This window comes from Cydia pomonella, chromosome 5 (assembly GCF_033807575.1).
Source record: "Cydia pomonella isolate Wapato2018A chromosome 5, ilCydPomo1, whole genome shotgun sequence".
NCBI classification, from domain to species: Eukaryota; Metazoa; Arthropoda; class Insecta; order Lepidoptera; family Tortricidae; genus Cydia; species Cydia pomonella.
The window spans coordinates 152,472-211,536 of NC_084707.1; the positions used below are offsets into that span (position 1 = coordinate 152,472).

Consider the following 59,065-nt stretch of genomic DNA (forward strand, 5'->3'; position numbering starts at 1 on the left):
TTTATTTACTATATGCCACATAGTTCTGCACGAGTTTTGTGTCACGGCCATCTGAGATGAGTAAAAATGCGTTTTACGTTGCAGTATCGCATGTTTATATTCGATATTCAATTTTTGTATGTAATTTATTAGCGCATTATTTGATGGAAACTTACGTTCCAAGTTAAGGCAATCAAATAACAAAGATTTAATGTTTAATATATCTTGTGTGATCCATGATTCGGTATTTTTCGAACGGAAATTTCTTTTTAATGGAAAACAAGTATTTATTCTATTAGATAAAGTATTATTCAACTACTAGTAGTATTACTACTAGTATTCAATTCAATTCAATTCAATTCAATTCAATGCATTTATTTGTCGAAAAGCAGGTAGTGTTACAAACAGTGTTACATACAGATAATTAAGTGCTCCACTTTTGGCCATATTATGAGGCATACAAATATTTAACGTGAGTGGCGGTGTAGCTCATGAGATTCAATGTAGGTATTTGTCATCATCAAAATAATAAATGTCAACTATTTACATACACATGCTTATCAATTAATGTAAAAATTCTAATTTTTTAAATGTCAAATTAAGGTATATAATTTAGATAATATATGTATTACAAAAACATGCATCAAAAAAGTTCGCTGTCGTTTAAATATTCGTATATGTCATAGTAGCACTTGGTTTTCAATAAAGTTTTTATCGTATTGCGGAATCTGTTTATCGGTAAAGTTTGTATCGATTCTGGTAGTTTGTTAAAAAATTTAACAGCCATGCTAAAAATGCATTTTCTAAAAAGCGCGCAATGTGCACGTGGATTTAAAAGTGTATCTCCTTGCCGGAAAGTACGTGCCGGGTGGGGTTATTATTCAACTATACAACTATACATAGTTAAGTATAGGTAGTCGTACATTTCAAGTTATTTCTTGTTTACGAACTGCGCGTCAACGGAGAAATATAGGATTCCGGATCCCTTCAGGTACGGAACCCTGATAAGTATTTTGTCAAGTTTTGTCAATTATTTTGATACGTGTTTTTATCGTTGACTGTACTTTTCTTTCCACAGGCAACTAATACTCATCGAGACAATTCTAACGACCCCAAATACAATTAGATTGCGTTGTTTTGTAACAGAGCCCCTATGGCTACCTCCTGTCTTCATCATCAGATCAGCTCGATGATACCATAATATTGCATTGTCACCGTAATTACTTATGTGTGTACATTTTGAGCTTGATCGGAAACCAGGAAGTGGGTCAATATTTTGATACAAGTTTTTATCGTTGACTGTACATTTCTTTCCACAGGCAACTAATACTCATCGAGACAATTCTAACAACCCCAAACACAATTAATTTGCGTTGTTTTATCCCCGAGTCCCCATGGCTACCTCCTGCCTTCATCATCAGATCAGCTGAATGGTACCATAATATTACATTGTCACCGTACTTACTTATGTATGTAAATTTTCAGCTTTATCGGAGACCAGGCAGTGGGTCAAATTTAACTTGCAAGATTTGACCCGTACATACATAGGTTGTCTGGAAGAGATCGCTTTTTAGCGATAAGACCGCCTGTTGTTACCTGATTCTATTGTCCTTAAAATTCATTTGTAGTTTTACATGTATGTACAATTTATAATTGTTGGTGCAATAAAGAATATTTACTTACATACTTACATTGCAAGTTAAATAAAAGCATGTAATAATTTATGTAATTATTGAAATTTCAGGATGACTAGATTCTGAAGAGTATTATAAAGTTTAATTTGGTTTAATATTTCTAATTTTAGATTTTATTGCTTATGAATTTTAACTGATATGTCAAATATGTAGATCTTTTCACTGACTCAATTACAGTCAGCAATAAGATAGGATTATATTACTCTAAAGCCCAAGCAAGCAAGTATTTTGTCAAGTTTTGTCAATTATTTTGATACGTGTTTTTATCGTTGACTGTACTTTTCTTTCCACAGGCAACTAATACTCATCGAGACAATTCTAACGACCCCAAATACAATTAGATTGCGTTGTTTTGTAACAGAGCCCCTATGGCTACCTCCTGTCTTCATCATCAGATCAGCTCGATGATACCATAATATTGCATTGTCACCGTAATTACTTATGTGTGTACATTTTGAGCTTGATCGGAAACCAGGAAGTGGGTCAATATTTTGATACAAGTTTTTATCGTTGACTGTACATTTCTTTCCACAGGCAACTAATACTCATCGAGACAATTCTAACAACCCCAAACACAATTAATTTGCGTTGTTTTATCCCCGAGTCCCCATGGCTACCTCCTGCCTTCATCATCAGATCAGCTGAATGGTACCATAATATTACATTGTCACCGTACTTACTTATGTATGTAAATTTTCAGCTTTATCGGAGACCAGGCAGTGGGTCAAATTTAACTTGCAAGATTTGACCCGTACATACATAGGTTGTCTGGAAGAGATCGCTTTTTAGCGATAAGACCGCCTGTTGTTACCTGATTCTATTGTCCTTAAAATTCATTTGTAGTTTTACATGTATGTACAATTTATAATTGTTGGTGCAATAAAGAATATTTACTTACATACTTACATTGCAAGTTAAATAAAAGCATGTAATAATTTATGTAATTATTGAAATTTCAGGATGACTAGATTCTGAAGAGTATTATAAAGTTTAATTTGGTTTAATATTTCTAATTTTAGATTTTATTGCTTATGAATTTTAACTGATATGTCAAATATGTAGATCTTTTCACTGACTCAATTACAGTCAGCAATAAGATAGGATTATATTACTCTAAAGCCCAAGCAAGCTAAAATTCAATAGTTTCATACAGTTAGAAATGTGCAGAAGTTGAATGTCATTCGAAAGTATACAAGTACAGGATAAATAAATCAAATTACTTCTTGAAATTTACTATAAATCTGTTTATAACATGGCATTTACCATTTTTTGTATTTTATGATAAAAACTCACAAGCTGATATTTTTATTTTATCCAATAGTTTTCATTTTCTCTGTGGCAAATGCAAATAAGGAATATTACAAGATAAGATACTTAATTCAGGTTCTATTAAATGAGGTATTAACTGTTTCAATCAGGAATATAATTTATAGTCAGTGCAGAGTGACACTCCTCTGTAACATTGAACTACGAGCATTAACCACTACGTATGGCTCTTTACACGTTGCACCGATATATGTATATTTATTTTGTCACCAATAAATTATTTCATAATTCGAATATTTACAATTGTAAAGTTTATTTTGTAATCAGGCCACAAGGGCTCTTGCACAAGTCAAGCACTTTGACGGCAGCGAGCAGTGCGGCGAGCGTAAATAGCAAGGTGGTGAGCGGCGACATGTTGGCGGCGTCGGTGGCGGCAGCGGCGGTGATTGTAAATCGGCGCCGCCGACACCGTTATATACAACGTATGCTACGTAATTAGCAATTTATAAATATATGAAGCGAATCTATTCGTATAATTTGTCACAAATGCTTAGGTCCGATTCGTTATAGATTACTAATTAGGTATTCATATACAAAAACAAAAATACGTGCTGTAGTTTATGCAAATAAGACATTGTCCATATAATTGTTTTGATCAGTGTGATAGCAAAATCTTTTTGTTCTGCAATAAGCGGTATATTCATTGTAATATGATCAATTATCATTGGTTATTCTTATGAGAACGTTTTAAATGTAAGATAAAAAAATAAGATAAAATATTCCGACCTGAAATAAAACATTTAATACCAATTCAGGTTATTATTATCTCGCCATTTTTGTGGATAGATAAACATAATCTTAAAAGAACAGCCTGAATAACATTAAATATTGCTGTTTATTTCTGAGCGTTAATAATCAATTTAATATATTCCTGATAATTTTACAGACTTCAGAAATTTCAAATCGTTTTATTTTTTACAAGGTGTCTGAAAATTAATATCAATTTTTATCGACATATTTATTTAAAATGGTCGTAAAACGTTTCGCATTCATGTGGGTGGTAGGCAGATAACGAAATTTCGATTTTCGTATTTTGCGGTAGACGTTCTGAATGTGATAGTGGCGCCCTTTATACAGAGTTTTGCGCAATATTTCCTATATATAAAAACTTTAAACCAGAATATTCAATTATTAGAGCATGTTACATATTATATATATATCTCTTTTGAAACTACTTTTGATATATTAACACCTTTTTTACTATATTTTTTACAAACCACCCGTCAACTATTAGCTTTATAGGCACAGTAAGGACTGTAAACTGAAAGTATCGTACAGGGCTTTTATTTTTATTATTTGTCTATAATAGTAGGACATCGATATTTTTCCCCCGTTTCATCTCTAATCTATTCTGTGGTCTACGTTGTGGGTTAGTCCCAAATAATGCTCCCGACAGCTTCGAATTCTCATTGGTAATTATCCACACAAACATGGACAAATATATAGGACGCCAAAAAAAGTTTAATAACTAATTTTTAACTTATTCGCTAAATTTGTCCATGAGTATATTTAATTATTCTATTTGTCTGTCTTCTTGTTATCTGTCTAGGTGTATAAAAGGAATATATTGAAATAAAAACATTAATAATTTCACATTCTAATGAGTGGATCATTTGAATAAATGTCCTAGAGCCCTTCTGGTTTTAAAATCGGTTCAGGTTTTGATATCACTATGGCATGATCGCGTCCGCTGATTGGTGCACACATAATGCTATGACAGTCGTATCATGGGTCATTTCGTTCGCACGTGTTCATGCGAGCGAGGAATTTCGAGAATTGCGGTTCGTGGTCATAATTATCATAAAAATATCAATACAAATTGTAAATTTTAAATATGGCTCTTATGCGCAGTATTGCACAACTGCTACAGCGCCACCTTGCGGGCATCCATCGGGGCACCTCACCAGCACTGGCGAAATCCTGTCTGAGTACATCGGTGTTATGTTAGGCCCTGTACCGTTCTGGTCTGCATTGCACGCCGTCACCCAGTTGCCCACTGCCACTCCTTTTTGCCGTTGTTGGCACCACTGCACCAGTGACAATAGAATACACATTCATTATTCTGGTTAAAATATTAAAAGTTATCAATATACAGTGTGTCCCTAGCCATTGGACAAAGCCGAAATGTACATATGCATTAGAGTATTTAGAACCAGTGTACAAAGTATCATAACAGCCGGTGTAGCGGTTTTGAAGAAATTAACAAATTACCATTTTTTACTTTGGAGCAGCTTGTATGTTTTAGTAGGTCCTAAGGCAATAGGACCTCGACCTTTTTGATTATCTTTTTTATTTATGACACTAATAGGCTTCTGACTTTTGAAAAATGTCATCGTTATCAAATATTTCGAACAAATTGTCAAAAACACTGCCAAAGATTAACACAGTGTGTTTCTCTTTGTTGTCGATTATTGCAAATAACTTTTGTTCGAAAAAAGTATTTTTTTATTATGTTCTAATTAAAAAATATATTAACGTCAGAGCATTCCTGATAAGTAACCCTACGTGGGATTTCAGGGTTTGTCCAATGGCTGAGGTCACCCTGTATATATAAGTAATTATCCTTTTCCTTATTTCATAAGACGTGTATAAGTTATAAAAGAAATTGCTGTACCGAACAATTAACATTGGTATATTTCGTGCCATCCACGATGCCGCGCATATTTGTCAAATATAACTAACCTTTAAAAACATGACAATACTAGCCAAAGCACGCGTCGTCGTGAATAACACGATCTTTTTTATAGTTGTTAAAATAAACACATAGGTATGAACTATGAACGTCTTGACGGACATTATATATTAAATTAATATTGTTTAATAGGTACTTGATAGAGTTTTTTTTAAAGGTAATTGAATTACTCTTTAAGCTTATAATTTTTGTGATGTGAACCTTTTAAATTAGAAATTTAAAAATTTAATCATTAGTTAAATAAATTATAAGTATGTAATTAGTTCGTAAGTTTTCTAACACAATATATTATTGTTAAAGAAATAAATAAAATGAAATGAAATAAAATGAACTGACCTACAAATTTAAAAAATGCACATCAAAAACATCTCACATACTTTAAACTTAAAAAATGAAACCTGGATGTTGAAATCTTTGCGTTATTACGGAATATTAACGTAATTAGGGTTTCGTACCCAAAGGGTAAAACGGGACCCCATTACTAACACTCCGCTGTCCGTTCGTCCGTCCGTCTGTCCGTCTATCACCAGGCTGTATCTCATGAACTGTGATTGCGTTGAAATTTTCACAGATGGTGTATTTCTGTTGCCGCTATAATAACAAATTCTAAAAGAATGGATCCCTCGGTGGGCGATTCTGACTGGCACTTGTCCGTTTTTTGTATAACCATTTGTATTTTAGTAAATATTAGAATTACAAGCAGATCAATGAGTCCTCATAACACAATCGCACTATAATGATTTTGAGCTATTTATCAGCAAGTGATAAAAGGAGACAAAAAAGTTGATCTTACATCATCAATATTAACTATTCCACCTCCGGGTGGAAAGGGGACCCCATTGGAGGGTATTGTGATCGGAGTTGATATGCCTGTAAAAAATAGTTAAAAGGACAGATTAGAACATATTTTAGTAAATAAGTATGGTATTTCAATTATAAATATTTAGTAGCAGGAATCGAATATCAAATCCAATATATGATAATATAAAAACTATCTTTAGACATCTGTGTGGTTCCATAGTGTTTCATATTGGATACAATTAACCTATTGTTTTTTACAGAAAGTAACCATTCTGTAAACCACATCATAAATAGCAACGGATGTGTAAGTAGCTTGGTTTCAATTTAACTTGCTTTCATAAAATTATCCTTATTTTGAAATTATTTATTCTAAAAAAATATAATTAATTAAATTATCTTTTCTGTTTATTGACAAGTGAATAAGAATTAAGTATGGTCAGCCATTGATCAGAAACACAAATAGCCAAGCGAATATCTAGCAAACACGACGTTGGCGCTCGATGCTTTAGATAACTAAGCACCTGCCTCTTCCACTCCCTAGTCAAAATCTCGCTCGTTCCATCTACGGACGAGTGAGATTTTAATATTTAGTAATAAAATCTTTTGAAAAAAGACGATAATTTTGAAGTGAAAACTTCTTTAGGTGTGTTGGGCATTTTTTGAGATGGGTAAAACCATTAAACTCGTGACACTGTTACCGCTACAGTAACCGACACCTAATAAAGCTTAAAATATTTCCTGACAAAGTCAAAAAAAAGTCAAAGTAAGTAAGTAGTTACGTTAGCATAGGTAGGTAGGTTGGTATAGGTGAAGTATGTAATTGTTTAAGTTTTCACTTCTGTCAGCACTCCCGGAGTGCCGAAAAGGGTGGTTAACTGATGAACAGATATACGAGTACTGCGTATAGTTACCAATTTGCGCAGAATTGCAGTTGCTCTGGGCTTTGACGGCGGCGAGCAGTGCGGCGAGCGTAAACAGCAAGGTGGCGAGCGGCGACATGTTGGCGGCGTCGGTGGCGGCGGCGGCGGTGATGTAAAACGGCGCCGCCGACACCGTTATATAGCACGTATACTACGTAATTAGCAGTTTATAATTATCCGAAGCGAATTTCCGATTAGTTATAGATTACTAATTAGGTAAATAAACAGAAACACGTGCTGTAATTAATACAAATGATACTTTGTCCATATGTTATTATCAGTATACTAGCAAAATATTTTTTTCTGCTATAAGGGTTATATTATGATATGATTTTTCTTATGGGAACATTTTAAGAGTAAGATGTATTTTCGAACACACATATTCCGGTCTAATATAAAACATTTGATACCCATTCATGTTATTTCTATTATGCCTTTTTGTGTGAATAAACTAAATAAAAAAAAAACAGTCTTATTCATAATTAACATTAAATATTACTTTATATTTCTGAGCGTTAATAATCAATTTCAAATATTTATGATAATTTTACAGGATTCAGAAATTTCAAATCGATTTATTTTTTACAGAGCGTCAGAAATTTCACATCAATTTTTATCGACATATTTATTTCATATGGTCGTAAAAATGTTTTCCATTCATAGTGGGTGGATAGTGAAATGATAAAAGCATGCAGCTAATATAAAACTAAGCACTTTCTTTATGACTTTATTATCATTCCCAATACTTGGTTATTTTTCAAAATTCAAATTCAAAATTCAAAAATGTATTCTGCAAGTAGGTCTCAAGGGCTTTTTTACATCTATATTTTATATCTATACGAGATCAGTTTATTGTCAGCTTCGAAAATAATTTTATCTTTATAATTCGTTCTCCAGCACTTACTTTTCTTTTTGTTGTGACGAGCATCATTTACGATTTACGATAATTAATTTTTTTTTCTTTGTATGGTCTTGAGGGTAATTATTATTTGTTCGCTGTATATAAAATATAATATATATATATATATATATATATATATAAAATCGTCTGGACTTAAACCGCCTAAAAGGCTCCTTGTTTGAGCTTATCGCGAACAGACAGATGTGGTGGCGTACTTTGTTTTAAAAGATGTAGTGATATTTTTGGTTAACAATAAAATAAATATTGCAAATAGAGCAAATCATAAGCTATAAGAATCACCCTCAGTGTATATTTTGCTGTAATATTTTTAGTACTTTCAGATTGTAGTATTAGACGTAACGATAGTAGTTCGTTCACGGTATGATTTACCACGCTATATTTAACTCTCCATACTACGTTATAAACCACATACGGAGTTAAGTGCTATGGAAAAACAAACGTTATCCGAATACTTAAAACATTACCTGAAACTAACCTGGCACGTGTAGGTATTTTAAACCTTCTGTAGTTCGTAATTATTAATATGTTGTAAGCTAGTATTGAAATTAGATGGATTAAAGGAAAATTTGTATGATTCTATTGAAATCGGAAAAAAAATTGAAACTACCTACAAAAAAAAAATCAAAACGCTTGGGTATAATATTGTAGTATATGAACAATTGAACAGCTCCATCAGTTATTTTCGTTTTGTCGCCTGTTTATTTATGAAAGATACTAGGTACCTACAAGGTGAAATTTTAACCACCATTCATACTCTGCGTAGCGACTTTCTTTATAGGTCATAGGTACTGAATAACTTTTATTATAGGGAAAATACCTAAATCACGAAAAAAAAATTAGCTATCCTATAGAAATGACATCAGCCGAAATGTATGAAACAGTCAAAACTTTTTTCGCGATTTCGGCATCGGTCTCATAGTAAAAGTTCTTCAGTATCACTTATCAAGTTATTAAGTAGAGTATGAACGGTGGTTAAAATTTCACCTTGTATGTAGCCTCTAAGCATTGGGTTGCAAGTGTAGGAGAAGGAAAACTCCAAAATCAAACCCGGGACGGAGTCCCCGTTAGGCATGAGTAGGGTCCATCCTGAAATGTACGGTAGACTCCTGCAGCCAACCTGGCTCCACACGTATTGGCTTGCCTTTCCTGTGGGTCCGGCCAGTGAGGTCGAGAGGGTGGCGCAGGTGCTGGGCATCCCGTTTTCCTTAACTCCGTCCCAGGCGGTGTAATGTCTCTGGACATTGCACCATAGATCGTCTGAAATAGACGCTAAGGCCAGTAGTATGTATATCAGATATTAGATTAGAACAGATCTATTCATCAGAGTCTGGCGGACATTAAAGAGCTAGGAATCGCATTGATGCTTTTAAAATGTGACGCTGGCGGCATAATATATATTGGACCGAACACAGGACCAACGCTTCAATACTCAAGGAGATCGGAGTAACCACGGGTACCTGGGCTGGGGCTGGGTAGCCTGGGCTCTCAACCAGATGTCTCCGAGGAGTTTTTGAATTCTTCGGACATAATGCCAGAAAGACTGTAGACAACCTGGGAAAACTTATGGTCACTGGTTCGGTAGAAGTAAAGAGAATATTCATACTCATATTCTTTATTTGTATTGATCATACATTGTCGTAGATAGAATATATACCTATAGGTATATCACTGCTGTGAATAGGGCCGCAAACCAACGCAATGGTCTGACCAGGTCAGCGAGTCGCTATTCATTAAGGTCTATGATGCCTTAGAAGTCGAAAGAGATCCAATGGCCATAGAATGGTTTATACCTCATTGATTCGCTGAATTAAATTTGCTAACCAGATCATTTTCATACATGGCTTGTCATGTACATTCTACTTTATAAATTTAAAAACAAATAGTTTTTATTACGGTCATGAATCCATAATAAACTTAATACTACAATACAAAACGATAAAATTGAATATGATAAGGTAAAACGATAATTAATTTAATAATTTACAACCTGTCTATACGTTCTAGGGTCGTTATTTCGTCGAGCTTATATTTTTCTACGGTACACCCGCTTAATGTAAAATCTATACGTTGTACGACTAAAAAAAAGCGGCCAAGTGCAAGTCGGACGCGCCCATGAAGGGTTCCGTACGTATGACGTATTAAAAATAACTACTTACCAGATCTCGTTAACCTCAATATAATTTTTGAAGACCTATCCATATACACCACACGTATGGGTTTGACGAAAAAAAAATTTGAGTTTCAGTTCTAAGTATGGGGAACCCCCAAAATTTATTGTTTTTTTTTCTATTTTTGTGTGAAAATCTTAATGCGGTTCATAGAATACATCTACTTACCAAGTTTGAACAGTACCTATATTTCTTATAGGTTCGGAAAAAAGTGGCTGTGACATAAACGGACAGACAGACGGACATGACGAATCTATAAGGGTTCCGTTTTTTGCCATTTGGCTACGGAACCCTAAAACCAATGCATTTTTTCTTCTTTTTTTAGGTGTGCTTCCGCACCTTGAAAATTTGAGCCCTCCATACATTTTTTTGTGTCATTTTGTTTTCGTTATGAGACGATGAGTTAAGGTGTAAAATTAATGTGCAACTACGCCCCGACCTAGGTTTGCGATGTAGAGCCCAATTCTGAAATCTAAGTCGAGCCTTCGCATGAAGTGGTTTCACATGCTTGTTCCGCCCGACTCCTTGTTTCTTTCTCCAGACCTTCGCCTTTGTACTCTCACAGCTCACAGATGCGGCATGTTCTAAGGCATTTAATAGACTAGCATACTAATCGTCGTAGCATATAACTGGCCTATGTTCTGTCTTAGTACAACGTAATAACATGTAATACGGCATCAGTAACGGATAAGGCGACAATAAAAAGGCTTTCATGATTATCACTATATTCAAAATATTTGTATGGTACTATAAATAGTAAACATATATGTGCCTAAATGATAAATAAGTTCAATGTTTCATAAACATCAAATATTTAAAAAAAATACAGTTCACCACTACATGTTAGTATTATATTCAAATAATTTTCAAAACATAATTACAAATAATTGACAATGATATGCTTAACAATGAAATCAAAATTTATAATAAAATTAAAATTTAATTAAATAATGAATACTTACATAATAATAATATACTATGTAAGTAGCGTATGGCACAAACGTATTCTTATCCGACGATAATAGAAATATTGAAATAGGTACAAACATAGGTTATAGATTAATTTAATTTAATTAACTTTACTTTTTTGCTGAATAAATGTTGTAAAATGTTTGTAAAAAATAACGTTACGCAAAAAAAAAACACAAAAAAAAACTATAATATCAAAGTAATTATATTTAAATGTCTAGTTCGCAATAATACATAACAAATACAGTGCCGCCTAATGGGCATCCAAAGGGGCACGTCACGACATAGGATCTGTCTTCTCGTCGGATGTCTGGCGCAGCGCCATTTAGCTGAGCATTACACGCTCTCACCAGAGCGCCCACCGTTAATCCTTTTTTCTGCTTTATACACTCCTGCATAATAAAAACAGTAGATTAATATCAAATATCAAATATCAAACATTTATTCAGCAAATAGGCCACAAGGGCACTTTTACATGTCCATTTTTACAAACAATAAAAATTAAAAAAAAAAACAATTACAAATATCGAATCGATGAAATAATAAATACTTTATTAGAGATGTATACTGTCTCTAAATGTCAAATTACACAAAAAAACTATGATAAATAAAATAAAACCATAAAATACTAAAAATCTTTAGAGATGTTTAAGTCTCTAAGTGTCGGAGATAAAATATAAAAAAAGATATTAAATTATCCTTAGAGATGTAGAGGGTCGCCAAGGCTTGAATTCTTATATAAATAATTAAAACACAAAAAAATAAAACAGACAAGAACCGAATGAATAAGATTATTACTACGGAAGCCTCTTAATATGTATATAAATATGGGCACAAAACCAACAATTGTAAAAAGCAGTGCTGTGCCAATTCTTGCGAAGACATTAGGTGACGATAAACTAACTTAAATATATTAAATTGAGACCAACTTTCGCGACAAACACACAAATTAATACCTTTCCTAGAATCTTGGCGTGCGCTTGGGGTTGCCAACACAAGGTACTGTAATACCTACAGTACTTTCTGTTGGCGTTGATCTCTCTCTTTCTCCGGAAGATCAGCGCTGACTTTTGGGTCAGCATTATGCTGAGGCGGGACAATTATTGTTTGTTTTATCGTCTTATACATTTGTGTTTAATAGTAAATTAATTTATCACGAATAATTGCAATGATTTATGAATAACGTTACATCGTGAGTTTCATTAATTTTAACTCCTACAGGCGGCAGTTTGACTGGCTGCATTTTTTTGTCGTATGTGCCTCTGTTACCTGAAAAAAAAACGTTAATTATTGAATATATATTCTGATACCTCTGACTAAAATGTGTCAGCAAAAAAGTCGTACTTTAAAAAAAAAATGTGTTCCAGTAATAACGTATTCTCGTATTAGCTCTTTATCGCGTTTATAGTAGCACAATTTGCAAATATACGAAATAAGTTTAGGTTAAGAAATTTATATTTACAAAAAAAAAAAACTGAAAACATTTCTTATTACCAAATAGCACGGTCTTGCAGCTCTTTTGAGCGTCAGAGGCGGCGAGTAGCGCGGCGAGCGTGAGCAGCGAGTAGACGAGCGTTGACATAGCGGCGGCGGTGGGGAAAGCAGCAGCGGCGGTGGCGGCGGCGGTGGCGGCGTATATGGCACAATGATACCGCCGATGCCGTTATAAATGGGGATATTTATATGAATTACGTGTACTGCGCAATTAGGAATTACTAACACATGCGAAGCAAATTCTTAATGCAATTTGGCACAATATTTGTTATAGTTAAGGTAAACGAACGATTTTTATTGTCCAAATAGACTTGTTCGGCTTCAACCAATTACATTTTTCCACAGGTAGCTTCATATGGTTGCACGTGACATAAAAACAGAGATGTGACTTATTTGAAATACCTGTATTTAAAATGCAAATACAAAATGCAAAATACCTATTTTGTATTTTGTATTTAAATACCTTTTAAAGAAAACTATTTTGTATTTTATTTCAAATAGTTTTTGGGACCTATTTTCTATTTTCAAAATACAAAATACTTTTTTATTAGGTAAAGTAAATAGGAGTTACAATCTCTTCTGACGTTACAATCCTTACTACATACTTAGTTACGTTTTCCTGTCGAAGCTGTTATTGTATCTATCGTTTAAATATCGACCTTATGTATATGTATTTAAGTATTTATATAGATTTAGATAAATCACCCACAACAAAAGCCTTAATGAGCTTATTACTGTGGGACTTAGTCAATTTGTGTAATAATGTCCTATAATATTTATTTATTATTTTAACACGGAACTGGTGAATCTGTTTAGTAACGCCGCAAATGACCACAAGCGTAGCGAGAGATTAAAAATGTGGAATCTTAAGCGTTGCAAGGGTTTCAAGGCTAGAGAGGTATTCAAACTTTTCTGCCCTGGAACACAAACGAGACGTTTTCACCAACCAACGAGAGGTATATTATATACTAGCTGTAAAACATTACAAATCTAAATTAATGCTTTTAATAATTGACCGTTAAAAACCATCACTTAAAAGTCCATTCAACAGGTAAACATGAGGAGACACAAAATTTGCACTCTAGAGGACTGATATACACACTATTTTTAAAGAATAAAGAAAGCCTTTCCAACTTGTAAATTCCGAGCAATACTAACTTTTTAATTCAGACTAGGTATTCACTATTTAAGAGTACCTTTTATCGCAAAGTATTTGTATTTTAAAAAAGCATTTTGAAAATACCTATTTTGTATTTAGTATTTTAAATACAAATTTGAAAACTATTTTGTATTTTGCATTTGAAATAGTATATCAAGGAAGTATTTGTATTTTGTATTTAAATACTTTTTATAAACTATTTTCACATCTCTGCATAAAAAGACCAAATACGGATTTCTTTGAACCAAAGTTTCTTTGTCGTAATAAATATGTGTTCCTAAGGTGTCTTTAAGAATTGGAGCTACCCAGATTTTTGATGCAGGTCAAAAGGCGTTTGAGGCTAATAATTGTCTAAATTTAGGTACTTAGCCAAGTTTGGTATCATTTTCAACTAAATCAAAAATGGTTATTGGTTCCCTATTTAAATTTTCATGCCCCATTTCACATCCTTAAGTGATGGTTTTTGGATGATGAGAAACTATCCTGTCTTTTTCTGGGACTGAAACTTTTTCTTTGCCAAAATTTGAACTAAATTCGTTAAGCATGAAGAGGAATTGTAAATATATATTTATATATGTTTTTACTAAGGAATGGTGTCAATATCACAAATGAATCGGCATCCCTTATTAAGTAGTACCAAAACGATACCAAACTTGTCCTAGTTACTTAAACGATTTAAATACCAAGGTAACGTTAGAGAACCTTTACACCAAAAGTCTTGGTAGCTCGACTTCTTAAATCCATCCCTAACCAATTCTACGATAGCCATTAGCTATTTCTGTCTACCTGTATTTGAAAGCCTACTTGTTGTATTTATGTCAAAACGAATGGATTGAAGCTTTGCAAACTTAATTTCAACTAAAATGAAGGTAAAGTAAGGAGAAGTAGATAAGCAATGAAATATTATACATTTAATTACAAGTTCGAACAATCATTCAATGGAATAATTAGGAACTAAGTATAATCTGTCATACAGAGGCATTACAAAGTCTGAAACATAAGCTACCCTTTGGATAAGTAAAAACGTGCTATAAAAAAGTAGGAAATTAAATAAAACAAAATCCTTTCTAGAATCGAGTTACAGACAAGTCTAGGTATAGTGGCAGTACTGGGTATAGGTTAAAGAACCGCCTCCAGGACATCCGTCGGTGCACGTCACGTTTAGCGGCGAGAAGTCGTCCAATTCAACAACGTTGGGCACACCATTCTGGCCGTTCTGGTTATAATTGCAGACCTTGACGAGCACGCCCGCTAACCTTTTACCTTGTTTTTGACAACCCTGTTTATGAAAAATTGCGTTACTTGAATCTTAGAGTTTATAGTCTAACGGCCTGATTAGAACTTTAAGTACGTCAAATATTAGGTATAGATACGATATGGATCTAATATATCAAAGTCAAAGGTGACGTTTTTGAAGAAGTTAAAATTCGAATCAGGCTGTAAGGATGACTCAAGCTAGAACGGTCCGAGTCATATCCGAAGAGTCCGACACTTCAGTTTTCTATTATAGAATAGTATAATAGAAGTTCTAGTATCCCCGATGATCACCGGTTGCTCGTCATAGAAAGCGAATTGTGGAAAGTCTTGGTCCGGATCCGGACCGTTCTAGCGTGAGTCACGATTTATCCTAAAATTTAAAATTTAACGGAAGTTCACATTTCATTTCATTTATTAATTGTAGTCATGTACAAACATTATTAAGGTGTTACAAATTGTAATACAATTCAGTAAGTCAGTCCATGACGCCCTGTGAGGACATACAACATTGGACATTATGGTTTAAATAAATTTTCTTTTTAAAGCAAGAAGTTGAATTATCTACTACAATTTTAAAGTAAGTACTTAAATATATCTGGGATCTTACATCTGGGATGTCGATTCGGCCCCCTCCGGTCCAAAATCTAATTGGCCTCCCGTATACGTCGACTATAGTTTTTCTGCCTGTGAAAATATATTGTAAGCATGATAAAAATAAAGATAACGATAAATCTAATATTTACATTCAAGTAACTATTTGTAACCGTCATTTTTTTCAGTAGGGTGGTCCATGATTAAAAAAAATTAACTATTATTTTTTTGTTGATTCAGTTTGTAGATTTTTATAAATGTCAGAGCTATGGGAGTTTGTGTTTTCTACAAATTACGCTGCCAACTATTAATTTCACACCAAATCTAAGTACATACCTGGCTTGTAAATGTTTAATTTTTTCGTCTAATGTACCAGTACCTCTTGTAGGAAAGGACATATTTCCTAAACATTAATATTGTTATTACACTTAGTGCAACTTCATCGGTTGTTAATAAGTTAGAATTAACGATATTGTCCCGTCGTGGAGTTAGAGATTTATAAACATCACATTTGATTACCAAATAGCTCAGTAGTGCATATTTCTTCATGGGAAGCGTTGGCAAGCAGCGCCATGAGCGCGACTAGCGCGAGTAGTGCGGCGAGCGCGAGCAGGGAGCGGAAGAGCGATGACATGGCAGCGGCGGCGGAGAGTGCGCGCTGGCACCGCCGACGCCGTTATATAGTAGAGTGGTGTCTAATTAACAATAAATTATATTTGCAGGTGAAACCGATGTTATTTCACACAATTTGTCACAATGTGGACTATAAAAGAATAATTTTTGTATTTTCAGTAGATGCAATTAAGACGTTCACCAGTTAGGTCCTCAAAGCTTGCGAGACATGGACCATGAAAAAAGGCTGAGGACTATCTTCATCAGGCCTTGTACATCTTTACAGATGATTTAAGCAGCATCTATGATCTAGCGACAGCGCCGCTCGTGGCTATAAAAACCGATTCTTGAACGGCATAATCGCTCACAATTATGGCAAATAAACTGAGGGTCCGCACCGACGATGACGAGATGGAATGATAATTTCGGTAAAAAAAAAGGATCTATTATTATATCAGTACTTCGACGGTATCAAATATAGATGTGAGATTTTATAGAAATATTTTTAATTTAAGGTACACACAATGAAGAAAAGTTATATCTAAATCAAAAATGATTAAAATATAGCCAATTTTACTTCATTAATAAAAAAAACATTTATTTCAAATGGTTTTGCCTACGCAAATATATAATATGTTTATAAATATAGCCAAAACATAAATTTTTTAAGAGTGTCATGTCTCAATAACTAACAAACAGTCTTTGCCAAGAAAAAATTAAAACAAAAACAGTTAATAAAAAAAAAATAACTTTGCATTTTCCAACAGAATCTTGTCAAAATAAAGCAAAGGGGAGGGAATTAAAACAGTAGAAATTCTGTATGGTTAAAAATATAAAAAAGAGACATTTTGTTACTGATGTTTAATCAAAGATTAACTGATCAATAACAATATTGCACAATTTTCGTAACACCACCGCCGGGGCAGCCGTCGGGGCACCTCACGTCGACGGGCGAGAACTGGGGAGGGTACACTTCACTGATGTCCGGCGCGACGCCGTACTGGCTATAATCGCACGCCGTAACCAGCTCGCCCGCTAACATTCTTCGTTGCTGTTTTTGACATTCCTGGATCGAAAAAATAGTAAAATATTGAAGCTTTGGGAATATATAAAACGCCTCTGACCAAGAATCACAGTAAATCCATAAAATCAATAATTGAAGAGATTTTTATAATTCCTCATTAAGGTTTTATTAAGTCATTTGTACAAAGATAGTACTTTCAAAGAGTTTTGTTAATATTCTGTATTTAATTAAACTTCATTATGATTACGATAAAAGTTTTATTGTAATCATAACTAATTTTTAATTTTATCGTGATGCAGTGGCAGCATGGTTCCATTTTTATCGCTTGTCACTATGATCGTCACTTTTGCACTTACATACTTGTTAACTAGAACGTGACAGGCATGGTGACAAATGATAAAGACCTGATCATCTAGCCATACTGGTCAAGTATTCTACCCTTATCAATTCCTCATATATGTATTTAATTGTAAACCATGAAAACATTTGATCCACTACAAAATTTCTACATTCTTAAAAAAAAGGATGTGAGAACTTTAAGTTTAAAAAGTTAAGTATCTTCTCGTGCATTGTAAGTAAATATTCTTTTTTGCACCAACAATTCTACATTTTACATACATGTAAAACTACAAATAAGTTTTAAAGGAAGATAGAACCAGGTAACAACAGGCGGTCTTATCGCTAAAAAGCTATCTCTTCCAGACAACCTTTAGGTAGTAGGAAATGTAGAACTCATACAAAAGTCAACAGGTAGGCAATGTTTTGATTCTTAATACTTATAAATAAATAAATAAATATTGTAGGACATTATTACACAAATTGACTAAGTCCCACAGTAAGCTCAATAAGGCTTGTGGTAAGGGTACTTAGACAACGACATATATAATATATAAATATTTATAAATACTTAAATACATAGAAAACACCCATGACTCAGGAACAAATATCCATGCTCATCACACGAATAAATGCGCTTACCAGGATTTGAACCCGGGACCATCGTCTTCATAGGGTCACTACCCACTAGGCCAGATCGGTTGTCAACTTATAAAATTGCCTAATCGATTTGAGGCACCGTAAGGGCTTTATCATAATCCTACACTAATTACAAGTTTTTATTTGACCCTATGGTTGACGGGGAGAGAATGCCTTGAGGCATTAATTCCACCATTTGTACAATTAAATATCGTACAATAAAGTTAAATGAATGACCTTTTGATATAAAATGGGATATGTTCAGCAACGAGGCATATAAAGGCTGACGTAATTGTTATACAAACTGTAGATACCCAGGGTAATTCTCCACCGAACCACTTAATTTACGGATTTTCTGCAATTTAATAGCAAGCTAGTGAACGGAAAAATAAAAATACGCCTCACATTGTCCATATAGAGTCGTGCGCCGCCAGCCTGATATTCTGCTGGCGTGAAGTTTATTGGAATATTAGTTGCGACGCCTGTAAATAAAACGATGTAATTAATAAATATGTATAAATTAAATTACTAACACTTGAAAATAAAGATATTAAAATAATAAGCTTTTTAACTAAATAACGAGCCATTCCAAGTGTCCAATCACACTTTTAGCGCTACGTCGTAGCCGGTAACATGGGTTTCACGCAGGTTTCACGGTATATAAAAATAGAGAACAAATTTGAAATATTTGATAAAACTTTTAAATTTGATTGGTACATATCATTAGACAGTCTTTCTTTGTAAATTTATAAATAATTTGTTGCAAATTTACTAACAAAAGTGTATCTATCTATATATAAAACGATGTAAGTACAGTCAGCAAAACGATAACCTTAGCCATCTCTGCATACATATTTGTACGCAAAGGTGCTAAGCTAATACTTTTGCTGACTGTACATACATTTACTAGCAAGGTTTATAATGTTCATACGTAATAACTGGATATTAAAGTTAAATAAAATGTTACAAAAAGTTATTACATAATTGAATAATTCTACAATTGGCACAAATATTTACCAAATAGCACAGTTTTACAGTTGGTCTGTGCGTCGGCAGCAGCAAGCAGCACAGCAAGCGCAAGCAAGGAGCGAGCGATCGGCGACAGCAACATTTCGGCGGCGGCGGCGTCGAATTTGGCCTGCTCGTGCCGCCGACGCAGCAGTTATATAGTTCGTATACTTCGCAATTAGTCATAATTAATGCATCTAAAACCTATGTTACTTCATTAAATTGTGCAATACCTACGTCCGATTCGTTATAGATAATAACTAATTAGGGAAACGAATAGGTAGTTTTATCGTGTTTGTGTATGAAGAAAAAAAAATATTTTTGCCGATTTTTCTTACATAAAAATACACTTTCCAGAGGTTATAGTTTATCCTTCTCAAATAGGAATTTGATACGGTTATATAAACATACCATTTATGGCATTTTGAAATTTAAAATCAAGTTTTCGTCCATACTCCAATTTTTGGCCTCTTTTATAGTCTTCTTGTGAATTAAAATCTCCAAATACGATATTTTAACTGTGAATAAAATGTCAGTTAAAACATTAATTACACTAGGAATACATTTCGTCAATTAATCAATTGTTTATTTTCTTTTCTTGTATATTTTCCAGAATCCAATAATTTCTCATTACTAAAATCTCCACTTATTTATCTAGAGTCTGACCAAGGTAACTTGACAGCGATTTTTGCAGCCCAGATAGTGCAGGTGTTATTTTAAATGTCAAAGCTCTATGAAATTATAACGTTTACTTAACTAAGTGAAAATAAGTGACCAGTTGTATACATTGTAAGAACGTTTCTATTTTATTCTTATATACCTTTTTTTTTTACATTTAGGTTATTGTATTTTAATGTGATATTGTAAATTTGTGATTTGTGATATGGGTACATTGCCTGAAATAAATATTATATTATATTATTATATTATTATTATTAACACTTGCACAGGCTGGGAAACCAAAATCGCTGCCAACTTAGCTTGGTCTGACTCTAACGCAAGCAAAGCCGAGTCGTTAATATTGTTTTAAAAAGATTTAAATTTCATTGCATAATTAGCATACAGGAACTAATGATACAGCTAATAGCATTAAACATTATTCGTTACAGATGTGACGTTTGCTTACTGCGTGGTGCATGGCTATATGAAATACCACACTTATCCTAGCAGCTTTGTTAACACCTAACACAACAGAAATAAGTTTTTTTTTTGTATTTTTATTTTAATATGCTTATAATGTTAGAGATGTTTATCGTTATTTAAAAAAATTCTAATTTTATCGGCTGTCGCGTATTTTGCACTTGTATCAAAATTTACTCAAAGATTACGAAATAAAAGAATTCAGTGCATTCAGTCTGCATGCAGGCGTGCAAATATTGTAAGAAACATGCAATATTTACTGAAACATAATACTTATAATATAAATAGGTGATACAACATTTTCAAAGTCAAGTCAAAGTATAAAAATCGAAGAACTATATAATCTAAAAATGGATTAGACAATGTCAAGGATATATATGATACAAATTTAGAATTTAACAATAATTAATTAATAATATAAATAACATATTAAAATGGAACATAAACACAAAATATCAGTTCCGATCCAGAATTTTTTTTATGCTATAGAAACAATGAAGAAGCCAGTTAGTCAATTTAGTCAAACTGTTTCCCTTACGTAATTTGATGTTATCAGGTCATCCATTATATATCAGTATATACATGTTAAATACTAACGTTTTTTTAAAGTTAGACCTTTACCCGAAAAAAATAACTGAAGGGCGACTTCGATGGTTTGGCCACGTCATGCGCCGAGCGCCCGAACATATGACACGCAAGGTGCTGGATACGTTCCCCACACAGTCGCGACGAGGAAGACCCCGACTGACATGGCTGGCAACAGTGAAGAGGGATATGGAAGAAGCCCAAATCCCACCTGACATGACCCAGGACCGCGAAGCCTGGCGAAATGTGACTAGGAGAGCCGACCCCAAATAATGGGAAAAGGACAAGTAAAAAAAAAAAAAAATATTCGATCGGGTCTGTGTGTGATTTACCTCGTTATTTAAATAGATGTTGATTATTATTAACAAAAATACAAATATATTTTATGTATAAGCAGGGCAATTTTAATAAATAAATAACAAATGTATTCTACGGCATCCTAGACTAGGCTGTAGTTAGCCAGTTTATGAATGAATATGGATATCGTCGTCGCCTAGTATAGTACAAGCGCATGCGCAAGCGCAATGCGCTTACTGCTACGTTTACCACGTAAAACAATATAGTGTCATTAAATTATCAATAGTATTATATGACATGGATAGGGAGAAAGCAGACCACCGGACAAAGCAGATATAACTAAATAGTTTCGGTTCCACCGTTATCAGATGTATTACTCGTAGGTAGCTATGAAACTCTCAACTCCGATGCTATAAGCATGTAGGTATAATTTTATTAAATATATACTAAATAAATTAAACCTAATAAAATCAAGAATCAAAGAAACGTGCTTAAACATTTTACCTATGAATAGTCCTCTAGGTGTGTCCTCGCAAAAGGGTGCCCATGAAGCTTAGTTAGCTTTCTCTTGCTGGAAGGCAATGCCGGTTCTTTGGCCTGGCCCTAGGTTTGTTCTAAAATCACATTATTTAACACCCTGCATTCGTCTGTTATAAATCTTGAGGTTAACATTGCGACGTCAGAGCCATTTGAGTAACCTTATGGATAAAATAAATAAACTGACTTGTTTACCGTGCCCTGCATAGCCATATATTTCACAACTTTCCACAAACGATTATTAATGAGCTGGAAATTTGAGACGGCTGTACAAACCATAATAATATGGCGATGATTAAATTCAGATAATGATTTACGACCTGAATTCAATGAAATTTTAATATTAGGGCGAAATATGTACTGCTAAGTTTATAAAAAAATATGTATAATAATATGTTTTTAAACGATAGAAGCGCTGGTGGCCTAGCAGTAAGAGCGTGCTGCTTGCAATCCGGAGGTCGCGGCTTCAAACTTCAAACCCCGGCTCGAAACAATGAGTTTTTCGGAACTTATGTACGAAATATCATTTGATATTTACCAGTCGCTTTTCGGTGAAGGAAGACATCCTGAGGAAACCGGACTAATCCCAATTCGGCCTGCCTGGCTCCGGCAAGCGTCGCACCTGAGGTAAGGGGAGCATCTGCTCCGAGTAAGAAACATAACGTGTCTGCCACTTTAATTTACGTACCTAAAAAAAAACCTACTTATTTAGTGTATTAGTGTAAGTAAGAGCGATTACAGCAGCAGTTAAGAGGGAAGTTACCAAGTTATCTTCCAGACAAAAAGAGAAAACGTTATTCCACTTCTAAATATTTTCCATACTCAATGATTTTTTGTATGTTATTTACACAGTGAAAAACTAGGATTATAGGTTTTTCCTTTTTTTTCAAAATTTACAATACAAAAAAAAAAATTAAAAGCGCATGTTTAATGCAAATAAATGAAATGAAATGAAAATCGAAACCCAGAATATATTATGCTGAAGCGATCGACATCAAAATCAAAGTGGTTTGTTAAGATTTAATTAGTAGAAAACGTTTTCTTACGAAATGGAATTTCATAGAAAAAATACTGTTAATCGCTAGGATCGCAAAACTATTCTTCCCTCTTAAGCCTTAGGGGGCTCTGTTCGCTGTTTCTATTATTAGAATGTATATGCTTTGTGTTAATAAATAATTTAAATAAAAATCTTGTTTGGAGGTACAACCGAAATAACACAAAACTTGTTAGTTTTTAGTAAACTGTACTTTTTAGGGTTCCGTACCTCGAAAGGAAAAAACGGAACCCTTATAGGATCACTTTGTTGTACGTCCGTCCGTCTGTCTGTCTGTCAAGACCCTTTTTCTCAGGAACGCGTGGAGGTATCAAGCTGGAATTTACATCAAATACTCAGGTAATCAAAAGATACAGCCGTTTATGCCGCAAATTTCCGTAAATTTTCGACACTCGAGAGGGAATCAAAACCTACAGGGTACTTCCCGTGAACTCTTGAGATTTGGTACGAGGCAACGTCTGACGATGCTGGCGGCTGTCCTATTGTTGATCTTAAGGTTTTGCAGTATTGTGATGATACGAAAGACATTTATTAAATAAGTCTGGTTATTTTGTTGTGTTTTTATTCCAACTTTAATTCCTTATCCTTAAGTTTAATTATCCCCCGTTACTAATTAAGAGAATTAATTGAAATCTCAAGCTTTCACGTGTCACTTGCAGTGTCAATGCCAACCCTTAAATTCAATTATAAATTATTCAATGAAATTGTTTTACTGCAAGGACGTCGATGATAACTTATTTTGTGGGTTCACTATGTCACGGAACTAGGTAAAATATTTAAAATTAAACCGAAAAATAAATACCTACTAAACAAAAGTAAAAGGCGATGGTAAATACCAAGGCCATGCCCAGGTCGTAGTAAGCACGGATACCAAAAGGCTAATTTCCCTTTAATCCCGAAAATTATCCAAATATGAAGAACCAAAGTTTCCCCTGAAGTTCAGTGAACCACTTCTAAATATCTATAGCAGCGAAGTCATGAGTATAAGTTAGTATTGTTGTGTAAATCAGTGACATTTAAAAGGCTGCAAGGAAAATCATTTCAATCATTAATGAAAATAAATGCAAACTGATTATTAACGGCTACGAATCGATTTTAATGCCCATCACTCAAAAAGTTGTTTGAGTTAAATTCCTCCTTTATTATTTCTTAAGAAATGTATCGTTTTATTCTAAGAAAGCCACATGCACAACAACACGCTAACTTTGTTGAAATTACAAAGAAACATGTGTAAATACTTTGGCAAGCCTAATTTGTCACTAAAAAAAGGCGCGAAATTCATGTATGAAATGTTGATCCTTCCCCCGTACACATTTTTAGTCTGGCGGCTTTTTCTACTAACTTGGCAGATTATAACAGCATAGCTATATTGACAAACGAATGTAGTAATCAGCCTAGTCTAAACAGGTCCTAAGAAAGTTTATTAATTAAATAATAGTATCAAGCAATTGGATATGGATGGATACGGTTCTCAATTATACTAACGCAGTGCACGTTTATAATTTATATGTAGGTAAGTCGTTAGCGCCATCGCGTCATTCCCGCCGCCGCCGCCGCCGCCATGCCGCCGCTCGCCCGCTCGCTGCTCGCGCTCGCCGCGCTGCTCGCCGCCGCCGACGCTAGGGCGAACCCTTTCTGTGACTTTGCTATGATAGGTATAATATTTATTATGATATATTTTTTTCATGTTTCTTATTTGTCATATTTTATTTGTTTATGTTATGAAAACCTTTCCATTTTATATAAAATTCTATACCGAATTAAACGTTTCAATTTTCTTTTATCCATTTGTATGGTACAAGAGAGGAAGGTAAAAATTCCGATGTTTATATTAGATGTAACCCTGCCGTCAATGTTATCTAATTAAATTAGAAATTTCTTTGTGATGTAACTAAATAAAACTAAAATTTATAATCTTCATAAGTTAATCTATCAAGCCCATTTTTATATTAATTGTTGGTTCATGATATTTAAATACCTAAAGCAGGCTTTATATTACCAGCTGCTGTTTTAGTAATAGTTGCGATTTTATTACAGGTGATGTGACTGACCGTCCTATTACATTTCACCTGACTGTGGCTGGCGGTGTAACCACTACGATTCCTGATGTAAGGTGTTATATTTGAATATGTACATTTTGTTATTTATTGTTAGTGTATTTTTCACAATGAAATAAAAACACAATTTAAAAAATTAAGCCTGAATAAATGTAATATACACAATCTTAATATGATTGGAATGACCAATATGTTCTTATACAATTTTAGATAATTAATTCTACTATACACTACTGAATATTTTTGCATCCATGGTCACAGTTGATTTTCATGGTGGACTGACCTCCGTGAGTATCACCTGACTGAAATCAAACATCGCTGATGAGTATGTAAATAAATACAATCATAGTGATTGCTTGACGTAAATTCGGCGGAAAAGCTATCTATTTGAGTATGGTTTACATTTCATTTTTGTATTTAAGCTCCTTTTTACATACATTTTCAGAAATGCGCCATGCCAGGAAGTGAGTTAGCGGGCGAGTCCATCAACGTATGCAACACGCCCTCGTCTAAACCCCGAATTCAACTTGCATTGGGCAGCGATTTAAATTTTTCTCCCATTTACATTGACTGCCCAGGCAACATTCCGGGATGTTCGAGCCTCGATGTGCGGGTGACGCAGTTCTGCAAGCCAGCCGGCCTGCCACCGGTCGGATTATATTAGTATCTTTTGTCACCAATATTAAATAAAGATATTGGGTTACTAAAACAGACTTTCGATTTCGTATGACTTGTCGTAAATACACAAATAAATTGACCTTACCGAGATTTGAACCCCGGAACCTCCAACTTTGTAGGCAGGCTCAATTACTAGACTTGAAATTAAAATTATATATTGTATTTATATTTAGCTGGACTATAAATCTATCTTTAATCAATTTTATCATACAGCATTCGGTTTCTTAATTAAAATAGTTACCGCGGCAAAAATGCTGAAACAATATTAGAAAGATGACAATTCAATAAACAATTAGTTGCCGAGTCCTCGGAGACTGTTCTACATGATATTGAGCTGGTACTGGTACCCTTTTTAGTCACAATAATGCCTTTTTTTATTTATTCATGTTACAGACACATCTTAATAATAAGAGTATTAACGTCAATGAAGGCGGTCTTGGACTATTTACTTTATGCGTAAACGCTGCATAATAAGTTTTTGGCAAAAATTTCATTTTGGTACAAGCTTTAATCACTGACTGTACTTTTTTTCCACAGGCAACTAATAATCATCGAGGCTATTCTAAAACCCCCAAACACAGTTAGGTTGCATTTTTTTTATCACAGATTTCCTATGTCTACCTCCTGTCTCCATCATCAGATCAGCTTAATGGTGCCATAATATTGCATTGTCACCCGACTTACATATTTATGCAAATTTTCAGCTTCATCGTAAATCGGAAAGTGGGTCAAATTTAACTTGCAAAAATTGTCCCATACTTACTAACAGGGCAAGTTAAATAAAAGCTTGTAAAAAAGGAAATGTTTGATGTTTTCGGAAACACCAGTAGGTACGCCTAGGTAAGTGAGGGTCTGGCAAGTTTTTATCAATTCTGCAATCTTAAACTAGAGGATGCAAGTTTGTCTCTAGAGATCTGAAAATTGATATAGGACCACCTTGTTATAGATAGATAATAAAATACATATATCAGTTTTTTAGAGTTCCGTAATCAAAATGGCAAAAACGGAATCCTTATAGTTCTGTCATGTCCGTCCGTCCGTCCGTCTGACCGTATGTCAGCGGGGGAAGCACTCCATACATGTAACTATATAAAAAAAGTTTTTTTCAATAAAATGATCATGTGGCATATCATTCCATAAGTCTTTAAACTGTTATAAGTTTGCGGAGAGCGTGTTTCGATTTGGTGTATACTTTTGGAAATAATCGCTCCGTAAATCTAAAATATTGTGTAATCTTGTTAATCCTGTTATTTGTATCAATGTGTATTCAAAACGTGCATTTCATTAATTTCAGTGATGGTACACTTTTGTTTGTGTTTGTCATTCATTCACCGTTACTTCTGTTTTACTCATTTTCTCAAAGGTTAACTGGAAGAGATCCCATACAGGGATAAGTTCGCCTTTGTTGTATTTAATTAACTCTGTAACTGTGTTTTTCGTGTTTTTATTTCTATGTACAATAAAGTATATACTTACATACATACATAATCCTTACTTTCCACGAAAATTATTATGAACACGACCGGTGGACCCATTAATGAGTTTATTAAACTTTTTTAACAAAGACGTAATGTGCCGTTAAGTTTCGCCTTTTTGTTTGTATGGCCTTCCTTTTGTCGTTTCATATCGTATTGGGTGTCTTTTATGAATTATTTATAACCTCAGCCTCATAAGTCGCAATAACACCGTAATAGTATTACATCATGGGAAATTAAATTAACAATCATAATAATTGTATTCTTGATCATTAAAATTGTATTCAATAGAACTACGAAGACGAATTGAGCATTGTAATGTAATATAAATTTATTTACAATAATTACTACGCAACATGCGGAATAAGTAACTTACAAAAAGAAGTGAAATCCCACCAAAAACATTTTATGTAAAATTGTTTTCGACAGTTCTAATAAATATCATCTTTCTTTCTCCTTGCACCATTTTTACACGTCTCTATTTCGCCTGATGGTTGACTGGTAGAGAATAGTATTAAGTCCGCCATTTGTACATTGTTTTTTGTATTTTGTGCAATAAGTTTTATATTAATAAAATACATAAATAAATAAAATGTGGCGACACAGACACGACTATATGAATCGTACTGTCAAAAAGTTATTGCCAGATCTAGTAGAGCTAAACTTTTAAGTATATACGCCTTAACTCTACAGATTCTACACCCATTTCAAAATTAAAATTATGAGGTTTGAAAAAATCTAAATAAAATTATTTTAACCGCGGAAAAATAACGTTTTTAAAAAGGTTTCAATAATACATACTTATAACATTAATGTATTGTGTATTCTTTACCGACAAAATCACGGGTACGAGTTAGAATTTTATTATTTTTATAAACTTTACCGATATCAGAGCAACAAATTTAAATTCAAAACGGTTGCTAAGAAAATAATTTAAATCATCTTTAAATCAAAATAATTGTCGATTGATTATAAACGGCTAGCCATCGAATTAAATGCCCATCACTCGAATTTAGTTGAAAACAAATTTCGTTTTCTTTCAAATTTCCTGTTATTTGACTCAAAACCTCGCAGATACCTAATTCTATACCTACCAAAAATCAATACGTTTATAATTTTCGCCATGATAGAGGAAGCAATAACCAAGTCAGTGAAAAAAGGCAATCTTATTGAAAAAATATTAATTAAAAATAGTATACAGCAATTAGATATGGATGGATACGGTTGCCAATTATAATAAAGCAGGGCATGTTATAAATATGCATTGTTAGTACCGACGTGCCATTGCCGCCGCCGCCGCCGCCATGTCGCCGCTCGCCCGCTCGCTGCTCGCGCTCGCCGCGCTGCTCGCCGCCGCCGACGCTATGACGAACCCTTTTTGCGACAGCCTGAGCAGAAGTAATTATCTTTTTTTAAATTATTAATTAGTACTTCTACAGAGATTTTCCGTTTGTGGTTACTTGCTTATTTTTTGCATATAATTTTACCTTACTACGCTCCCACAATGAAAATAAAAATACAAATAAATATCTAGAACGCGGCAGCAATAAAGTTCTGCATAGAATATTTTTGCATGGTGATTGTTACGAGTATTTAATTACGTCTACTGATACTTAAAACAAACATACTTTTTCTGTGAACCCTTTTCTCGGATTAAAATCCGTATAAACTCCCTTATTATGCAACGCTTAGACATTATAACTTTAACCAATAATGAACACTTCACACACACATGTACACTTGAATTACGTCGGCCGATTTTTCAATGATATAAATAGTTTTTGAGAAATCGATACTATTCAACTTCATACGTTGCCCCGGCGCGCGGGTGTCTGCGCGGGCGACGCGAGACACTCACCTCGCTTGGCCGTCGGACGGGGAGCCTGTGTCAGTCAACGCGATGCGAGCGCAATTATTCTGTGTGAATTGATCGTACGATTTTAACTTTTGAGAGTTATTGGTGATAGGACACTGTTTATTTAAGTTCAAAGGGAACGAGTGAGTTTTAAGTTAGCGAACGAACGCAATAATTTGTTTGCTTGTGCAAATTCAAGTTGTAAAGGTGAAGAACGAGGAAGGGGGTTAGAGGGAGTTGGAACAAGCGAGGTAATTCAGATAGCGGACGGCCTTAAGGCTAACTAAAAGTAACTAAGTAAGCTAACTAAGTTTTTGAATATATCTCAACCGGATGTTAACATACAAATTTCTGGATTTTTCTCACTGGCTTACCTAACATGAAAACCCTATACCCATTTCCAGATAACCTAGCAAGTTGAAATTAAGCATCCAGCTAGGCAATTGTGTGGTTACAAACCTAGGAAAAAGAAACAATGATTTTTATGATTTTTAATATTTTCCAAAAAATATCATTTATTTAGCAATTTATTTATTTATTTAAACTTTATTGCACGATATTAAATTGTACAAATGGCGGAGTTAATGCCTTAAGGCATTCTCTACCAGTCAACCATTGCGTCAAACAGAAACTTGTAGTTAGTGCAGGATTGTACACGAGAGGAAATATGAAACACAAATCAAGTTATTCTAAACAATATAACAATATTCTATTCATACATTACATATATACACAAAATACATACATAATTATTATATATATAAATATATTATGTACCCAAGTATACAAGTAACATGCGGATCACTTCGAGCGAGTTAGAGAGTAGAGAGGTGCTTACGTAACTAAAGAAAAATTTGTGTTTAATTTGTTGTTTGTAATTCAAAATATATCCGTCGTTGCTAACTTCGCCGGCAAAAGAATTGAGATCTACTTGTACGAGTATACGGGTGCCAAGTTCACGTTCACTTGAGATGTAATTAAACTTCACGATTTGTCTTGGCTAGTTCTGTTTTAAATTTTTAATAATAACGAACTAAATTTTAGGCAATATTCATAGACAAATATAATATAGCCTATACGTAAAAAAATAACAAACTACAATCAGAAGTAAAAAATACGCAAGTACATAAGCATAACGGGTTAGCATTTTATTGAGTACCTAGCAAGTTAATATTTTGGTGATTAGAACGGAATATTTTTTGCTTACATTATATGGATATTCGCAAAGTAGTACGTGATTCTATTAATATTATTATTCTGTTAACTCTAAATTACAAGTATGACAGTTTGAAACCAGATAAGATATATATATATATATATATATATATGTATATATATTATTTAGAAATTATCATATTTATTACGTCATTTCTTTTACAGGGGAACAAACAGATGATTATGAAACTTTTGTGATAACTGGCACTGGTGATTCGGTCACTGAAATTCCTGATGTAAGACAATTTAAATTTTTTTGTTTATAGCGGATAATATTAATTGTCGGTTTCCAATGATAATACGTAAAAATCATTCTTCAGATTTCCTTTTTTCGAATACTAAACCACTTTTGAACGAAGTTGATACTAGTTGATAATGTGACACCAGGTTTTTTTTTAAATGCATTTACTTTATTTGATTAAAATCTTGTAATATTTTGAACCACTTTTAGGTGTCTAATTAAAAGAGTTGAAATTAGGAACAAATAATGCAATAACAAGCTACAATGAAGATGATCTGATGATGAAGTCGTAAAGATAATTAAGAAACTTCTGGACGAGAAAACGCAAAACATAGAGTTAAGGTTCCTTGAAATTCTTAAGAAGGAAGAAAAGTTTTACGAATCTAACTTAATATTGGTAATTTTTCTATGAAATTCCATTTCGGGAGAAAAACTAAATATTAACAATTTACTTTGTTTTTGATGTCGGTCGCTTCAGCATAATATATTCTAGATTTATAGATTTCGCTTATTATTTTTTTTTGTTTTGCAAATTAAAAAAAAAGGAAGACCTATAAATCTAGGTTTTCGTTGAGTCAATAACATACTAAAAAAATCATGAAAAATGGAAAATATTTAGAAGTGGAAAAATGTTTTCTCTTTTTGTTTGGACGATCGCATTGTATACTCCCCTCTTAAGGGATTTGATAGTTATGAAATACACAAAGCAATACGATATCCAGTTAGCAACTAAAGTGATACTAAAATATTTTATTTTGAGAGTTGTATTTTTTGTGGGCAGAAATGTACCAGACCAGGAAGGAAGTTAGTCGGCGATTATCTCAGCGTGTGTAACGCCTACCACAGACCTAAACTGGCGACACCTATGGGCATAGCCCATCCTTTAGGGGCTGTGTACATCACCTGCCCTAAGACTGTCGATGGCTGCTCGCGGCTCCAACTGCATGTGACGCAGTACTGCAAGATGGTGACGGGGCCAACGCCTCTGCTCTTGGGTTAACGTTGTGGCGATCATGTTGCTTAGCCGAGTGAAGATCGTTCATGGAAAACGCGAATCGAAACTTAAGTATTGTTGCTTGACTTTCGTTCTCAATGTATAATTAAAATCAATTAAAGCATTCAATCATTGAGTATTTTATTAAACCCCAGTGGCGGATTTGCAGTGTCTGCCGCTCTAGGCCCCAGGCCCTGTAATAAGTACTAGCCGCCCCTTTCTCAGCGCACCCATCATAGAGGTAGACTGCCGAGTGCCGCCCCTATCTCGCCGCTCTAGGCCCAGGCCTACTTGGCCTTAGGGCAGGGGTTCCCAATCTTTTTCAACATGCGGCGCAGTTAAAAGTTTAGTATTTTGCAACGGCGCCCTTGTAAATTTAAAATCACGGTCGAAAAAGAGTGACACGACGCTATATTATTTACCGATGCGAGCGCTCAAATAGGTACCCGCGAATATTTGTGGTTTCGGATAATGATAGAACTCACGGCGCCCCTCTTTACTTTCTACGGCGCACCAGGGCGCCGCGGCGCACACTTTGGGAACCCCTGCCTTAGGGTAAATTCGCCACTGTTAAACCCCCAAAAATTCTGACACAAATTTATAGTGGTTTGAAAACCATGTAACTTACTTTTGCTGTCGTTGAATAGGGAATGGGCTTGAAATGCGAAGAGTAGAACATACAAAAGAATTTTAACCAAAGCTAAAACGGACATCTTCGCTTACGATTATTTGAAAAAAGTTTGATGAAATAAATGCCTTAAAGGAATGTTTTTTAACTTATAGAAGGACGAACAAGTGGACAAGCTAGAAATACCATTAAAAAATACTTTATTAAAATAAGAGGGCAGTCTACCGAAATCATTTAATTAGATGACCTATGTACCTAAAACCAATAATAATTAAAATGTATAAATATTTCATATAAGACTCCTTAACTCAAAAAATCTTTTGAATTTAAGATTAGTAGATAAGTTTAAGATTATGTAATGTGATTTTTATTGAAATAAACAGCTGAATTTTTTTTTTATAAGCAAAGGCTGTACGCATCTAGTCAAAATAAAACAAGAAATGATATATTTTTGAATATGCCAGTAATTCAGGAAAAAAGTAGGTAACTAACTATACTGCATGAATCTTAGAAATACCAAATATTGTATTTGATCACAGCGATAGAATATTCATGAAAAAACGATTCAAACGAAATTATTATCGCGTATAATTTTTTTTATGCATGTTTGTACACAGAAAGAATTGAAAATATAAAACATTGTACTATTATTACCTAAGTATCGTATTTACGATTATTTGTGTATCGTATATTTAAATTGTATAAAAACAATATCGAATGTTGCCTTTGGAAACTTAAAACATGCTTGCAGTAAGAAAAAACGCCTCTTCTTTGACAGGCGTTTCGGCAGCTATTCCGTTTCATTCAGACAACTTATTAAGAATAGTTTTTCAATATTCAATATTAAAAAATAAACGTATTAAAATGATGAACAGGTAAGTAATAAAATATGAAATATGTATGTTTTTATTATTCTTACATTACAGTAGGTTTTTATGTTCATTACGACTTTTAAAGAAAACTAACATTAACTCTCATCAATAAGTAGTCATGAATTGGAACAAGTAAATTAAAAAAAAGAAAACTGTTTTTGTAAAAGTAATAATGTAATAGACATTTATTTGTATGTTCATCACGAATATTTGTTTCTGAGTTATGGATTCTATCTAGTACCCATAGTACAAGCTTTGCTTGGTTTGAGGCTCGGTCGATATGTGTAAGACTGTCCCCGAAATGTTTGTTTGTTTGTTTATTTATCTACAAAATAACACACATAGGTTTAGTATTTTATACCAATATCGGAGTGAATAACTGGAAATTAAAACGGCTGCCAAGAAAACGTTTTAGTTTAACCCTTAATGAAAATAAATGCAGATTGATTATAAACGGCTAGCAGTCCATTTAAATTAGCTTCACTCAAAATTGAGTTGAAAAATATATTCTTTGGCATAATAATATTGATAGAGGAAGCGAAAACTAAGGCCATGTTTTGGCTGCCTGTTCCCTTGAGTAGGGTTTGGCAGCGGAGCGGTGAGCGAGTAAAAAATCCACCAATAGAATTGCATAAACGGTGGCTCATTTCAATTCTATTGGTGGATTTCTATCTCATACACCGCTCCGCTACCTCTGCTCCAGTGGACAGGCAGCCTAAAGAAAAAAATAATATTAATAAAAATAATATGCAATTGGATATGGATGGATACGGTTGCCAATTATAATAACGCAGCGCTCGTTATATATGTGAATCGTTGACGCCGTTGCACCATTCCCGCCGCCGCCGCTATGTCGCCGACGCCGCCGCTCGCCCGCTCGCTGCTCGCGCTCGCCGCGCTGCTCGCCGCCGCCGACGCTACGACGAACCCTTTTTGCGACAGTCTGAGTAGAGGTATTTAGGTTTTTTTTCAGTAGTTCTACAGAGTTTATGTAAGTATAAGTAGTGTCCGTTTCGTTACAATGCACTTTGATAGCCTTATTAAAATACCTTCAAGATCCAAACTCAATTGCAACTGTGTTCTCTTTATTTTCAAAAAATAGAAAGATGTAACCAGAGTCCTGTATATTAGTTACAATATGTAAATTATAATTAATCACACGTGTCACTTACGTTACGTGAATGAAATTGTCTTCATGTTTCACAGGCCAGCAAACCGATGACTATGAATATTTTGTGCTAACTGGCACTGGTGATGCGACCACTAAGATTCCAGATGTAAGATTTATTTAAAAACATATTTACATTAGATAATAAATTATATTATAGAATATAAGCCGTTGAAATTTGAGACATATTCTTCAAATAATGAAGAGGTCTATTTAGAAAGGATTTTTGAAAATTCGCCCCTAAAGTGGATAAACACGAGGTTAGAAGTTTTTTGTGTTTTTTTTTTTATCATAAACATTAATGTAACAGTAAACCTTAATCATAATCTAAATCGAGGCTTAAACTACGAGTAGCAAGAACTTGCATGCAATTTACGCCGCATTGCCGACTACTAAAGTGAACTGCATTCAAAAGTTTGATCAGACACCGCAATGTAATGAAAATTGCATAAAAGTTCTTGCTAGTCTAAACCTCGCTTAATGATTGTTTTTTGCCATGTGCAGAAATGTTCCAGACCAGGAAGAGAGTTAGTAGGCGATTATATCAGCGTGTGCAACACTCCATACTCTAAGCCCCAACTGCGCTCGCTTATGCTGGGTACCGATATCACTACTATTCCGTTCTGGGCTGTATACATCGGGTGCTCTCATACTATCCCTGGCTGCTCGCGTCTCGAAGTGCAAGTGACGCAGTACTGCAAGATGGTGACGGCGCCAACGCCGCCGGTCGGAAATGTGTTGGGTTAACGTGGTGATCAATGCACTTAGCTAAGTGTTAATTCTGTATAGAAAACGCCGATAGAAACTTAAAAATTGTTTGTTCGAATCTGCCATCTCAATACGTTGTATCGATTGGTCGATAAAAGATTATCAATAAAACTCGTGTTGACAGTTGCAAACAGACTCATTTTATTTCGTTTTAAATATCGTCGTTGAGAATTCCAAATCCGTTATGTGCTCGATTTTTAATTGACAAATAGTTACCTAGCAGAAAAATAGACCTGGCCGACGGCAGCACTGGTATACAAATGCATGGAATGCATATTAAATAATGATTTTGTTACATTTTTAACAGTTATCTTGGATATGTCACCAAGCCTGTTACAGCGATTTGATAAGTGTCATCTGACATTGATAATGAAATAAAGGACTTTAATATGTCAATATATATTAAAATCAAATAAAGCATTTATTCCCAAGATATTTTATTTGAACCCATTAAGTATTGAAAGAATGTAGTTTTTGTTTGAATACATTCGCAGTATTAGAGACCAAATGGACACATTACCTACATGATTAAATAAATAATTAATAAATAAATATTATAGGACATTAGCCCCGCAGTAAGCTCAATAAGGCCTGTGTCTGTGGGTACTAAGACAACGATATATATAATATTTTTTTTTTTTGCCCTCTCTAGGATTTGAACCCGTGAGAAAAGTATGAGAAGTTTCAGAAAATGTTCGATGTAAAATGTTTCTCATGAAATAAAACTATGCCTTCATTAGCAAGCCAATGAAAATATTATTCTATTTCAATTTAACAAGATTAACATTTCTTTAACCTAGTTTCTATTTTTAATATTTAGGATTGAATATTATTATCTAGTCTTTGCAGGGGCGGATTAAGAAGGCGCGGGGCCCTTAGCACAATAGCTCGCGGGGCCCCCCTGGTTTGAAAAAAAAATGATTAAGTGCGACTCGGATTCGCACCCCGAGGATTCAGTACCATCACAACATTTTTACGATGTCTTAATTTTTGTCCACTCGTTCTCTATTAGTTTTTAACATGTTATGCAGTGTATTTTTTAGGGTTTCGTAGTCACCTAGAAACTCTTATATAAGCAGTTTCACCATGTCCGTCTGTCCGAGGGTTTGCTCCGTGATCTTTAGTGCTAGATAGGGTAAAGGCACCTATTACCGTGGTAGTTAAGGAACTTTTCAAAAGAGATCCAAAAATTAAGGGTATCAATGCTGTCTAACAGCCAGGATTTTTTTTTTCATCAGAGTATTTAATGAACTTTCCGTTTCACACGTTTTTGGATTCATTTTGGGTTATTATATGTATTAAAATATTTTTTGAAGCCAAAATGACCAAATCTTCTATTACCGTGGCAAGGGACAGGCTGTGATTCTATTATCGCGAATTGAGCTTTCATTACCGAGGGTACAATTGGCATGATTTTTCTGCACTCGTTAACAGAAACCAAACTCAAAATTCGAAACCTAATACCGAGGGTTAAAACAATAATAACGACGTGGGTTCTGTATATTATTTTTGTGTCATTAAGTTTAATAATGACACAAAAATAAAAAATAAAACTATAGGAGTATGTTTAAAAATAAGAGATGTATTCGAAGAGATTATAATTACACTTTGGCACAATCAAATACTATTAAATAGTTAACTTACCAAGTACCCACGAGTACCTGTAAAACAAGTTATAAGTTGAATGTTTTACATGTAAAACAACAAAAATTATTGTTAGTAAAGTTTTACTAAGGACGTATATGACAAATAGGCCTGCCTGTTATTAAATAAAGCAATTTTAAATGCTATAAAGATTGATAAGAGTTTGTCTTACTGACATAATTAGCTGCACAAAAAAAACAAGTAAGTAACATTTTCTCATAAGGCACAGCGTAAATTATAGTCGAAATTTTATAAGCTGGACGTTTACCACCTGAGTGAAAGTTTACCACAGTGAAATGGTAAACGTCCACATTATAAAATTTCGACTATATATAAAAACATGAAAATTTTTAATTCTAATATTTTTGATAAGGTTTTTAAGTTAAATAAAGTCTCTCACATATTATGTGTTATAATTTACCCGTTTATAACTAACAAATCACAGTACTTTTCGTATTGCTGATTCTTATAGCTAAAAAAAAAACATGTCTGAGATTTTGGACTACTGTATAAATAAAATTATATAAAAAAAAATCTAATCGGAATTGTCCGGCAGTTGGGTACCCTTCCTTGTCTGTCAGAGTAATAACTGAATCAGAAAACAGAAGAATTTAAATCTGATAATGATAACTGAAGTCTAAATTTTATCAACGAAATCTGTACTTGCGGTACCCTAAATGCGATATTTCAATACAATACCAAATAGTGACTCGGTAATAGATAACTCTTTAAGAGCCTATTACCGACCCATTCGATATTTCTCTGGGTCGGTAATAGATTTCTATACATTCTATTACCGAGGGTAATCTGATCATACCATCGGTAATAGGCTTAATTTGGAGTTTAATTAAACCTAATTCCGACCCTTAAAAAGAATAAAACACAGATGTTTTTTCAAATCAAATCAAACACGTATATTACAAGCTTCTTGTAAAGACAAAATCACATAACTGGCAAGTAAATTTTAGGTTTTAACTCAAAATAAAAAAAAGTTGACAGATTAAGGGTTCCCATAGAAACAAGGAAATCGGTGCTGAAGTTTTTGTTAAAAATTAAGCGTTAGTTGAATACTTTCCACACCACGGAAATAGCTCTTTAATAGCGTGAATAGATCAAGATTGGAATAAATAAAAGAAATTATAAAATTGATAATTTGTACCAAAACTAAAGAGTAAATAACAAAACTACCACTTTTTCTATTAACGTGGCATACCACGGAATTACTTACCACAGAAGTAATTGGCGCCTATCACCGCTGTATTTTATTTTCAATTTTAAACGTATTTCCCGGTCAAAAACTAAGTTAAAAGTAATTCAAAATCGTGTAGAAAACAATACACAACCTCTTAAAAGGCATTGCACTAGTTTATTTGCCATAACTATTACGTAAAACACTAAGTAAGATTGGAGTGCACTTACCTGTGGAGTCACGCGTCTGTATGGAACAACCGGTTCTTGCGCCGCCGTCGCACAAACTGACGAATCGCGAGTTTTTTGTTACACTCACACAAATGCACACTAATGGGCACGATAGACCAATGAATGAGCTTGTTTTGTGTATGCTTTATTTCTTAGAGAATAGATCTGTTTGCTTGCAAAATGCGTATTTGTAAACACCGCGGTGTTAGACGTCGATTTTGATACCCGCGTTAATAGCCGCCGTTACCCTAGCTGTAATTTGGCATGGATACATAAATCATGCATTGCGACAGAACGGGTAAAATAAAAACTATAAAAAAAATTAGGATACCTCTCGTACAAAATGTTTTTACTTTGATATTTTTTTGCTTTGACCCTGTAGTGTGGCGTATGGTTGGATAAGCTCTTTCGAAACGAATAATGGTCTCCAAAAACCTTTTTTTAAATAAAGTTATTATTTTCGGAAATAATCGCTCCGAAAGAAAAAAAAATGTAGGGAGGAATTTCGATCTTTTTATTTTTTTACTAATACATTTTAAAAGAGCCTAATCTTAATGAAGTTGGGTTATTTTATCACAGTTCCTTTCTTTTATATAGGTTTCCTCCTTACCTTCGGTTTTCATCATCAGATTAGGTCGATTTTGCCAAATTTTGACAAATGGTCAAAAAAATAGTTTGCAGATGGTTTGCAGGTTTTGAAAACAACTTACGAGTATTACAAGTTAAAGCATGTAGGGATACTGTTTAACAACATCAAGATTATTAAGTTTAATAAAAGCTTGTAAAAATAGGTGAAAAGTGAGTCAGACCTAAGAAGTGGGAACTAATGGCTAAGTGAGCCAAAAAACAAGTCCGAAGGCTGAGCCCCACGAGCTGAATATCCGGACCGATCGGACCACCCGATTTCGTAGCGTTCCCGTGCGAAACCGAAGGCCAAGCTGCAGGAAAGCAGAGTCTAGAATGAAATCAATGCCAGAGTGTGAACGAGGCCGTAGGCCGAGCTCCGTATAAGGGTGGAGGCCCGGAGCGTTCAATCACGGCGCGCCACCATGCAAAGACTGAATTGTAGGAGAACAGAGTTTGGAATTGATCTCGGCTCGCCTGCTGCTCGGCCTTAGTTCTTGCTCGAAAGTGCGACTTGCTGGGATGCTTTGGGTATCGGCTATGTAGGGCTTTACATCCGGCTTATGCGAATGCAAAGCCCTGCATAGGGGCCCCGCTGTTTTCTTTTTATAACATTTTGACAATTAGATCATATGTATCACAGCTTTGCAGCAACTCGGCATATTTTGGGCCCGGCCAGCCGTAGAGGAGCGCGTCCTTTGGCCTACTACGGGCTCAAAGCTGATCATCATTAGGCATTAGCTGTAAGGTGCAATTTGTTATTTGAAATAATAATTAGTAAATAAATCATCCTTCCTTGCTTTTCACTAATATGTTTACAGTATCTTCTTTTGTTCGTTTCCGAGCTCTGCCGTTTCCTGCAGCTTAGCCATGCACAAAAGTTTGCACCTTCCCTAACACTCTGCACCTTCGGTATTATGCTAAACTCTGCTCTAGGTCTTTGCGTAAGCCTAAAAAAATCTTTAAATTTGGTATCGTTGTAAAGAAAAATAGACAGGATAATAACAAATAATAATAATTGATCAATATTGTTACTGAGTTACGAAAAAAAATACATTGTAAATAAAATGTGGTGGTACAGGATCCGCGGAGTGCGAGTTCTACTTGGCCGGTTCCGCGTGCCGAAATCGCATGGTCAGGGTCGGAGCGCGGGGCCCCGCTTAGGCGCGGGGCCCTTAGCATATGCTTTTTCTGCTGTTCGGTTAATCCGCCACTGAGTCTTTGATTTTAATAATATTGATATGTGACAGACCTTATGTCAGTTGGCGCTTACTTCGCGTATATGCAAGGTAGAGGCAAGGAACAAAATCTCCATATACCAAATTTTGCCCGACAAAAAACCATAAATAGGTGGCGCTACAATCATAGACAGCGCACTTCACTCCGTCAATAAGGTTCTTAGCTACTCTAGCGCTACTCTGGAGAGATTGGGAACTATTTATTTATAGCTGACAGCTGGACACTTTCATTTTCATTTTCATTTCACCATTATTATGTGCGCGCCGCTAATAAAGGCGTAAGCGCCGACTGCCATAAGGACCCTTTTGATATGGACTGTCATATATATATACGTGTATTTATTTTCATGTATGTATTTTTTACCAACAGCAATAACTGCTAATAGCAGCAAATAATGAATCATTACCGTCACATGGTCGTAAGGTGAAAAATTTATTCAGCATTATTTTTTATTACACAGTTCTTGTAGTAACGAAAGGCCAAGCCACATATTAAAAAAAAAAGACGTGTGGCACTCGGGGACTGCCGCGGTAAAGCTATTGCATAGCATTTTGTATCAACTTATGCAATTATAATTATTTATTTATTTTATTTATGCAGTATTTCTTTTTCTTTGATATTAATACCACCATAACCAACCACCAGTAAACCAGTATAATGATATGATCTCAGTTGATAGGGATCTCGAGGTTTCACTTCTGATGGTTTTTCGGAAAAGACAAGTACGCTTGACAAGAGATAATGTAAACACTGGTAATTCGTAGTTACTCCTGGTATTTATATATTCCAATCGTTCACCGAGCGCACGACTCAAGATAACCAATATAAAAGTGTGAACCTTGTTTATTCATAGTTACGATACGTATACGGATTCACTTATATTGGACAAGTTGTAAGTCATGGGAATAAGCGCCTTCGCCTGTTTTAGAGTGAGGGAACTAGCACGAAAAACTGACTTATAAACTCGACGCCAAAGCGGCAAACGCTTTCTAATTCAAAAGTTATAATGTGTTGACGGACTTGCCTTGTAGACGGTCTTGCCCACAGTGACCTTATATTAAAATAAAAACCGGTTACATTCTATAGTTTCAAGGAATAGGAGCACATGATTTAAAAAGTTGCATTATTTATAAAAAAAATTGCTGACTCGGGCATGCATGCACTGCATGAAGCGGGCATGCCTACTTGACACTCGGATAAACGTGTTTCTCACATGGGTAATGCATTATTTAGCTGTCGCTCTCACTCAATAACAAGGAAATTTTTAATTTTATTTAGAAAAAATATGTTTTCAAATGTTATAATAGTACTTACGAATGAAAAGTGATACCGTGAGCTTTGTTTTTGTGCTTGGAGCTATTGAAGCACTGGAAAAAGGCGCAACACGGCATTCTTTGGCAATATTTTATCGAATTTGATGACAATGTTGACACTTCAGCGTCACCCATACGACTAATTCAATATAGGTCCCGGAACCTATATTTTGTGGCTCACGATCGACCGCCTGGTACCTCATCTACCCCTATTACGTACATCAATGATACATACAGATTACTATAAACAGCTGCTTATGTATTTGTCCGATTTCGGAGCAGCTCGTCTCGATTCGTGCGAGTTTCGTAGAGTAGTACCATAGAAATAGGATAGTATAGAACGACTGTCAAACTTCAAAAGTGTGACCAAAAATGAAATGCAAGTGTGTGCGTAAATTGTCTATGTGCGAACAAAAATAGTGATGTCATGTTACAACATATTAATAATCTATCGATGTTTAACTGCTTTATCGACTACTTTTTCAAATGTGTTTGTTTTTATAAAAAATGTAATAGGTATGAGTATTATTACTACTATTAGACCTTATTAGCGCCTTTAGTACCTTTAATTTTCTTTTACAGCGGACGCATAGTAAATAACAATACTGATAGTGATAACCGAGGCTACAGTTACAGTCGTTTCAGTCAGCATCAAAATGGTCAAATATATAGGTACACATGTGTCACAATGGTCAAATATATATTGTTACTTATTTTACAGTACATATGGAGCTACTTTACCGCACTAGTGCGATAATTAGCACATTACGTAACTATATCGAACATTTTAAGGGCCATATGTATTGTAATACATTTGCGAATAGTTAATTCGAAACTCGTGTCGACTTAAAATCGTATCGCCACTCATTGCGATTTTTTATTTTTCTCACCTGGTTTGGTGTTCTGGGACGTTTACTTACTTACTACTTACTCCGTTGGCTCAGCGACCCAAAATGAGACTTGGCCTCCGACACAAGACAGCGCCACTTTTCTCGGTCCTGTGCGACCTCTCGCCAATTGTCGACTCGAAGCTCGCGCAGATCCGCCTCCACCATGTCGCTCCAGCGATACCTAGGGCGTCCGATAGGACGTCCTGCTAGGCGACCCAGGTACGCTCTTTTTACGTTTTTTCGTTTTTACTTGACTAAATTACTAACGTAGTCCGATCAAGCATTATGGAACCCGGCGCTGTCGGTAAAGCAGGTGACTCGCGTTGATAAAGCAGGTTTCTGTCGTATGCGGGTGTGAGTGGTGTAACATGTGCAATGTCGTTAACACAAACACATGCTAAGTGTTAACAGTAGGCGCAAATAGTTGACTTACCAAAGAAAATTTGAAATTCGCGCCTTTTCCGCCTGACAAGTTGGGTTGGGTGTGTATACGCTGTCTTGTGTTTCCTTGTGTTAGCGGCAAAGCCGTGGAAAAGTGGTTAAAATGTAAGTAATGTGTTGGAAAGTGAAGTTTAAATTTATCGCTGAACATGTGCATCTTCAAAAAAGGTATTATAACAATCGTTATTATTTTACGTCGGTTATAAAGGTTAATATCTTAATGATGTCTTGTGAACAACTAATTCCATACCTACTAATATACCGACAAGTTATCGATACAGTCATATGAACATTTTGTCAAGCCCTAGCGTAAAGTAACAGTTTAGGTTTTTACACAAAATATTCTAAATTATTGACTAATATCATGAAATATTAACACACAATTGAAGAAAAACTTATAATGAACTGTATAAATTGGCTTTTTACACTTTTTATGCTGTTAATTTGATATAATATCGTTACGAAAATTTCGCTACGATTATCATAATTACCTGTGAAATGAGTATTTCCCTGGGTTTTTTGGCCCTGAAACACAACAATCCGGCACACAACATGACACCATCTTCACTAAATTACTTACTTAATATTTATTTTTGATTTTGATTCTCGTATATTTTTAACGTTAAAAAATACGGCAATATGATTTTGGCCGCCTCGGCCGCCTTCGAATTCAAAAAATGGTTACGTTTTCTCATATGTAGTCTGCCTCTTTCACACTCGTGGCTTGTTCATATACGTGATGGCTTCCCTTTCGCACACTTCATCTGTCTGTCAAGCGAAGCGTATGACAAGTCTCTGAGTAGTACAATACGTCTAATCGCACGCACACAACGCCGTGTCGAAGACTGCCGAACTGAAACGACGTTAGACGAAGTGGGGAGCGTGAGGTTTTTTCGTTACGGAATTTCTGGATTCGGTCCCCGCGCTCAAGGCCCGCGATAGAAGCTATGCAATAGCTTAAAAAACATTTTCAGACAACACTGTGTCTGATTTTGACTAAGGTGTAGAATTTGTTTAGGGCTTGTAGAGTTAGAAGCTTGGCTGTACTCGTACAAGAGATTATTAGACGTTTTGACAGAGCGAGCCTCGAGGTTTCGTCTTGGCAACATTTTACATGAAAACGTTTTTGATGGGATTTTTTTGTGATTTGCTTATGACAGTCTTCCATCTCCTAATTTAAAGGGTAGGGGTGAGTAACTATTAAAAATCCTGAAATACGTATCTAGAGGCATATTTTATACAATAAGATTTTTTTACTGGTTCTCCATACAACCCCATTTTCCGCTAAAGCCCTTTTCCTCCCCCTTTTCACCCCTACGGGGGATTTTGGGTTTGAAAACTATTCTGTATCCTTCTCCATAACAAACACTTTCTACATACCAATTTTCCTCTATATCGGTTCAGCGGTTATTGATTCCCCATACAAAATTCCACCCCCCCCCCCCTTGTAACTTCTCGGCGTGTTTCTACTTTTAAATTTAATAAAAATTTAAATTTTCGGTCTGGCCTAGTTGGTAGTGACCCTCACTATGAAGCCGATGGTCCCGGGTTCAAATCCTGGTAAGGGCATTTATTCGTGTGATGAGCATGGATATTTGTTCCTGAGTCATGGGTGTTTTCTATGTATTTAAGTATTTATAAATATTTATGTATTATATATATCGTTGTCTAAGTACCCTCAACACAAGCCTTATTGAGCTTACTATGGGACTTAGTCAATTTGTGTAATAATGTCCTATAATATTTATTAATTAATATTTATTAAAGAAAAAACAAAAAAAATTTAACCCCACTGATGTCGAAGGGATTCTAACTTCTACTGGTTCGGGCTACACGAAATCACTGACAACTAACAGTCAGTTTTTTGAGACTATTCGTGACACGGATTCATTTTTTCATCAAAATATTTTTAACATTTCAACACACACATATACTCAGGCAAACTCACTTTGTCTGTAGAAAATGGCGCGAAATTCAAATTTTCTATGAGAGCACACCCCTTCCGGCCTACATTTTAAATTTACCGCCATTTTATACTGACAGAAATGGCTAGCCAAACTAAATCTAGGATCCTCAGCTTCGTCGGCACTACTGGTTAGGGTAATATGCCGATCAAACTTTTATATTAGATTATCAATATATTTTATTTCATTGTCGATGGGTAGGGTGACAAGTGTCAACTCTATATAAATTAATAACACTAGACCCTACTCATAGTGTTGTGTTCCTGCCGGTGAGTAAGGTTGCCAGAGCTCAACGAGGGGCGGGAGGGGGTTAGGTTCGGCAACGCGCATGTAACTCCTGTGGAGTTGCAGGCGTACATAGGCTACGGAGACTGCTTACCATCAGGCGGGCCGTATGCTTGTTTGCCACCGACGTAGATAGATAGATAGAATACTCTTTATTGGCACACCTCAGTAAAAATATACAAGAAAAATAAACAATTGATTAAATTACAACGACGACGACGATGACGACGTAGTATAAAAAAAAATAACCTAAAAGCGCCAAATCTTTGAAAATTCTATTGAGATGTCAGTGTCATCTGTCAGAGTACCCATCGAGTTTGAAAAATACTAGTTCCAAAGAATGTCTGTCACATTATTTATTTTCTAAGATGATTGTAATTCTCAATTAAAATATTTTTATTGACAGATAATTTTAGATGACTACACTCATTCATATGTGCTCTCAGATTGGTAACGTTAATTTTTGCGCAAATGAAATAAATAGTAAATGTTTTATTGTTGAACGAAATATATATTTACGGATTTCTTTTTCTGTTTGTAGGTATTTAATATAAAATCCGTATAATTATACTGTACCAAAAATGTTTTCCGTGCCTCCAGTAAAGGAGGAATTCAGCAGTACGGCGAGCACGAACAGGGAACAGGCGAGCATTGATTATGGCGGAGGCGTTATATTTGGGCTGATTTTTTATGGTGACTATTTTTTTTTCTACAGCACACGTAACGTATTAAGTATGTAGACCGAATGACTATTTAGTACTTAATATGCAACATAATTATATTCTTGCACGGTAACCTATTAGTGTTGTTATCTAAACGTAGAATATATATATTTCCATATATAATCAAATTAAAAGATAATAATTATAAAATTACTTAGACAACTAACAAGTTAAGAGTCCGTAGCAAGCTTAGCCGAATTTCATCTTCCCATATTAACGGAGTTTCGTTCTCATTTTGAAAACTATGTGATAGATCTATCACGTACAAGGAACATCTTGTGAAGCTCTCCCAGAAATTATCAACGCGAAATAATATCCTGCATAGGCTATGTGGAACCTCGTGGGGAGCATCTGCCGATTGCCTGCGCACCACTGGTATCGCACTAGTTTATTCAGCAGCGGAATACTGTGCCCCAGTGTGGTCAGAAAGCGCTCACGTGGGCAAGGTGGATACCAAACTGAATGAGACTATGCGTTGTATATCAGGAACGATTAAGTCCACTCCTTCCCATTGGCTACCAATATGGCACCTCCACACTTGAGGAGAAAACATGCACTCAGGAGAGAAGCTGAGAAGATCAGCTCCAAGCCAGCATTGCCTATCCACAATCAGTTTTTCTACCCACCACCCCAACGCCTAAAGTCCCGAATTCCTGCGTATGCTGCTGCTCAAACTCTAAATGGTTTCAATGTGACTGAAGCCTGGAAAACTGAATGGATCACTGCTTCTGCTGGCTCTCACGTAGAAACCATAGACCCGACTTCTAAACCATTAGGATTCAACCTCCCCCGGAGATTGTGGTGCCGCTTAAATAGACTGAGAACGGGTCACGGTCGCTGCAATTACTTTCTGCATAAATGGGGGTGGAAGGACTAGGCAATGTGCGAGTGTGACGAAGAAGTCCAGACTATGGAGCATATAATTCAGCGATGCCCTCTGCACTCATACTCGGGACCACCAGAGGACCTGCTGCGCCTAACACCCGACGCAATTGCGTGCCTGAACGCTTTGAATATTGACATGTAATTTAAATTTTAATTGTAATGTAATTTTTATTCTGTGATATTTATGTAACTGCCTATTTTTTGTATAATCCATACGATTAAATAAATTCCCCTAAAATAAATCAGAGCAAATAACTTCAATTTAAAAACGACTGTGAAGAAAACCGTGTAACATTATATTAAATTGATTATCAATGGATAAATTTATCGAGCCGGATAATATGGATACGGCTATTTGTTATAATGCGTAGCGCGTATTATAAAAATGGGAATCGGCGTTGTTACTGCAGTATTCCCGCCGCCGCCGCCGCCATGTCGCCGCTCACCCGCTCGCTAGTCGCGTTCGCCGCGCTACTCGCCGCCGCCGACGCCAATTCTGTCTTCGCCAACGCCGACTCAAATCCTTTTTGCAACTCCGTGGCGACAGGTTCTGGCAGTATTATGCCCCAATAATGTCAATAGATTTATTTATATTATTTTACAGTACATATGGGGCTACTTTATAGCACTAGTGCGAGAAGTAGCATATTACGTTACTGTGTCGAACATTTAAAGGGCCATATATACTGTAAAACGTTGTACGATACATGTGCGAATAGGTAATTCGCAACTCGTGTCGATTTAAAACACTCCCTTCGGTCGTGTTTTAATTTATCGCCACTCGTTTCGAATTTCCTATTTGTCGCACTTATCGTAATGTACTATTTGAGCCGTTTATGAACTTTCGAGCTGTTTTTTACATAAAATTACATTTGTTAATTTTCCAAGCTATATTTTGTTTAAATTTTAAAGTGAAAAAAAAAACAGTTCACCAAAGGACGCCTTAGGGTGCGACTCTGTTCATCCATATGACACATGGCTAAATATCCCGAGAACTATTTTAAGCTATTGATATAATTACAATAGGTACTAATAGTGGTTTTCAAATGTAATTTGTTTACAGCTTAAAAAACATTATTATACAAAGAATTAAAAGTCTTTCGTTACATAATGAGATAATAAAAAGTTTATACCGACCGTTATTTTTACGTTATAATTAAAATTAATTTCATGAAACAAGTTTTCACATCCTACAGTATTCATGAAAAAACTAATATACCTAATAATAAAAACCTGAATACAAAACGTAAATAATTTACCTATATGTTTCACAGGCAACCAACGCTCGGACGGCGCGCCGTGGCAGAGGCCTAATTTTGTTTTCGAGGTTTCCCGACCCAGTGGCATTGTTGACATCCCTGACGTAAGATTTTTTATACTATTTGCGTAATTTTGTTGGAAATTATCAGCTAAGTTTTTGTGCTTTATACATTTATATATCTACAAGCTTTTATTTAAGTTGCGATGTTTGTATTTGACCTCAACAATCAGGCCAAATCTTGCAACCTTAAGAACACTTCGCATTCGGGCCGACTCGAACTTTACGATTTGTCAAAAATTTGCTAATGATACGATATCGATCGGATATGTCAGAAGTGAAGATTTTGTTTGAAGAAACGTATCTTAAAGTTCGAATCGGGACGATTATTCAATTGAGTTGATATTTCAGATACATAATGCAATTTGGAGTGATTTGACTTGATTTGAGTGATGTGATTTGTACCAAGGTCTTATTTGACACCCTAGTTAGATGACCAGAAATGAATGACCACCGCTTGTCTAAAGCTGTTCCCCACCCTGAGTTAGCAGTGGGTAAGCGTAAGCACGATGGTCAGGACCTGCGGTACAAGGTCGCGCTCAAAGTGCATCAAAGCGTTTGCGCTATCGACCTTGAGCGTTGGGAGGAGCTTGCTGGAAGAAGATCATCTTGGCGTTCTACCATCTATAACGGCGTCAAAAAATTGAAACAGCATCACAAGCTTAGACATAAAAAGCCAACAAAAAAGAGACCTAAGCCTTCATGTGTATAAGTTTTACGCAGCTGGCCAATGTTGTTGTCACGCGAGATGTCATACGTAACGAACACATCCGTGGCAGCCTCGGAATTCGTGACGGAAGTCGCCTTCGATGGTATCACCACATAAGCCGTAGACCGTTAGAAACAAATTTGAATTTTCCATACCTACTCGTATTAAACACGTTTTTTTAGGTTTGCTAAAATGGTATAAACGAAATATTAATTGTATTAGACTGGTCCGTTTGTCTGTCCAATCATCCACGGGGTCCTCTGACTTATGTCATACATATTTAAATTTATTGTAAATATTAGTTGAGACGTTTTTGATGTTTCGCCAGAAATATCTTGATTCAATAAATTAACGTATTGGTGCCAAAATCCATCTTTTGCTTGGTGATTTGCTTTTGTTTTTTGGTCGTTACTTCAATGATAGTTAGTATATGAAGATAGGTTAGGAATATACATATATGTGACAGATAAAGCTAACATTTAAATCGCAATGATCATAAAAGAGATCGGAGATTTCGGGGCAATATGAAATATATCTGTCTTCTTTGAAAGAAGACCATCGATTTTGTTAAACATCATAAAGGCCATCAACACACTTATAATCTCTCTGGTGTTGCGGGTCTCCATGGGCCAGGGTAATCGGTTACCTATACTTATATCATAAAAACTATTAATTCGGGTCTGAATATATAAACCCTTTACAGCGTTCAAGGTCAACATGGGACCGTTTTCCGTTGACCACGGACGCTGTAATCGGTTCGAAATGAATAAATGAATGAATGAAAGTTTATTCACAAAAGAAAAGTCGGGGTGTATTTTAAATTCACTATCCTCGACAGTTATAATCTGTTTACATAGTTTTATTTTAACTTTACTTTATGTATGTACACAGAAATGCAGCCAATCCGGAAAAACGTTAGTCGCTCAATCCATCTATGCATGCAGCAGAGCCGGGCCTCCTTCCATCTCCGTCGGGGGACAGCAGTTCTCTCCGATAACGGTCATGTGCCCGGATACTGCCGGCGGCTGCTCATTTAACGTTTCGCAGTTTTGTGACGACTAAGACATTAATCAAAAGGAATCTGATTGTTTTTAGTATTTTTATTTACATTTCTTTAAATACATACTTAAAAGTTAATTATCCTCCCGTTTTAAAACGTATTAAATTGAAATAGCAAGCGTTGTAAGTTCAATATATTTAAACGGGTATGTTAACGGCACCAATCATGGAACATTTAAGAGAAAATTGGAGTGTTTTTGATATTTCACGGACACCTGTAAAATTTCTACCGCTTTACGCTTTAAAAGTTGAATGTCCAATTCGTCCTTTATGTTTTCTATGTATTTAATGAAAGCTACTGCAATTGCTTTCAATATTATTAACCAATTAAAACTGTAGTTTTTTGCTCCAGTCATGGAATGTATGGCGCCATTCATTTTCAAAATAACAGATATCAATGAAAAATTAAACTGAGGCACCTCTCTGGCTCTTGTTTATGGTAAAATGTTGCTAGCGATTAAAAACTGATGGTAAATACTTGTTTTACAGGATTTGTCTGTACCATCCCATTACTGGTGCCTGTTCCATTATAGGGGTGTTTACTATAAATATACTTACGATAATACATATACGCTAACTTTGTCTTTATCTAGAAAAAGGTAGGTAACATCAAAGAGAATTTGAAATAGAGGTGGATTGTCAAAGAAAACTTTGTAGTTACAGTAAATTTGAGTTTGGTCCGTATTCATTCACTGGTATGTTTTAAATTTGTTCAATATCGAAAAGTGGCGCCATCTAATATATCAAAGGCCAAAGGTATGGCGGTATCGTTTCGAGCGATGGCGCCACACCCTTTAGCCGATGCCCGGTAAGATGGCGCCACTTTTGCAGTGAAAGAATAAGGATAAAAGTTTTAACGTATCGAAAGAAATTTACTGTGTCAAAAAAATATATTTGACAATTCTCTATTTCAAATAAGGTAAACGGCGTCTTCGTGTTAGTACGTTATTTCGTTAGTTTGGTTTCTGACGCAAATAATAAGCAATTTCAATATTAATATTTTATTCTAATTTCTCTTATAATAATGAAATCTGTATTATTTAATCTCTTCAAAAAACCAAGAACCAATATTTTAATAACTTAACTGAGAGTTTTGCCTCTACGAAGCATTTCCTCTACATACAGGGAAACCTATGTTATCGGCTACGACGTAGCGCTACGACCGTAGCTAAGTGGTAAAAGTGTTAACAAGTGCCATTTAGGGCGAATATTTTAGGTCTTATTTGAATACATTAACACATTGTGGAAGATCTGTGTCCTTACAACGCCGGTATGTAATAGTTGTTTATGTGACTGCTACGTAATGAAAGGCATTAAAATACGAGTGTGGGTTTATGAAACGAATGAAATGAGTATGAAGTATGAGTAGAGTATGAAGGATCACACGAGTATTTTAATGCCTAATTATGTACAGTTACGAGTACATACACTGCTTTATCTACATCAATAAGTATCATAAGCTTCAATAAAACAAGTTATTTTATACTTAAGATCTAATAAAAACATGAATTATGCACGTCACAGATTCGTTGTTTTTTTTTATTCAGAGACAAACTAGAGTCGAGGTCGACGTTCGATATGAAATAACATGCGAGATTGGTCAAAATTGTTTGCAACTGATACTTCATTTCGAATAGAACATCATCTCGACTGATACTAAAATAGAGGTCAAATCAAATTTCTTTGTTTCTCAGAGATGTTCTAAATTTGAATGTAATTAAGGAGTCAGTTATCGTAACATTACAATACAACCACAGATACACGTTTGGTAATATGGCCGTTAGCATATCGTTTCTGAATATATTACAGGGAGTTTATGATATATGGATGTATATAAATACTCTAGCGACTCCTCTCTGGACGGCCAATGAAGGCAAGGCAGAGCTGAGGTATCTAGTAATGCTCGTTACATTATTGTTGTATATACGAACGAAAATGCGGGCAAAAATAGTATTAAATGCCAATAAAGCAGAGCAAATAACTAAAATTTGAAAAGACCGCGAAGGAAAGTGTCACATATTATTAAATTGTAATACAAATTGATTATCAATGGCTAAAATGTATTGAACCTGATAATATGAACATGGTTATTTATTTATTATAGTGCATAGCTGGCTTTATATGAAATTCGGCGGGCAATGGTGTCGGCCAATATCCCGTGCGTATTGGAACCACCAGGCTTGTCACGGTCGGACGGTAAAAGACCCGACGGGCTCACCTTAGTCCCCTGGCGGAGGGGGCGGTGTCTTTTATGGGATGCGACATGTGTTAGTACATTTGCTGCATCCCATCTAAGACACACGGTTAAGGCCGCGGGTTCAGCGGCAGAAATTGCCGCCAAAAATATGCGTGCCAAGTACTCCGGGTTACAGGGGGCGTACGATTTTGTGCCCATTGCTGTCGAGACTGCCGGACCCTGGTGCAGCGAGGCGTCCGAATTGTTCTGGGAACTGGGTCGGCGGCTGAGGGAGAGGGGGGATGATCCCCGTTCTGGGTCTTGGCTTGTCCAACAGGTCTCCATCGCCATACAGCGTGGCAACGCTGCGAGTGTGATGGGGACTTGGACAAGGCATGTCACAGGACGGGCTTTAGGTTAGTTAAATAATTTTAAGTTTGTGTTTGTATACTGGTGCTTATTTTTATTTTTTTCCTTGTAATAGTAGTGTTTTGAATTTTTTTGTAATGATTTCTATTGATTATGTGTGATTAAGGTTAATTAGAATTAAATTTTTGAGGCTTTTGGTACTATTTTAATAATTATGTTGATTTTTTGTTATAAAATAGCTGTTTATTTACAATAACAATATACATAATGGATATATACAGATGATTACTATAACTAGTTTATATCTAAAATAGGCCCTTGAGGCATTGTCTCGCAATACTGATACGTTGTGCGAGGAAGCCGCCAGCTCTTCGGTCACAAGATACGTCAACCAGACGTTTCGCGATTTCTCCAAATAACTTGTGCGTGCTGTGGGACCCCATGTACCTAGAGTTTCAACGCCAAATTATGTTGATATATTAATTGATAAATGTAAATACCTCTGTATGTATTGGCACTTAAGTTAGTTTTAAGGATAAAATTGCCATACCCATTCTGGGTCCATGAGATACTTACTCTTTCACATGTAAATACCATCTTGTAATTACCATGGTGCAATAAAGGAAGAATAAGAATCTGTATTTAATTAAAACCCTAACACAGAATAGTTTGTCGATATTATGCTATCCTAAATACAGAAAAGCTCCATGTCGTCAGGGTCGCATTAAAAATTCCGGAACGTAAGAGAGACCCAGGCCGCCGTCCGTTGACCTGGTGGTCAAACATAGAAAGAAACCTCAATCGATCCCAGATGTCAAAAGAGACAACCCAAAACAGAGTAACTTGGCGCAGAAGAGTGAGGAGGCCCGACCCCAAATAAAGGGAACAAGGAAAGAAGAAGAGATACAGAAAAGCTTAAAGTTAACTTTGCAATAGCTTGACCAGGGTCGATCCTTTATCTCCCGAACAAGGTTAGAGTCAGCGATTCCTCCGCTAAAGGTTACACAGTGGCTGCGTTGATGCCACAGCAGTAATGCCCCTGTATAACTTTTGGTGACAACGCAATGACTTGCGACCATTAAGCCTACATAATAATGCCGTTGGAAGGTGGCGAACGAAACCATTTGACTATAAAAAGCAACCAATTAGAATTTTGGATCGCAAGAAACGTCGCTACACTTTACAATTTTTAATTTATTATTGACAAATCGTTTAAAATAATAAACAAATACTTGGGGACAATCTTACACAGGTCAATCCAGCCTCAAACGAATAACGATTGTGCATGAGTACTAGGCGACTTATACTTATATACATAAATATGTACTTAGACACATAAATAACGTCTACAATAAATAGTAGTACTATTTGTAGTAGTTAGTATTTTCCTATGCATGTTTCAATCACTTAATCTATTAATGTATAGTTGTAGTTAATAATGTAGTGTAAAAAGCCTCGAACTGTTTGAGTGTTGTTGCACACCTGTTATTGGTGCATAGCCATACGTGGCCACTGTCTTAAAAAAAAAAAAAAAAAAAATTAAAAAAAAAAAAAAATTAAAAAAACACAAAAACACAAAAAAAAAAAAAAAAAAAAAAAACAAATCAGCTTCGTAGGCAGGGTAATTATAATTATATTTTTGGCTTAATAAGCATTTATTTTGTTTTGAATGTAATCAAGTGTCAAATTTTGGTTTAATTTATCGTGAATAATAATAATAATTTTGGTTTAATATACTTATATTTACTGTCCGTGACCCGTATATGGGTCACGTCACGGCAAGCCTCTACTTCAAAGCCGTAAGGTTGACAGTTCAGTTTGGGACAATGAACGTGTTAAATGAACCCAAGTCAATTAGTGAATTAATATGCAGAATGAGGTTCAGATTAACGTATTTGCGGACCGATACGACCTTCAAACCTTCAAGAAAAGAGCGTACTCCTATCTTAAAGGCCGGCAACGCACTTACAATCCCTCTGGTGTTGCAGGTGTCCATGGGCGGCGGTAATCGCTTACCAACAGGTCCGTATGCTCGTTTGCCTCCTGTATCATAAAATAATAAAAAGCGGCCAAGTGCGAGTCGGACTCGCGCATGAAGGGTTCCGTACCATTTATGACGTATTAAAAAAAACTACTTACTAGATCTCATTCAAACCAATTTTCGGTGGAAGTTAAGTAAGTAAGTAAAAAAATTATATGATGTATATCATAATAATATATTTTTTTAGTTTCATCATTCTGCTATTTTGGAAGTTACAGGGGGGGGGGGGGGGACACAAATTTTACCACTTTGGAAGTGTCTCTCGCGCAAAGTATTCAGTTTACAAAAAAATGATATTAGAAACCTCAATATCATTTTTGAAGACCTATCGATAGATACCCCACACGTATGGGTTTGATGAAAAAATTTTTGAATTTCAGTTCTAAGTATGGGGAACCCCCAAAATTTATTGTTTTTTTTCTATTTTTGTGTGACAATCTTAATGCGGTTCATAGAATACATCCACTTACTAAGTTTGAACAGTATAGCTCTTATAGTTTCGGAAAAAAGTGGCTGTGACATAATCGGACAGACAGACGGATATGACGAATCTATAAGGGTTCCGTTTTTTGCCATTTAGCTAAGGAACCCTAAAAAGTGTTCTAAATGTAGGCAAAGTCGCGATAAAAACTAAACTTTTTGTAATGGTTATATAATAAGATAATAACATTATCGTATACATCTGTAAGCAATTTGACACGGCCACGAGGAAAAGTGTACAAATACAAATAATTACATGTACATAATTCTTAATCAATTTTTAACAGCAAGAAATCGATTTAATGCTACATTATGCATTAAAAGACAGGCGTATAATTATAGACCGACGAAGTAAGTAAGTAAGTAAATATTCTTTATTGCACCAACAATTATACACTTTACATACATGTAAAACTACAAATGAATTTTAAAGGAAAATAGAACCAGGTAACAACAGGCGGTCTTATCGCTAAAAAGCGAAGCGAAGCGAAGTTGATAACTCGAGATATAAAATAATTTGAACTTTAAATAGAGTTACATGAGTTTAAAATTTCTTCAATTATATATCTCGAGATATTAGATTATAGTCAAATGAACCACAAGTCGTCTCCTTCACGATTTTCGTAGACATCTCTTCTATATACCTAAAAGTGGTATGGATGTGTTCCTCGTTATCTCCAGAATACGTATTGACCGGTTTTAGTTTATGGAGGGGGGGGGGGGGGGGGGGATGGGTCGAAATAAAGGGGGAGACAGATGGCGGCCGACCATCATTGATATTTTTCAACTTCTTCCCGCCGTGTTCGGATATTTATTATTATAAATAAACTGAAACCAATTTTGTAAATAGAAAAAGGTGCCAGATTTGAAAAATTAATGTAAACGCGACGGATGGACTTTTACCTATATACATATTTTGAACTTGACAGTGGACTATTTTTTTCTGTCAAAATTTCAATCGCAATAAAAAAATATTGAGGCATAAAAAACTAAGAGCCCTTTGGCATCAAGTCTAATCATAATATATGGCTATAACTTACTTTGCCATCATAAAACTAGATAACTTGGGTATCGATTGTCATAGGTTGTATTATATAAAAATATAAGTTCACTAAATTATCATGCTCTTTTCCAACGAAATCGCAAGCCAAGATACGTATTCTACAACATTAATATGTGTAGATGATATTAATTGTTTCATTTATAAACGGTTTTAATTCAAAATTTGAAACGCTTATGTGAAAAACGCAGATTATCAACGGGTAAATACTTTTAAATTTCTATCACTGCCAATAATTGACCTCATGTAAACATACTGTAATGGTATGATCGATTCGATACAGATATCACTTATTATTCAGACGAGCGTGTGTAACATATTATATAACGGAGTCGGCGTCGACAGCGCGTTATACCCGCCGCCGCCGCCGCCGCCGCCGCCGCCATGTCGCCGCTCACCTGCTCGCTGCTCGCATTCCTCGCGCTGTTTGCCGCCGCCGACGCCTTGTTACCGAACCCTTATTGCAGTAACCTGGTATTGGGTAATTAACACTTTTTAACTATCTAATTCAGATTTTTAATGTAAATTCTGAACTTAAGCACGAAGTTTTTTGCAAGATATCGATCGAATCTACTTCTCGTGAGATTTATATGTTAGAAACATAAATACATTATTAGGGTATTTTTCGTATTAAAACTCGATATATCAAAAATTGCATGATATTTCACATTTTTGGATTAATTTCTTGTTGTTGAATGTGTTTATTGGGCAAACATGATGATTTTTTTTATAAATATTTAGTATGCATATAGCCTATTACTTCCAACCTTTCAATATGAAAAAACATATGTCATATACTAAAGAAAATATAACCTAGGCAAAATATGACAAAAGATAAATATATTTATTCATTTGTCGCTAAAATAAACATGTCGACCTTATAACAATAATAATATTTTGACAAAATTAAAGCATTTAATCAAAAATTTTTTTTACAGGCAAACAAACAAAGGACTTTATTGATTTTAGCCTGACTGCTCCTGGTGGCGTCGTCACCATTCCTGATGTAAGACTAATTTGTTGGTTATTATTTATTTAAACAATTTACTGGCAATAAATTATTGTCTGCTGGTTTCTGCTTGGATAAAAAATGCTTTCGTGTATCCAGCTGTCCCTTTCAACTTTGACAGGTTGCATTTTTAAACAGATTTAAAAAAAAGTAAAAATGTTCTTTAATTTATATATTTAATTTTTTTTTAAATTCTTAATGGCGACTGTAGTGGGCATTTAAGAGTTATAGTACCTAATTTTTACCTTTATTTTGGACAGTTATATTTATATGACAATAAATGAAAATTATAAATTGTATGGCAAAGAATGAAAGAAATAACCATATTCAGCAAAATGCCAATTTTTGAGGATAACAGGAGTTTATTGAGTTTTAAAAAGAAGGAAATGAAAAAAAACTTAATATAATTATTTTAATAACAAATAAGGATTACTGTGATGTCGCTTCAAGTAATTGAAACTTAAACTAGCAAAATTATACTCACGAGAACAAAGGATAACTTACCAAGTATTAATGTTAAGAATATGTTTCAATAAAGAAGGAATGTGCTTACAGCGACATTTACTGCAAAAGTATTACTAATTTTCTTTAACACAGATGGCGGCAGAAATCGTTTTAAGCGAATTTAAACTCAGAGAGAATATTTCGGTGACCCGGACGCGGTTGTGATATAATTCCCGTGTAGCTCATGTAGTTTTTTTACTTAATTTTTTATTTATTTATTTTATTTGCAGAAATGTTCTAGACCAGGAAGAAGGCTAGTGGGCGAGCTTATCAGCGTGTGCAATGTGCCCAACTCGAAGCCTACAATAACTCAAGCAATTCAGTCACAATATGATATCAAACCGAACTTTGCTATGGTTAACATCGACTGTCCTGGCAACATCGCCGGCTGTGATAAACTTGATGTTCATGTGACAGAGTATTGTGAAATGGTCACTGCACCTCATTAAGTACTTGAGAGACGGTCACAATAATTATGATGAGAATAGGATTCTTGTTAATGATTAAATATACATAAGATTACATAAGTTTTTTTTAATTTAACCACTGAAACTGATAAAATTACGCTCTGCATTTGACAGTTGTTGGTTATAATTATGTGGAGGTTAAGTTGACTTTCCACTTTTCGGTGATATATCGCCTTATCCACTCGAATATCAAATCAAAGCATCAAAGAATCAGAGCTGGTACAGTCACAACTTTCTGATTAACTTGAGTTACTCATAACAAGCGTTAGCTTATGAGTAGGTAATCTTACTGCAATGTAACTAAATGATCAATGAACATATATTACAAGCAAACATTATAAAATAGACGCCAGCTTATCTAGCCCTCACATCGGATGAGGATTAAACTTAAATATCTCGAGCAAGTGGGAAATATGATGGCATAATAACCCTCCCGAAAGGATTGGGATTACTATTAGTCCTACAGATACAGATACAGATTTTTATTGGTAAAATAAAAGTACATTATATAAGTTCTTTCTTATATAATGTACTTTTCTGCTTCTCATTGCCCAGATAAGAATGGTGGTGGAAATGAATAAGTTGAGAATGAGAAACAAGAAGGAGAAAGTGCGAAATGGCTCTTGTGCAGGACTGTACTGTCCACTTAGCAAATACGACGTGATCCCTACAGATTAGTTTACCCTCGACAGTGACGTAATCCAATGGATACATACTCATAATCTTAATGAACGACTGAACGATTATGCCATACGAATAAATGAATTTGATGAGGATGATGCATTAGATGAGGGCTGTTCCAGTGTGCGAGCGGGACACTGCTTAATAAATGCATTGCGCTGTCTCGTCTCTAGACGGGAGCAGCGAGCGGATCCACATCAATAATGGTTTGATATTGATGTGCACGGTGCAGGCGAAATAAAAAACCGATAGATATTATTAATAAAACCTCAAGCAAATCTTTTGTGCTCTACATACATCTCGAATCCTCAATATGTACTATTTATGCATTTACTAGTAAACGGCCTAGGTAATAGTAATTTCGAAAGCTAAATGCAGCATCGGCATCTCACATATTGAAAAATATCTCGATCAAAGAAACAAACTGAAATATATGTCATACGCTAAAGAAAAAGTGACAAGTCCACCAGACGGCCGGGCGTGGTGGGGGTGTACTAGTGGTCAGGATGTTAGCCGCATAAGCTAAAGACGCCGGTTTGATGCCGGCCTCGCCCACCGCTGGACTTGGTCACATCTATTTCAGTTTCTAATCTATATATGATGCAGTGTAA

The 59,065-nt window shown here is 35.1% G+C and overlaps 8 protein-coding genes across 8 annotated transcripts; 4 read left to right on the top strand and 4 right to left on the bottom strand.

Annotated features, from left to right (window-relative positions):
* Positions 1-4,580: 4,580 nt before the first annotated feature.
* LOC133518199 (uncharacterized) lies at positions 4,581-10,173 on the bottom strand. Its single transcript, XM_061851826.1, has 5 exons — positions 10,156-10,173; positions 9,452-9,568; positions 7,404-7,563; positions 6,485-6,561; positions 4,581-5,026 (listed from the first exon to the last, which is right to left on the bottom strand). The coding sequence occupies exons 1-5, from the start codon at positions 10,171-10,173 to the stop codon at positions 4,841-4,843; spliced, it is 558 nt and encodes a 185-aa protein (XP_061707810.1). The 3' UTR covers positions 4,581-4,840.
* A 1,480-nt stretch (positions 10,174-11,653) lies between these two features.
* On the bottom strand, positions 11,654-13,287 carry LOC133518343 (uncharacterized). The gene is made up of 3 exons (XM_061852015.1): positions 12,966-13,287; positions 12,661-12,740; positions 11,654-11,863 (listed from the first exon to the last, which is right to left on the bottom strand). Exons 1-3 carry the CDS (start codon positions 13,051-13,053, stop codon positions 11,681-11,683), a joined length of 351 nt encoding a protein of 116 aa, XP_061707999.1. The 5' UTR covers positions 13,054-13,287; the 3' UTR covers positions 11,654-11,680.
* A 1,733-nt stretch (positions 13,288-15,020) lies between these two features.
* On the bottom strand, positions 15,021-16,650 carry LOC133518399 (uncharacterized). Its single transcript, XM_061852076.1, has 3 exons — positions 16,492-16,650; positions 15,989-16,065; positions 15,021-15,403 (listed from the first exon to the last, which is right to left on the bottom strand). The coding sequence occupies exons 1-3, from the start codon at positions 16,604-16,606 to the stop codon at positions 15,215-15,217; spliced, it is 381 nt and encodes a 126-aa protein (XP_061708060.1). The 5' UTR covers positions 16,607-16,650; the 3' UTR covers positions 15,021-15,214.
* A 490-nt stretch (positions 16,651-17,140) lies between these two features.
* On the bottom strand, positions 17,141-19,737 carry LOC133518400 (uncharacterized). Its single transcript, XM_061852077.1, has 3 exons — positions 19,601-19,737; positions 18,989-19,065; positions 17,141-17,650 (listed from the first exon to the last, which is right to left on the bottom strand). Exons 1-3 carry the CDS (start codon positions 19,692-19,694, stop codon positions 17,465-17,467), a joined length of 357 nt encoding a protein of 118 aa, XP_061708061.1. The 5' UTR covers positions 19,695-19,737; the 3' UTR covers positions 17,141-17,464.
* A 4,980-nt stretch (positions 19,738-24,717) lies between these two features.
* On the top strand, positions 24,718-25,970 carry LOC133518398 (uncharacterized). Its single transcript, XM_061852075.1, has 3 exons — positions 24,718-24,859; positions 25,242-25,312; positions 25,707-25,970. The coding sequence occupies exons 1-3, from the start codon at positions 24,766-24,768 to the stop codon at positions 25,923-25,925; spliced, it is 384 nt and encodes a 127-aa protein (XP_061708059.1). The 5' UTR covers positions 24,718-24,765; the 3' UTR covers positions 25,926-25,970.
* Positions 25,971-28,513: 2,543 nt separating this feature from the next.
* On the top strand, positions 28,514-31,848 carry LOC133518397 (uncharacterized). The gene is made up of 3 exons (XM_061852074.1): positions 28,514-28,812; positions 30,650-30,720; positions 31,507-31,848. The coding sequence occupies exons 1-3, from the start codon at positions 28,719-28,721 to the stop codon at positions 31,723-31,725; spliced, it is 384 nt and encodes a 127-aa protein (XP_061708058.1). The 5' UTR covers positions 28,514-28,718; the 3' UTR covers positions 31,726-31,848.
* Positions 31,849-33,968: 2,120 nt separating this feature from the next.
* On the top strand, positions 33,969-35,286 carry LOC133518310 (uncharacterized). The gene is made up of 3 exons (XM_061851982.1): positions 33,969-34,172; positions 34,426-34,496; positions 34,892-35,286. Exons 1-3 carry the CDS (start codon positions 34,070-34,072, stop codon positions 35,132-35,134), a joined length of 417 nt encoding a protein of 138 aa, XP_061707966.1. The 5' UTR covers positions 33,969-34,069; the 3' UTR covers positions 35,135-35,286.
* An 11,643-nt stretch (positions 35,287-46,929) lies between these two features.
* Positions 46,930-51,190, top strand: LOC133518344 (uncharacterized). Its single transcript, XM_061852016.1, has 3 exons — positions 46,930-47,128; positions 47,856-47,944; positions 49,500-51,190. The coding sequence occupies exons 1-3, from the start codon at positions 46,945-46,947 to the stop codon at positions 49,668-49,670; spliced, it is 444 nt and encodes a 147-aa protein (XP_061708000.1). The 5' UTR covers positions 46,930-46,944; the 3' UTR covers positions 49,671-51,190.
* The last annotated feature ends 7,875 nt before the right edge of the window (positions 51,191-59,065 follow it).

Bases quoted from the DNA above. Each gene is read 5' to 3' on its own strand.
- LOC133518343 (XM_061852015.1), bottom strand. From the start codon at position 13,053: ATGTCAACGCTCGTCTACTCGCTGCTCACGCTCGCCGCGCTACTCGCC. The intron at 12,741-12,965 runs GTAATAAGAAAT...TTTTTTTTTCAG, and splicing joins CTGCAAGACCGTGCTATTTG to GTAACAGAGGCACATACGAC. The intron at 11,864-12,660 runs GTAACGTTATTC...TTTATTATGCAG, and splicing joins AAATTAATGAAACTCACGAT to GAGTGTATAAAGCAGAAAAA.
- LOC133518397 (XM_061852074.1), top strand. From the start codon at position 28,719: ATGTCGCCGCTCGCCCGCTCGCTGCTCGCGCTCGCCGCGCTGCTCGCC. The intron at 28,813-30,649 runs GTAATTATCTTT...TTTCTTTTACAG, and splicing joins TTGCGACAGCCTGAGCAGAA to GGGAACAAACAGATGATTAT. The intron at 30,721-31,506 runs GTAAGACAATTT...TTTTGTGGGCAG, and splicing joins CGGTCACTGAAATTCCTGAT to AAATGTACCAGACCAGGAAG.
- LOC133518398 (XM_061852075.1), top strand. From the start codon at position 24,766: ATGCCGCCGCTCGCCCGCTCGCTGCTCGCGCTCGCCGCGCTGCTCGCC. The intron at 24,860-25,241 runs GTATAATATTTA...ATTTTATTACAG, and splicing joins CTGTGACTTTGCTATGATAG to GTGATGTGACTGACCGTCCT. The intron at 25,313-25,706 runs GTAAGGTGTTAT...ATACATTTTCAG, and splicing joins TAACCACTACGATTCCTGAT to AAATGCGCCATGCCAGGAAG.
- LOC133518400 (XM_061852077.1), bottom strand. From the start codon at position 19,694: ATGTTGCTGTCGCCGATCGCTCGCTCCTTGCTTGCGCTTGCTGTGCTG. The intron at 19,066-19,600 runs GTAAATATTTGT...TTTTATTTACAG, and splicing joins CTGTAAAACTGTGCTATTTG to GCGTCGCAACTAATATTCCA. The intron at 17,651-18,988 runs GTGAGGCGTATT...TTTTCGATCCAG, and splicing joins CACGACTCTATATGGACAAT to GAATGTCAAAAACAGCAACG.
- LOC133518399 (XM_061852076.1), bottom strand. From the start codon at position 16,606: ATGTCATCGCTCTTCCGCTCCCTGCTCGCGCTCGCCGCACTACTCGCG. The intron at 16,066-16,491 runs GTAATCAAATGT...ATATTTTCACAG, and splicing joins ATGCACTACTGAGCTATTTG to GCAGAAAAACTATAGTCGAC. The intron at 15,404-15,988 runs GTAAGATCCCAG...TTTCATAAACAG, and splicing joins GCCGAATCGACATCCCAGAT to GGTTGTCAAAAACAAGGTAA.
- LOC133518199 (XM_061851826.1), bottom strand. The intron at 6,562-7,403 runs GTAACTATACGC...TATTTTTTACAG, and splicing joins CTGCAATTCTGCGCAAATTG to GCATATCAACTCCGATCACA. The intron at 5,027-6,484 runs GTAAGATCAACT...TCACTGGTGCAG, and splicing joins GAATAGTTAATATTGATGAT to TGGTGCCAACAACGGCAAAA.
- LOC133518344 (XM_061852016.1), top strand. From the start codon at position 46,945: ATGCGTAGCGCGTATTATAAAAATGGGAATCGGCGTTGTTACTGCAGT. The intron at 47,129-47,855 runs GTTCTGGCAGTA...TATGTTTCACAG, and splicing joins TTGCAACTCCGTGGCGACAG to GCAACCAACGCTCGGACGGC. The intron at 47,945-49,499 runs GTAAGATTTTTT...GTATGTACACAG, and splicing joins GCATTGTTGACATCCCTGAC to AAATGCAGCCAATCCGGAAA.
- LOC133518310 (XM_061851982.1), top strand. From the start codon at position 34,070: ATGTCGCCGACGCCGCCGCTCGCCCGCTCGCTGCTCGCGCTCGCCGCG. The intron at 34,173-34,425 runs GTATTTAGGTTT...CATGTTTCACAG, and splicing joins TTGCGACAGTCTGAGTAGAG to GCCAGCAAACCGATGACTAT. The intron at 34,497-34,891 runs GTAAGATTTATT...TGCCATGTGCAG, and splicing joins CGACCACTAAGATTCCAGAT to AAATGTTCCAGACCAGGAAG.